The sequence below is a fragment of the Pleuronectes platessa genome, chromosome 24 (assembly GCF_947347685.1).
Source record: "Pleuronectes platessa chromosome 24, fPlePla1.1, whole genome shotgun sequence".
Taxonomy (NCBI): domain Eukaryota; kingdom Metazoa; phylum Chordata; class Actinopteri; order Pleuronectiformes; family Pleuronectidae; genus Pleuronectes; species Pleuronectes platessa.
The window spans coordinates 4,012,642-4,064,000 of record NC_070649.1 but is presented as its reverse complement, the minus strand read 5'-3'; the positions used below and the strand labels follow the sequence as shown (position 1 = coordinate 4,064,000).

General features: G+C 46.2%; 3 protein-coding genes across 3 annotated transcripts; all 3 read left to right on the top strand.

Moving 5' to 3' along the window:
- Window positions 1-672: 672 nt before the first annotated feature.
- Window positions 673-37,396, top strand: LOC128431140 (histone deacetylase 4). Its single transcript, XM_053417367.1, has 25 exons — window positions 673-787; window positions 9,245-9,570; window positions 13,445-13,595; window positions 15,040-15,163; window positions 17,045-17,163; window positions 23,064-23,192; window positions 23,327-23,436; window positions 24,214-24,348; window positions 24,489-24,681; window positions 25,685-25,908; window positions 28,432-28,644; window positions 29,100-29,295; window positions 29,403-29,536; window positions 29,648-29,750; window positions 29,867-29,913; window positions 30,047-30,154; window positions 30,757-30,812; window positions 31,060-31,147; window positions 31,303-31,422; window positions 31,552-31,649; window positions 31,963-32,081; window positions 32,232-32,365; window positions 32,907-32,991; window positions 33,238-33,382; window positions 33,564-37,396. The coding sequence occupies exons 1-25, from the start codon at window positions 673-675 to the stop codon at window positions 33,604-33,606; spliced, it is 3,315 nt and encodes a 1,104-aa protein (XP_053273342.1). The 3' UTR covers window positions 33,607-37,396.
- Window positions 37,397-39,336: 1,940 nt separating this feature from the next.
- LOC128430883 (ribose-phosphate pyrophosphokinase 2) lies at window positions 39,337-47,325 on the top strand. The gene is made up of 7 exons (XM_053416994.1): window positions 39,337-39,673; window positions 42,282-42,465; window positions 43,597-43,695; window positions 44,392-44,516; window positions 44,701-44,874; window positions 45,150-45,309; window positions 46,101-47,325. The coding sequence occupies exons 1-7, from the start codon at window positions 39,552-39,554 to the stop codon at window positions 46,191-46,193; spliced, it is 957 nt and encodes a 318-aa protein (XP_053272969.1). The 5' UTR covers window positions 39,337-39,551; the 3' UTR covers window positions 46,194-47,325.
- A 1,339-nt stretch (window positions 47,326-48,664) lies between these two features.
- LOC128430882 (thymosin beta-12) lies at window positions 48,665-51,031 on the top strand. The gene is made up of 3 exons (XM_053416993.1): window positions 48,665-48,822; window positions 49,879-49,991; window positions 50,134-51,031. Exons 2-3 carry the CDS (start codon window positions 49,892-49,894, stop codon window positions 50,166-50,168), a joined length of 135 nt encoding a protein of 44 aa, XP_053272968.1. The 5' UTR covers window positions 48,665-48,822; window positions 49,879-49,891; the 3' UTR covers window positions 50,169-51,031.
- The last annotated feature ends 328 nt before the right edge of the window (window positions 51,032-51,359 follow it).

The window sequence follows — 51,359 nt, the reverse complement described above, 5'->3', positions numbered from 1 at the left end:
TACAAAAGCCTTTTCATGTTGCCACTATAATTACAGCCTACACACTTGCGCACAACACACACACACACCCACACCCACGGACACGCATGCATGCACACACATACACACACACACACACACACACACATGCGAGCACACACAAATGCACGCATGAGGAGCGCAACAGCAGCTGTGTGTCTGTGTCTCTGCATGTGTGTGCGTGCTCCGCATGTGCTGCTATACACAAAAGGGTGAGCTATTTTTACCTCGCTCCCTCCCTCTCCTCCGCTCCACTGCCCCCCCTCCACCACCACCAACCCCCTCATCCCTCTCTGCCGCTGCTGCCAGCCACATTTGCTATGCTGAGCACAGGCAGTATCAGTCGAGCCCCAACATCCCTCCTCTCTCACACCAAACTCGCACTCGAGCAGGCACGAGCCGACGGAAGGCTGCTCCCTCGGCATCCCTCCGATTTCAAGCTTGTTTCCGAGCAGCGCCGTGGCCGAGCATCTTGGCAAAAGATTCCCTGCTCGCTCTCCCTCACTGGTCATGGATCAGGCGGTCGCTCAGGTGGCGGTAGCAGTGCCGCGGCATGTGCTCTCCGCCGTGCAGATGACCTGAAAGCCCCCGCTCCCTCTCGGACTGTGGTCTCTCCTGCCCGATTAGCAGACTCGTCTCTGGAAGCTCGTCTCAATGTTGCGGACCATATTTGAAGCGGAGTGTTCTCTCTCTCCCACAGAGGGGATCTTGGGAAAGGAGCAGGCACTGGAGGTTCTGAAGACATCGGCGCTCAACCACATCCCAACAGGTTGGTGTGTTTGTTTGTGCATGTGTGTGTGTGTGTGTGTGTTTTCCATGAGCTTCTATAAAGCAAAGCTGTGTGTGTGTGTATGTGTGTGCACCTACGTGATTTCACTATTAACAGCATCCTGTGTGACTTTGCATGCATAGGTGTTCCTCCTTGGATGTGTCCGCATGGCGTGATTGTTTCAGACCAATTACTGCTCAGTTGTTTATGAAGTGACCTCACTGTAAACACCGTCCTCTTGCAGCAGCATCGTGACAACTGAGACTCACGGTTTGTGTCTTATGTAAGCGACAGTTCATAGTTGTCCTGGGAGTCCACGCTTACACCTGTATGTTCTATTTATGCCATTTAGTTGAATGGGAACACCCTTAAGGAGGACGTGCTGTTTTTGAGCTCATGTGAAACTGTTGTCGGTGTCTCAGGAGGCACAGCTTCCCAAAAAAAACACACTGCAGAACCAGCGATTGTGCAACCTGGTGAAGTGTCTGCTGCAAGTTTCTGACACACTTTAATAGTCCCAGAACAAATCACAGCCACCTTTCTCTTCAGCTTCCTCTTGTGCACTGAAAAATACCGGGAGAAAACAGTTTTTTCTCACTGAATCCCCACCTACTGCAGCCTCTACTCCACTGTATTTACTATAGCCTGCTCTCGCTCCAGTGAAGATGAAGATACAAGTGATTGTAGTGAGGAAGAGGAGGAGAGGTGAACCAGTGCAGAGGGAGGTGTAGGAATAAAAAAATAAAAAAGCAGCACAGATGGAGATGAGGTAATCTGAAGGAGAAATGAGTCTGAAGTAATATATGCATAATGCATCATCTAATTCCACAGCGGGGGAGCTCGAACTGTTCTCTACATTTCATTTAATACCACAGAGAACAATTTGAAATTTCCCACCTTAGAAAATAATGAAAAATAGTGGAAGGGTGACTCATAACTCTCTCTCTCTCTCTCTCTCTCTCTCTCTCTCTCTCTCTCTCTCTCTCTCTCTCTCTCTATTTCTCTCTCTCTCTCTCTCTCTCTCTCACGCTGCTCTCTAGATTTAGTGATATGACAGAGCAGCAGGTTGGACGCTGTGAGACACTCACACATCCAGCCTGTTGCTGGAGGAGAAAGTTTTATCTTTACAATTTGTGTCTCTCTCCAGCCTCTTGACTTCGACCCCGAGCCTCTTCCTCGCGTCCCGACTCCTCTCAGGCTTCACACGTTCTCTCATGTTGTTGTCGGGGGGGGGGGGGGGGGGGGGTATTTCTGCGTGCCTCTGGCTAGGCTGATAAAATATTGAAATTCACTGGAGTGACTTCATCAGATATTCTCGAAATCTGTTGTCTTGGATACGGAGCTGCCGGGGCGTCCACGTTCGGTACCCCCCCCCCGCCGCTTGGATCTGCCACTGCTCGCGGGATGGGGGGGTGCACCTGTCCAGCACCGTTTATAGAGCACTCTGTTGCCTCCTCCTGCCACAGCCTGGGATGGTTTCCTCATAGAAAATGCAAAAAGCAGTTTTTGCATGGTTCACATTGTGTGATCAGGTGCTGGCGGATGCATTAGAAGCTTGTTTTTCAGATGCAAAGCAGCAGAGGCTGCACCTGCAGGTGGAGCTACCCGACTCAAAGTAAACACCTGAGTTTGGTTTCACTCAAAGTAGCAACTGGTTGTTTTACACTACTTTTGTCATTTCTTAGGTTTTTTGGAGCCTCTATTATAGCGGTAACAATATTAGACACTATGTCAATTGATTGTTCTATTCTGTAGTAATTCTTTTTAAAATGTGAGTATTGGTGTTGTCCTCGTCTTATGTAATGACTTCTGGGTTTTGGACTTTAAGTCACACACAAATCTAATCAAACTATTTATTTAATTAAGGAAATAGCAGACACAGAAAGTCAATGAGAATAATTGTCAGTTGCAGCCCCGGTCTAAATACAGTAGATATTTTTTAATCAACAACTCTTTGGGTCATTATTAAAAACAATATCAGTGGTTCTGGTATTTGTTGTTTTTATGCAGATTTAATATTTTTGTTTGGTGGTCTGCTTCGTCAAGGAGGTTGTGTTTTTATGTCTGATGCAGTTCAAGTTTGGATCCATACTGGATCATTGGGAGGATTCATTTTTCTCTTTCTTTAATATTGTCATTTAGTTCTCAGAGAATAAGTCAAGGATTTTGATGAAATCATTGAAGTTGTCTGCAGGAATAAAACAACCAACATTAACAGCAGCAGTGCTTACATATCGTTAAAATAATAAACTAAAGTAATTATAAAATAATGGTGCAGCTCTTTCACCTGCTCTTATCTTACTGCACATATAATGATACAAATGAATAAACAATAACAACGAATTCGATTGGCTCTTGCCCCCGTTGCAACCCTTAAAAAAAATAAGCGGTATATATAATGGATGGTTTCATTAAATTTTCAAACCATGTATTTAAACCCTGAATGTATGAATTTGAAATGAAGGAATTCATCATCTTTTACAGCAGGTCTAATGTGACACATCGTCCCCCCCCCCCCCCCCCCCCCACCATGTATCACATTGTTATGTCTCTGCCTCGCACTCACCCACCTCCTTCCTCCTCAGCTGCGATGCTGCAGACCGTTGTATGATGTCATTGAGACCGCGACATGTCGGAGCATGCTGTTGGCAGAAGGAGACTCTCTCCACCTCCACACGTCCCTCCGTCACGCCCTCCCCTGTTCCTCTCCTTATCCTGTCTAGTTCTTTTTTTTTTTTCTTTCTCAAGAGGTCACGGTGCCATTTCGGAGCGAGATCACAATCAGTCTTCGCCGGGAGCCTATAACCGAGGAAAGCTCTTATCATCTCCTGAGAGTTGGAGCTTTCATGAAGGAAAGTCAGAGCAGCCCATCTCCCCACAGAGACCAATCAGCTGGCTGACTGCAGCTTCTTCCTCAACCATCAACAGATGTGCGACTTGTTGCCGCTCATCGCGCCTCGCTGCCAAATCCACCGTGAAACCCTTCCACAGAACATCTCCTCTTCCTTTGTCGTCTCCTCGCACGGTTTCTCAGCCACGTTTTCACCGAGGCCACGCTCAGCAGCTCGGCTCGGCTCGGTGTGACATCTATTGAGCCTAACGAGTGCGGAGCTCAGGCAGTCAGACCGTGGGATACACACGCTGCAGACCCAGTCTCAAATCAGGGACACCAGCCCTCTGCATTGTCTGGTATAAATAGATCTGCAATTGGATCCAGAAGAGTTGTGGAGTGTGCCCGAGGCGTTGTAAACAGATTGTGATTTGTTGCGGGGGAGATGGAGGGGAGAGAGAGATCAGGAGGGAGCTACCGAGCGGGGATGGATGCAGAGAAGGGCCGGAGGATGGAGGCTGGAGAGAAGAGGAACCCAGTGGAAGGGAGGATGGAGGGTGGAGAGAAGAGGAACCCAGTGAAATGGGAGGATGGAGGGTGGAGAGATGAGGAACCCAGTGAAAGGGAGGATGGAGGGTGGAGAGAAGAGGAACCCACTGAAAGGGAGGATGGAGGGTGGAGAGAAGAGGAACCCACTGAAAAGGGAGGATGGAGGGTGGAGAGAAGAGGAACCCACTGTCAAGGGAGGGTGGAGGGTGGAGAGACGAGGAACCCAGTGAAAGGGAGGATGGAGGGTGGAGAGAAGAGGAACCCAGTGGAAGGGAGGATGGGGAAGGGGGTTCAGGTGGAGCTGAAGGAGAGAATATAGTTCAGTCATCTCATAACAGAAGAGTAGTTGAGAGAAACTTTTGCCCCAAGTTGTTTAAATCATAATTAAGCGTTGCTGTGGAGATTCCCCCCCTCATGCTTAAAATGTTTTCCATATCAGACTTAAGGAAACTTTAAACGCTGAAAGGAAAGAGCGAGAGCAGAACTGTGATGTCTCCTCTCTTCCTCTTTTCCTTTTCCCGGCGTCGTCTGTGTTGAATCAGACCTCAGATGCTCCTCTCGTCAAACTCCTGCTGATCCAGGTTCTGCTGTCAGTTGTGTAAAAGACGCCTGGAGGCTCCTCCGCTCTCCCCTGAGACGGCACGTTGCCTTTTTGTTTGGGTTTCCTCCGACTGCCCCCATGCCGGCTTCTATCTGTCGCACTTCAGTAAACTGAGGTACGTGCTTGACGTCACGGCGTGTACACAGAGATGTGTCGATATCAGAGTTTATCTTGGCAGACGGGTCGATCTGACTGGATTTACATTGGCATGTAAATGTTGTTTTAATCCACCTGTGCAGCCTCATTCACTGGGGTACAACTTGTGTACATTTCCTTGAGTTTGACACGTTACAGGATTTATCGCCCTTATCGCCAAAAGCTCACGGATCTCGTAGCCTCTCCAAGTGGACGTCTTTACGTGTCTGGCTCCTCTTTATCATCCAAAGATATTTGTGTCCCTGGCATGTTAGAAACATTAGAAACATCTTTATTATCCTGCTGTATTCTCACATGGCCTCACTCGGACATATTACTGACCTTTTAAGAGGGGACTGACTCGGACGTTTGCATTCTCACATAAAGCCTCAAGCTAAATGTCTGGAAGTGACTTCAATCACATGCTTAGATGTGTCTTAAGACCCTCAGCTGCCTTTAAGAAACCCTGAACAATACTGAGACGACAGCAAAACAATTATCCGAACAGAGATGCCTGATTTGACTCTGATTTAAATAATCTGCAGAGCCTCCCTGCTGGGTCCTTACTCCGCTTCACCTGAAACCATTTTGTGGTTTCATTTGTTTGGGAAATGCTGGCAAATTCCAGGCCAGGAATTTTGACCACACAGTATTAAACCGCATGAGAGAGAGTGAGAAAAGTGAGGGAGAAAGAGAGAGAGAGATGGTTATACTGTAAGTAGAGGAGGGTGTGTGTGTGTGTGTGTTTATGTGTGTGTGTGTGTGTGGGGGGAAGGAGGCAGAGACATTTGAAGCACTACAAACCAACGTGAAGGGTTTTCCTTGGCCTAAGAAGCAAGGAAAGCAGGTTGAGCGGGGAAAAGAGCAGACAGGGTAAGGAGAGAGAGTGTGCTCTGTGTGTGTGTGTGTGTGTGTGTGTGTGTGTGTGTGGCTGTGTGTGTGTGTGTGTGCGTGTGACGTTGGTTCCTGGAAAAGCAGAGGGCTGCAGAATAAACAGGCTGCATGCCTGAGACTGCCCTGTGATGTCACCACTGGGCAAACCAGGGACGAGGGGAGGAGAGAGAAAGGAGTAGAGAGAGAGAGAGAGAGGGAGGGAGAGACAGTGACGCCCATCAGGTTAAAACAGGAGAGGGGATGAACGAGGAGCCAAAAGTGACGGCGGTGGAGAGCAAGAGGAGAAGTCAGATGAAAAGAGGGAGCGTGCTGTCATTCCTTGTAACTGAGTGAAGGAAGGAAGGAGGGAGGAGGAGGTGCAGTGATAAGGAGCAGAGGAGGCTGCTGTAAAAAAGAAGAGGAGGAGGAGGAGGAGAGCACTGATGGGTAACGACCGCACCACCTCTTTTGCTATCTCTCTCTCTCTCTCTCTCTCTCTCTCTCTCTCTCTCTCTCTCTCTCTCTCTCTCTTTTCTGTGGTGAACAATTAGCTGCTGCCGGTGTGACAGAGATGCCGTACGAGGTGTGTTTGTGCGTTTGCGTGCGTCACCGTTATAAGTGTGCGAGGCTGTTTTGTGTTGTGTCAGGGACTCGACATCCGTAGAGGAACATTGTGTACAGGGGGAGTGTGTGTGCATGCGTCTCTGTGTGTGTGTGTGTTATGGATTTTAATTAGCCCGAGATTGGAGCCGCAATGTTTTGAGGCTGAAGTGCAGTTTTCTAGTCACGGCCACATGTCTCCTGTCCTGTCTGTCCTCCAGTGTGTCTGATATAAAAAGACAGATGAGCTCCTGTGCAAGTTAAACTAGTATTAGATAAGAATAAAAAGCAAAAGATGACAAATTAGGCCTGTGATCACCGAGACATCACCCGTCACGCTGCATGTTTACCTTTGACGTCAGCATCCAATGACCCTGAAGACTTAATATGGAGTCCCTGTGGCTTTTCAGCCTGTAGCCAATAAGACTCCTTAATACTCAGGAGGACGTTGACTCAGGATCTCAAACCGTGGAGGGACTCAGACGGATCCAGGTGAAATCGGGACACAACTCCGAGAGGAACAAACACTTGAAAATGAGATGAAATGTCACCGTGAATCAGAAGATTCGATTATTTTGTGAGAATACGACAGTAGGAGTTGGACTTGGACTCCCTAACACGCCCCTTCTCTCTCTCTCTCTCCGTGTGTTCTCGTCTCATCAGCTGCCAAACTGTCCCCGCCGCCGCTCCTCAAACGAGCGAGGGTCAGAGAATGGCCGTCTCCTTTAATCCGAGGGCGTCTCTGCATTTAATTAAATATCGAGCACCTTGTTAGGCAATGTTTTTTCAAATATGTCCAAAAATCTTGTAGCTCCTCTTCTCGGAAAGGACAACCGACAGAGGGACACTAAAGGAGACTGGAGTGAAATGAGGGAATGAAAGGAGGCGTCTTGTGTCAAACCTCATGTCCCGTGGGGTCGGAGCTAATTTTCACTTTGGTTCGGGTTGTAAGCAGATTACAACTGTGTCGACGGCTGACTCATATGTTGTTGTCACCCCGCACATGACAGCCGTCCTTAAGGACCTGTTGCGTGTTGTTGCTCTCCGCTCCTCAAGGCCTGGACAACAATAGCCTGCGCGGGGGGGGGGGCGTTTCACCTGCTGCACGGAAAACACACAAAAGACAGAGTGGAGATTATGATAACGCCATATGGGTTTGATAATAAGTGATGAGCGGCTGCTGTTGGCAGATTGATGTTCAGAAGGAGAGAAAGAAGAAACTCCGTCTCAGCTCACGCCTGCAGTCAATTTGAAATGATCTTGTTTGAGTGTTTCACAGCTTTATCTCTGTGTCGGGAAGAAAGATGCACCGTAGATCAGATGTGAAGAAAGTGCAGGATGCTTAGTTCACCCGTCAGAAATCTGAGGAAGACAGATGTGTGTTATTGCCTGTCGCACGCCCCTCAAATCATTTTGTCATCGTGGGCCTGAGTAGCTGTTTGTCAAGTCGAGAGCACCTCAGATCATCGGCGCCTTATTAAAAGGGTTTTCACACTTCGGTCTGCGTGATGCTGTCGAGTGCAACGGTGACGGGTTAAAAATAATCATGAAAAATCTCTCTGGGTTTTGGGCAAACTAACGCTGCTGCAGGCCGGTGCAGCGCAAGAGGAAATTCGCCACTTGCAAATTGCATTTCCTCCTGTTTGAGTGGCTGCGTCGAGGCGTCCGTGCCTGGACCCCGCTGCTGTTAAGTGAGCCCGCGATGGCGTGTTTGCCTCTTTATTAACAGGCAAGTGTCTCTGGCTCCTGCCGTGCTCTCTTTCAACATGTAGGTAAATAATCAGCCAATCGGCTCCTATTTATTCAGATTTAATGGGGAGGAAGCTGCGTGATTGGAGGGCTTCCTGTGCAGTGATTTGTGGGCGGCTGGCCCCGGCTCAAGGTCTGAGCCTCTCCGGGTCAATGCAATCTTTGTCAGATGTCGTCGGCCTTCGTGTGTAACTGCGGCATCATTCATGGGCAGTGTGTGTATGCAGCAGGGGGGGGGGGTTCTTTCTTTTTACATAAAGATGAGATAAAAAGACACCGATGACAGAGTATTTTTTTTATGTAACGTGATGATGTCTCTTTCACAAGGTGGTTGGATGTCACTGAAAATCATCAGCGCGATTTCACTCAGAGCAAAGATTAATTACTTTGAAATAAATGCAGCGGATTTAATTAATACTCACTTGTTTCTAAACATATGCAGCTTTGTATTTTTTTGAAAAATTACAGAAACGCTACAAATCACACATCTTCAAATCCCTTTCCAAACCTGTCTGATGCTTCAGAATTGATGTTGACACCAGATATCACTCCAATCTTTATTTTTTTATTATCACTGAGCAACTACACACACACACACACACACACTACATAACACTCTGAAAAGCTTGGATGTAATCCCTCTCAGCTGCACAGTGTCTTTCCCGTGCGGTTGTGCCTTGTCTGATCAAATGTGACGCATGACAGTGATTTTATTTTGGCATGACGTGCAGGTGTGAAGTTAAAAAGCTGATGACCCCGCCCCCATCTGACTGAAATTGAGCACATGACTAAATAATGATCGCTCTTTGCTTTATTTCAATACTTTTAATGTCGCTAAAAACACGACTGGCGCAAATTGAGACTCTAGAAGTGGATACTTTCTTTTCTTCAATAAATAAATGGTTGTTATGATCATCTGTCTGTGACCTTGAGTATTTCAAAAAGCCGTGTATTGAATTTCTCTTCCCTGTGACGTCCGTCAAACTATGAATTACTGCAGTTTAGTGGATGTGACACCTGCCAGGATCAAACCATTTCCTCTAACAAGATAAAGAGCAGCGTGTGTGAGCTGTCCCATGTGATCACAGCCCCCCTCACCTGCTTTCCTTCCTCCCTCCAGTGGACATCAACTCGGCGCTGCCCCTGCGTCTCCCACCGGCCGCCATCCCCATGGACCTGCGCGTGGACCACCATCATCAGCAGCAGCAGCAGCAGCAGAAAGTGTCCTCGCTCTCCCCGCCCGGCCACCAGGCGCCCGGCTCCCTCGGAGGCCCGGGCCAGGGGGGCGTGGTGGCGTCCTCAGTGCGTGAGCAGCAGCTGCAGCAGGAGCTGCTGACGCTGAAGCAGAAGCAGCAGATCCAGCGGCAGATCCTCATCGCCGAGTTCCAGCGGCAGCACGAGCAGCTGTCCCGCCAGCATGAGGTCCAGCTCCAGGAACACATTAAGGTACGTCACCTAAAACTGTAAAAGGAGGATTTTTATTCCTGTACCCGGCTCACATGACCTTTCAAGATACCAGAATTTGAGTTTTAAAAAAAGGAAAACATTTTACTAAATTGTGTAATCGCTTACAGACTAATTCCAGTCAAATATTCCATCGTCCTTTTCCAGGATTCGGAGACAAAGTTACCAAACTCAAAACATCAATATTTAAAACCAAATTCCTTTTTTTCTGATCGTCTGTACACCAGAGGAAAATGTCAGGCTTTTTACGATCCATATTTTGACTCTTAAATCATCATCCCTTGTACAGTACAGAAGAAAATGTGCCTCACTTTCCACCTCTAAATCACGCAGCTCACGTAATCTGTTTTTCTCCCCAAATACTTTTGAATCTGCCGACCTCGACGGCCAGTGGAAGAATACCTGCGCTCTAGTGTGCAGCGGAGAATACCCGACGTTAGGGAAATAAGTGAAAAGGTCCAAAAACACCTGATCTCTCTCGGTAAAGTGATAAAATCGCTCATTAGGGGGATTTTTTTTTTTTAGGGGGCCCTAATCTGGATCTGCGCCAACATTTAATGAGTTCTTTCTTGGCACATTTCCCATTCTCCCGCCAAAGCTGCTTTCACACATGCACTGACCTCCAGGCATTTTCCTGAAATTATCCAGAGAACGAGTATGTGAGAACGCAAACGTCGAAAAAGACGCTGACAGAGATGTCAACCTGGAAAGACAACGAGATCTGATGATGTCCTGCCTCCTGCATGCGTCTGAGCCCAACAATCTCCTGCTGCATTATGATAAATGAAAATGAAAACTGTCCAGACTCAATTGTTTTTTGTGTAAATCCTGTTAAAACAGACAGACGAGTCAAAGTACAGTTTTATTTAAAACCTCCGAGACACAACAATCCAAAATCAAATCGGCAGGTTTGTCTCCCAAACCTATTTAAAGACAGAGACAGCTCTTAATTTACTCAGCCACCGGATTCTTCATTAGCGGACTGAAAGCAGCAGCAGCAGCTCCGTCAGCTCCGTCAGCTCTGACCTCCTCTGCAGAAGTGAAGGGAGCAGAAAACAAGGAGTCACTCCAGCTCCGTGTCCTTCAGGGATAGATGAAAGCAATATAAGGATGTGTTTAGACTCGGGAAAGGAAAGAAGTGTGAAAGACTTTTGTCACGGCGGTCTGGGTGTTACGTAACTCCACCCTAATGCACCAGGTCCTGTTGTAGCCTGGCTGATGTTTGCTTTTCCCCCCTGGAAGATTGTCGAGACGTTTAACTGCTCCGATCACATTCCCATATTGTAGTGACCTGGAAATACAAAGTGAATCCAGATCAGCACGCCCACACTCTGACGCTCGGAGACACCGGGGCCCGCGAGAGCAGCCGAGCTCCTGTGGGGCTGAAATGTCACTGAGGAGTTTTCCTGTGTTTGTTCTTCTTCTTCAGCTTCCTCTCACTGCTGTAATATGAATTGTAATACATGTACATACAAGTGAGCCTCGGCCTTTTCCAGGGCTGATAATAAAATGTCTAAAAATGAAGTGAGGGGGCAGCGGATTAGATTGCACACGGCAGGAATACGGCATTCGGAAATTGATCATTTTCATCACTCCTCTATAAGTTGATTTGTACTTTCTTTTCTCGCTTTTTTTCTTTAAATTCTTCACCCTCTCTTCTCCTCCTCCTTCCCTCCTGTCATGTTTTACTGCCCTCCTGTCAGCTCTCGTAATTTTTGTCCCTTGTCTTTATAATCTCATCTTTTTTTCCGTCTCTTCTGGCCCATCTTTTTCGTCCTTTAGTGTTCGTCCTTCCTCACTGTTAATGCCTTTCTTCTTTCATCTTTTTTTCCTCTCTTCAGTCTCTTTCTTCATGCCCCAACTTCCCATCTATCTTCTCTTATCGCTTCTTCCTTGTCATCCTCTTTTCCCTTTCTTTTCCTTTCCTTTCCTTGCTCACCACTTCCTGAGCCTTCCTGTTCTCTTCCTTCATTTTCTTTCTTCATGACCTCCCATCTTCCTACCTTCTCCTTATTCCTCTGTCTTTTCTCCTGTGTTCTTTTCGCTCAATTATCGTTGCCGTGTTGTCTTCCCTCTTTCCTTCCCTCCCTCCTTTTGTTCTGTTATCACTTCTGAAGAGCATCTGTATTAAATAAATGATCTACACGGGTAATATTGGCAGTTGTTTCAGCTCTGACACATTTCCACGTTGTGTTGGAGTGTTTGGGTTCCTGCAGGTGAAACAGTGTTTGGGATGAGTGATGCTGTCTGAGGGGCCGTCTGGCCTGTGGTGGGGCTGCAGGACCACTCAGGTGGAGGCCGCTGACGCACAGCCTGAGCAGGGAGGCCCACTCTCAATCAGACCCATTCACTGGCCCTGTGTACACACACACACACACACACACACACACACACACACACACACTGCAAGTTGTACAGGCACTAAAGCATACACATCCTCTCAAATGTCAGCAAACACACTGACACACGCATGCCCAGTTTGCCTCCACGTTGGGGACAGCAACACACACATTCAGATCTCCTGAAGCTCTTGAGATTATTAGTCAAAAGGAAAAGTTTGTGTGTAGATCTGTAATCTATTGAGCCACAGGGGTTTTGGGTGTGTGTGTTTGTGCCTGTGTGTGTGTGTGTTTGTGCCTGTGTGTATGTGGGTGGGGAGGTTACTTTGAGCCTTCCCACCCACTCCATCCCAGATCCCCAACCTTGTTTGAAAGGCATAACAAAAAAAAAAGCCGGATGGAGGCTTCTGGGCTGGACGCGAGCCAGCCACAGCGCCCATGTACTCTTCTCTCCTCACCTTCATCTCACCTTCAGCCGCTAATTTATTCACCGACTCGTCTCAAGTGTTCGAGTCGCCCTTACAGTAAACACCAGTGCACGTCCCGGCTACTGAGTGTCTGTTTATAATGTTTAGTAAACGCAATCAGGAGTTGATTACACGCAGTTATGGTAACAGATCAAATATTGCCATTGGGTGTGCGGTGATAAGCAGGGAGAAGTGTTGATTCCTCGGCACGTGAGGTCATTACGTGGCTGGCGGAGTGCACGCGCAGACAGCTCGCCCATTTATTGTATATTACAGAGACATTAAAGAGTAATTGGAACTCTTGATTTGGGGGCTCAGCTTGTCACAAGGCATTACGGCACAGAAGAAGGTGAAAAGCCTGTTCCACCGTGCGTTTGTGGCATTTAATTGGAGCTCTTAGCCACAGCCACTCACAAAGAGGCCCGGGTCTCGCTCAAGGACACTCGAAAGGTGTCGGCGAGCACATCCAGGCTTTTATGTGGATTTTATTTTTGACCTTTTGGTTACAGGACAAATCGTGCGGCCCCAGCCAAGCAAGTTTGTTTGGTTTAAACGCCCGAGGAAGACAGACTTTGAAAGCATTTAACAGATGTTCCTCCCTTCACTTCTCTGTGAGCAGATTGGATTATGTGTCTTGGTAAAGCCTCACCCGCAGTTAAATTGTTTATACTGGTTTAAAAGCTCGAGCTCGTAGCCCAAGGTTTTTTTCATGGTATTGCAAAGGTTTTTATTTTCTGGCTTCAAACACCTGTCGGACTTAATTATTCCTGACAGTGACTTTAGGGTAGCACGAGTGGAATGTTAATAGGTGTTCAAAGTCGAGAAAGTAATGAGTTGATTATGTGGAGGACATAAAACAAGAAGTGATGGTATTTTACTGTATCTTGCACTTAGGAGGGCTTAAGAAGTGAATTTGTAAAATGTTTAAAATGTGAACTCAGCTCTGCCAAGATGTTGTTTACCTCTTCCTCTCACGTCTCTCTGAACTCTACCTACGTCCCTGAGGTGACCTGAGGTTACTGACGTGACTCTGATGTTTTTCGTCCACAGCAGCAACAGGAGCTCCTGGCGTTGAAGCACCAGCAGGAGCTGCTGGAGCACCAGAGGAAGATGGAGAACCACAGACTGGAGCAGGAGCTGGAGAAGCAGCAGAGGGAGCAGAAGCTGCAGCTGCTCAAGAACAAGGAGAGGGGACAAGAGAGTAAGTGGCAGCGGGAATGGATGTCGGATGTGTGTCGTTTGAATGAGCTGCGTATCTGATAGTGTCACATATTATCTACATGGGACCTGATCCCATCCGATACCATGTCTTTAAACCAGTTTAAAGCAGATATCGGCTCCGTAATCTGTATCTGCCCATATCTAGAATCCAAAATATTGGAATCAGTGTCAGGAGGAGAGAGAGGAATCAGAACATCTCTCCCTCCCGATGCTCCCGATGTATTTTCGTCTCCACACTCAATATGTTTGGTATCTTCTGCCAGCGTGTTCCGAGCTGCTCTGCAAGAGCGCTTCATTCAAAACGCTCCAAGGTTGGAAAACGACCGTTGAGATCAGTATTCACAGAGTGTGTTTCTGTGCATGTTAGTAAATGTGAGTGTGTGTGTGTGTGTGTGTGTGTGTTTGCAGGTCTATGTGTTTCCATTTTACTTGGAGAACCTGTGTGTTTACTGTGGGAAACGAGCTGTATTAGCCGGTGGCCTTGGCGGTGGCTAAGCCGCGTTATTACCGCTGCCTGCTGGATGTCTCTCAACAGTTCATTGAAAGAGAGTGGACAGGAGTCCTTGAGAGCAGTTTGCACACTGTATGGAAAGTGGTTACAGATCGAGGCTGCGTCGGAGAGAGAGAGAGAGAGAGAGAGAGGTTTACTCACGTGTACCTGCGCGAGTGTGGTCTGCGGATTCAGTCAGTGGCTTCAGTTTTCTCAGCATTTAGCACGTTTCAGTTCTTCTTCTCCCTTTTCTCCGGGGCCTTTAGAAAGTTCCGAGCAGGAAGAGGGCAGCTGACTCATAATGATCACTCTCTATATCCATGCTGCTGCTTTTCATTTTAGATCGTCAATTCTTTGGTCTCTAAAAAATCTGAACATTATCAATCGTAAATATTTTCATGAAGCCCAAGTGACTTTAAATTGGATTTTACAACTGGGAGGTAGAACACAGAAGATTTGGTTTAAGAGAAAGTAGATAGATTTTCTGCCCCTTGACTAATCAACTAATAGTTTATGAGCATATTGAAGTTTGAAGACAGAATTTAAAATGGACTCTACCTCTTATTTCTTTATTCTCTGATTCTCTGATGCAAACTGCAAGATTATGTTTAAATGTGTTCACACTGGGGCGGGTTGGTGGCCCGAGAGTTCAATGCCTAACAACCCCCAACAGTAAAATGCCAATCATGCCTTGCAAGCTTTTTGGGAAACTGTCTCTCCAAATACATCTAAATTAATAATCTTTAAAATGTCCATTTGACCATTATATAACCTCGATGGGTAGTTGCATCTGGCTCCAGCCCCCCTCTCAACCCCTAAAAGGATAAAGGCTATAGATAATGGATGGATAATTATGGGAGGACATTTTAAACACTGCTGGAGACCACAAGGAGGATTTTCATTTCCTAAAGTATCATCATTTTACCCCCCTCAGGTGCTGTGGCCAGTACCGAGGTGAAGATGCGTCTCCAGGAGTTTGTCCTGAACAAGAAGAAGGCGCTGGCCCAGCGGAGCCTCAACCATGGAGGCCTCCCCAACGACGCTCCCTACTGGTACCGGTGAGGAACAGTTGCTGCTTGACTTAGAGAAAGTTTGAAAAGGTAGAATAGATGCATATAGATCTGGCTGTTGTGTACATGCTACAGATAATCCAGCGAGTGGTTTGCATTATAAAGTAAAGCACCAAACCCTGTATGCTTTTGAAGACTCTTGCTGCCTTGCTCATATCCCCGATTGACTGTAAGCAGGATAATACAATGGAAGCGTTCTGCAGATCATTAGAAGTTTAGAGGGTAATTCTCTCTCTGACAGCCGATGAATAATGCATTGGACTGTGTCTTAATCTGTCAGCGAGCTTCCCGTCTTCCTCACCTGCCACACGATATATGAGCGCCACTGAGAGATGCATCACGCGGGGGTTATAAAACAAAGATGGGAACACACATGCGCCCTCACACACGCACACACGTGACAGCGGGATAATTGGAACCTGATGATGGGGGCTCTTACACTGAAAGCTCTGAGTGTTTATTGTAGCATCACTGGCGCCTTCGCAGGTGTGTACACTCGCTGCTTCCTCTCTGCTGGGGTACACGTGAATTTATTGTGTGCAAGGAACCATAAAGAGTTCATTATGCAAATTGGGTACACATAAATCAGTCAGTCTCTCAGACATTAAATGGAAGCAAAAGATGATCCCACATTATGAGATTCTTCTCATTTTTATCATCACTGGTATTTGTGCTGCAGCATTTTTTGTTGTTGGTGATTGTGACGGAGCAGATTTATCATTGGAGTGTTTCCTGTAAATCTTATTTTCCCATTTTAAAAAGGAAATGGTCATTTAAGTGAGAATGAAAATGAATCTTTAGAAGTTTTTATTGTTAGGATTATTCGCTCTGTCTGTAAACAAGAAAGAATCGCAGCAGTAGAACAAACACTGGCAGATTGTTTCACTTTATTTTTTATTTTTTTTATTTTTTTCCCACTTTATTTATTGGTTTTCACAATTGAACATGAAATCTCATACATACAGACGTATATGAACAAATCCCCCCCACCCCACCCCACCCCAGGGGACAAACAGAAAAGAAAAATTAAATAATAGTAATAAAAAAAAAAGATATATATATATATATATAGACATCATGTCATCAATAGAACAAAACAAACAAAACAAAAAAAAACAGACAAAACAAAAGGTGTGTGTGACAGAACATTCATGTGATTTTCAGTAATAGATTGTTTCACTTTTTGTGTGAAAATAACACTGATGACGAAAGTAAACTGACAAGAGGGGGATTTATATATCAGTGTGTTTCATAAGCTGGTTACATGTTTTCAATGATAAATAATGTTAAAAGAAACTTGTAACTACAGCTGTTAAGAATGTTTCCATCGCAGCTGAGCACTGGACATGTTTTCTAAAAATAAGTTGTGCGCGATTATGTATTTCATCCTGACAAAATAAAAGCTCTAAATCTATAAAATGCAAATAAACAACGTTGCATAATCCTGATGAGAGACAGAGTGAAACACCCACGAGCGTTGACTCTCAGCAGCTCAAAGTGATGCAAAGTGTCTCTCCCTATATCCTGTCTCCCTCGCCGGACCCTCAGCCCCCTCAGCTCGGGAAGAGATGAACTGTGTACATCCGCTCGTCAGGAACATGCGTTTGGGCCGGAGCCAGCTCAGCTTAACTTTGCCCACAAACACCAGCTCGTTCTGTAGGCAGCGGGCAGATGGCCGCGGCCTCGCCAAGGGATTTGCATGATGCTTTAATAATACAGATCTGTGACAGCCAGGAAGTTAGTTACTTTGTCTGGATCCCTCATCGGGTCACATGTTCACAGAGTTATCAGTGACGGGCCTTGTTTCACAGGATTTAGTTGTTTGATGTTGTGGTTATATTTAACTCTGTGTGTGTGTTTGTTCCGTAGCAAAACCCAGCACAGCTCTCTGGACCAGAGCTCGCCTCCACAGACTGGGATGTCCACCTACAACCACCCCGTGCTGGGCGTCTACAACCCTCGGGATGACTTCCCTCTGCGGAAAACTGGTAACTGACACACACACTTTCACACACATGCTTTCACACTTGGCTCTTGCAGTGCATCCCTGTTTATTTGCCCCTGCGAGCAAACCCCAGGCTCAGGTTTTTGAGATTACACACATATTGGAACAGTAATGACCAGTGGCTGCTCTGCAGATTCACATCTAACACAATTTAGATGGCATCAGAGGACTACACCATTAATCACTTCCACATTAGGCCTTCAGGGTCTCCCAGCTTCCCCCACATGAGGGGTGTAGAGAACAGGTAAGCGTAGGTGGTTAAAGAGTTCAGGACAGTGGAAGGGTTTTTAGCAATTTAGCTCCTGGTGTTTTATTAAATTTGAATAGTCCCTTAACCTCTGGGCTTGTTCTGAATCAGCTCTTCTATTGTGTCTTAAGAAACCTGCGCTTAACGCTGACGGTCTTAATAGTGGGGTCGTTTGTGCTCGGCTCAGATTCTTCAAAGATATTAGTTCATGAGAGATTGTTACAGATGTTAAGTAGTAGTAATTTGAATGCTGCACCTTGCTTCTCCCTTTAATTCATTTAGTAATTGCATATTAAAACTAAGTGGGTTCGACACATCTCACTTGAGGGCGAAGCCAGTTGGGAACATCTCCTCTTGCAGTGCAGCAATTACTTTTGGGCATCCCCAGGGCTCCATTCTCGGCCCTTCATTGTTTTCAATTTACGTTCCACAGTAAAACCATCAAACTTTTCCTCTGTGTACTAACTCATAACATTGCAATCATCCAGGCAGTAGTTTGCTGCTGTTAAATGCTGATAGATAGTCTTTGTGCACAAAGCAAATCAGGGTAATGTATTGCAGGTATTGCAGGAACAGGTCCAGTAGGGGTCTAGAAAATCACATTAAACATTTTATTGAGGCAACAACTAAATATCAATTTTCCAGGACATTCATTTTATTAATTTGTACAAAACAAGCACACGAAACAAACAGTGCAACATAGAGCACGTTTCTATTCGCCCAACACCTTAATTGAACTGCTGACCCTGTCTTTACTTGCACATGACAAATAAAATTTGAACGACATTGGTATTTATTGTCAAACCAATCAAATGACCTCTTTCAGCTTCCTGTCATGGTTTTTACAATATCTTTATAACACAAGCACTTTTTGTCCAAAGTTGTCCAGCTTGCACTGATTACTTGTCCCCAGGAGTCGATTTAAAAAAGACTTTTATTTAATTTGACTTTAACTATTAAGAATGTAGTGTATGTGTCCTTTGTGCTTCTTGTGCCAAAGCACTTTGTAAACTTGTTTTTGGAATAGTGCTGTTCAAATAAAGGTTAGTAATGGACTGCAGTTGAACTGCTGCTGCTGCTCAGTGCAGCTCCGAGGGTTTTGGAATCAGGGAGGACATGTTTGTCTTTTTAATTGGTGTCAAAAGCCATTACGAGACCTTTACAAACCAAGAGTCATTACAAGTGTTAAAACTCTACAAAGAGCACCAATGAAAGTTGGTGAAGTTTTTCTCGAGGGCTACAATTTAAACTGTTTGCAGTGTGTTTTGGTCAGGTGTGTGTGAACAGCTTTGTGTGTGTGTGTGTGTGTGTGTGCGGTGGTGTAGCCGTGAAGCAGCGGTCGTCTTACAGTGCAATTATTCACTTAGCGCGGCGGCAGGCGGCTGCAGCCAAAGCTCTGGGCCTGTTGACTCTGCTGGATACGATAGCAGATAGACCACAGTTGACACTGGCTCACTCGGCCACATTCCACCCTGAGAGAAGTGAAGAGGAAGAGCGAGAGAAAGGAGGGGAAAGAGAAGAGAGGGGCAGAAGAGGGGAGCAGGCTTCGGCGGCCTCACTGACCATTTAGAAGACCTCGAAAAATATTTGAGGCCAGAGATGGAGGGAGTGTCGGTTTCCTTATAAAAGCAGAGAAATGGAGGATGAGGGCTGGCGAGCGGGATTGTGAACCCGATCCAGCGAGCGGCACAATGATGCCACACTCCCGTGAACTTGCTTCACACGGAGAAAAGAAAAACGGCGGGAAGATGGCAGCGAGGGAAAAGGTCGTCCCTGGAGTGTCAGTTCCTCTCGTGGTGTCCATAAGGCTGCGGATTGTGCTCGACTGCGGAGGAGAGGAGAAATCCTGTGCCACCCTGGTATTTGTCCACAGCGATGACGTGCTTTGCGGGGTTTACTTATGCTAATGCCAGCCGAGGGAGGTTAGAGGCTCTTTTATATCACCGCCTGGCCATAAAGCAGCGGACTGGCACCCAGGGCTCCCAGCAACGGTCAAAGGAAGCAACAGCACTCTTTTGTGCATCCAATTTTTTGATTTTTCAGTGCGGCTGATGTGTTCAACCAATGCGACAACAGAGGAAGCCAAAAATGTGTTTACGGCAAGATAATACAGAAGTCTTAAAAGTTATAATCCTCGAGATTTCAGTCCCTGGTTGATTTGGCAACAACTGTGGTCTCCGCAGCTGCTCCGTCGGAGAAGCAACTGGTCGGTGTTAACCAGTGCAGCCGGTGAATCCCTATATATCTTTAATGAGGAAATCAATCAGAAACCATTACAGCTGTGACCTGAAGGAGTCGGGGGTGAACGCTTCCCGCTCCCTGCAATATTTTAAACGTAGTCGCTGGCAAAGTGATCCCTCAACTCGTCTTGTTTCCTCAACGGATTTTATATTACGACAGCGCTAACCTCTGCCTACTCAGTCAATACCAATGAAATCTACAGTTTACCAACCAAATACCAAGAAGCAGGCCCTGGCAGCTCGTCACCCTAAACCCTCATCCAGCCTCCCTGGCTCCGGGTCAAGTCCTTCATCACGTATAAACTCCTCCTCTTAGTTCTTAGTCCTTTTTGTCCCTCGACGATCTGCTTCCATCTGGGCCGGTCCTGAGCCATGTGTTGGGCCTCTCTTCCTCTTCTTCTTCTTCTTCTTCTTCTTCTTCTTCTTCTTCTTCTTCTTCTTCTTCTTCTTCATCTACTTCTGTTTCCTCTTCATCATCCTCTTCATCTTCTGATTCATCAACTAATTCACCTTCATCTACGTCATCATCCTCTTTATTTTCTTCTACTTCTTCCTACTTCTTCTTTCTATGCATATTCTTCTGCTATTTCTTCTTCTTCTTCTTCATCATCTTTTTATTCCACTTCTTATTGGAGGTATTAGCAGAGTATGAAAACATCCAATGCTTCAAACTCTTACGACCTTCTGATACTTGTCATACGAGTTGCGTGACTAGAGGTGCTAGCTGAAAAGCCTTCGCATTTGCGGAATGTCAGTTTTCTTCACAATCACCAACACCTCTTTTACCACACAGATTTAAGGGTGAGAGGGCATCACATGAACATACGTGACCTTTCTGGAGCATGTTCTCACATACATGTGAATGCCTCCGAAACATGCGGACCGGCTGGGAAAGTTGGAGCCCCTGTGACTCACTGTGCTCTTTGACAGCGGCAGAGCACGGCACGCTGTTCCCGTCTTTTCACTGATGAGCCAACGTGTTTTTCGAGGCCTAACTGGGGCAGCACGTCCTTCACATGGATACAATGGCACATAGGCAGACGGGTTCTCCACAGTACACGGCGTTGGTTGATAACCAGACTGTGCTGCTCGTCCCTGAATAGACGGAGCACCGTGCGGCTGTCTGAATTCAGCTCGTCACTCGGTGAATACACAGCCTTTCACCCCTGTGCTGAGGCCCATGTTAACAGGGCAACAATGCACCGTTTGTGCATTGATATCATGTGTGATTGTATGTGCTCCTCTAACAAGAAAAACTTTACTTTTCTTATGAAGAAGTTAAAAGAACACCGGTGAAGACTTTGCATTAGCTATATTTTCCAAATATGAGACACATCACTGTCCATGTTGTCTTACTTGACATGAAATGAGTCAAAGGGAAAAATGATTTCCCAAAGCTGAGAAACGGAGACGCAGCATGGATCCAAGACCACACACTTACACTCAGAGACACTGCCTTGATATTAACCAGCTGCGTTTCTGTTATTTTTCTCAAACTGCAGAGGAAAGCGCTTTTCACAGGTATTGACGTTCTCTGCTTCAGCTCCGCTCGGCTTATATTCTATCTTTGCTGTGATTAATTGTGGTGCCGTGTTACTGGATCTTTCTTTTTTTTTACTCTGGCGGAACCAAAAAACCTAATTACCGCTTCAACAGGCTAATTACTGCCCCTTTTTTTTTTGCTTTGAATTCATCTCAAACAGACGTTGCCCTCAGATGGAATTCTGAGAAAATAAGCTCCGTCATTAGTCTCGGAAACTGTAAACGATGTGTCACTGCTTTTCATGTTTCCTCAGATAATTCAAATCAAATCTCTGAGAAGAAAGTTGTGATCTTCTACATTCAGACTCGAACGTGAATTAAGATGCACAAGCTTTTTTAATTGGCGACATAAAAATGTCACGAGTCTCAAAGATTAAACGTCCTAAAAATCTTAATATAATGTTTTTTAAGGATTAATATTTCATGATCTAACAGCAGACCCTCTACTCTCTGAATAATATAATCAAATTCAGCCTTTGTCCTAATAATGTGGTTTAATTAACTTTATTACCTGTTGGAGCAATTGGTCAGGTGGGAAATCCCATTGCTGCTTATTTCTTAAGAAAATACACTTTTCCCTCATTAAATTACAAGTTAATTATCGTGATATAATTACATGATTCTTGAATTCCTGAATTTGTTTGATCTTCAATATGTCCCTGATGCTCGGTTGTATAAATTGTGTCCAAAGATCTGAAAATCGAATTTACTGACAGGGAACATCTGATTAGAAATAAACTGGCTCCACAAACATGGACTGGTTTGCCTCCATCTGGACGGAGCTCTCTCTCCCACTACGTGTTACTGTACCTTCACACTTCAGAGTTCACACTTCACTCTTGTTCCACACATTTATTTTTACCTGACACTTGATGGGAGCGAGTTCAATGTTTCCGAAATGTTTCGGGAAAAGGAAAAAGTTTGCTCCGGGCTTCGTCCCTGTGCCTCCGGGTTTGAAATAAAAGAGACGGCGGCGCAGATTAATCTGGTTGTGTCATAATCGTGGTTAGTTATTTGGATTCATCTCCTCTTTGATGATTAAATATTGGATAATGAATGGTGAAATTATCCAAGGCCACTGATTGGCAGGGCAAAGTAAACAGAGCATTAGCCTCTGTGGCCGGAGCCAGTGTGACATGCCGTTCCCTTCTCCCTGTCTCCATTCACAAGTCTGTGACAGTGGACACAAAGGACCAAAGGCCTTTTGGCAATCAGACATGGCTCCCAAATTGGAGCTAATTGCTTTTTAGCCGCAGTGTCTTTGGGAAAATGGATCAGAATCTGTCCTGTTCCGAAAGCATCTAAATAGGAGGCAGTAAATGAATAGCAGCGTGTAACAGTTTGTCAGGCAAACAGGTTTTATAACAGAGCAGCTGTGGGGAAGGCGCTCCACGACAGATCAATGTGAACAGCTCCAGAGCCTGTGAGACCGGGGCTCAGGTAACTCTCCCACCCGCTTGATTGATTGGTCCGAAGCTGCACAGCCGCCAGTGATCAGCTCGACTTCACAGATCCTCGGTTTAAAGATGTGTTGGAGTTGTTGCAGGTTATTCATTCATGAAATAGTGCAGGTCAAGGTGCTGCACAGGAGAGGAACTCCCAAACGTCAACAGGGCAGCTGCTGCAACTAGAGCCAGTCACCCTCAATGGATCAGGAGCTGAGTTGAAAAAGCATTATAATTTAGAAAGAATAAGTTTGAAACTATGGAGCAGAACTACAACTTCATAAAGTTATTTGTGGTATAATTACACACAACTCTATTTGGATTCCACGAAATGTAACTTTGGCCGACAGACTGTGAAGGAATGAATCACTCAGGTGTTCTGGTTGTTCTCTCTCCTTCCTCCTCGCAGCCTCGGAGCCCAACCTGAAGCTGCGCTCTCGGCTGAAGCAGAAGGTGAGCGAGCGGAGGAGCAGTCCTCTGCTGCGGCGTCGGGACAGCCCCATCACCACGGCCAAGAAACGCTCACTGGACATGGCAGGCAAGAGACACACAAACACACTGGCTTCCCGTCTTGTGTTCAAATGTTTTAAATTTGTATAGTTTTAAGCTGATGTGTTTTCTTGTGACTATGTGTATTTCATTTTGTCGTGTACATGCGTGTGTGTGTTACAGACTCTGCATGTAACAGCGCCCCGGGCTCAGGACCGAGCTCCCCGAATAACAGCTCCAACAACATCCCCAATGAGAACGGAATCACTGGGTCAATGTCCAACAACCATGAGGTAACACACACTCACACACACACACAATAAATAAGTGTGCTGATATATTGAGCTGTTATTGTTCTCATTTAGTTTGTGTGCATCTTCCAGCACACTTCAGTTTCTTTGTACGTTTTATTTAGTAGTTGAGCTCTTCTGTTAAAGACATTTCTACCGGGCATCTCTCTAAACCCAAACCTGGGAGCCGCTGGTAATAAACAACTGCAGATTTTCTGGCTGTTACTGATGCTGTGAAATGTTTTAGCGCCAAGACGCTGATTTACTTCTCCCCTGCAGAAAATAAAATCACGTGTGAAAACTAAATATTTCCATCAAACTTTCCCAGAGTTAAAAGGTTATAAATCTCTTTAATAGGAGCGGCTTTAAAACCTGAGAATTTATACCACAACAAGAAGCAGCACTATAACTATGAATTAATTATGCATACTTTTAGTGTCAGGGTAGCTTTGCTGTTTTATGTGGCTGCTGGACTACAGGTGCTGGTTATGAGCTTTTAAACTTGGCAGCCTGGAGCATGAGCAGAACGGCTCAGAGAGAGGGATGAACCGATAATGGGTGTGGAGAGGAGGAGAAGAGCGGAGGAGATGGCGAGATCCTCTCTGTGGCAGCCATTAGGGCCACTCAGGCAGTGTGGAGGGAGCTCGTGGCGGTGACGCTCTGAACCGCCGGCAGGGTGCAAACAGCTCTCTCCTCCATGTGTGAGGACGTTTGTTGTTTGCCCGTGGCGATTTTCTTCATGATGCAAACGCTGATAAATCATTTGAATGTGCTTCCCAGGCGTCTCTGGCCCACAGGCTGAGCGGTGGCGCTGAGCACGGCTCCGTTAGCCAGCTGTCCCTCTACACTTCGCCATCCTTACCCAACATCACCCTGGGGCTGCCCGCAACTGCCACGGCCACTGCTGCTTCAAACGTAAGGAGGAAACTGCCGCCAAGCTGGCGAGATGCTGGCAGATTGACTGTGCATCTATTTAACTGTGAATGTGGGGTGTTTCCCGACTGTTACAATTCATCAGCGCTGGTGTTCACTCTCTCTCTCCCTCCTTCTCCCAGGTGACCTCGGCCCAGCAGGACGGAGGTCTGCAGCCGGCCCTCTCCCTCAGCCCGCCGTTCCTCTCCGGTGGCCACTTGACCCCCTACCTTGCTGAGGCGGGCGGGGGGGCAGGCGGACATGGCGCTCACAGTCCGCTGCTCCAACACATGGTGCTCATGGAGCAGAGCCAGGCACAGAGCCCCCTGGTGACAGGTGAGAGTAACATAGTCAAACTGAAGTTGCTGAAGCAGTTATTAGTGGCAGAAGTAGCAGAGCAAGCTTATTAGTGGAAGTAGTTTGGGTAAAAATTGATCTTAATAATACGTGAATCAAATCCCAGAAGCATTTGCATTGTTCAGTTTCGCTCCTGTCACTCGCCGGCGACCCACACAAAAAGAAAGTCCTCACCGTGTGTGTGTGGTTCAGTGTGTGCCCCCGCACGCTGACAGACCTTCATTCATAAGCTCTAACTAATTAGCTCCTTTCATATGTCAGCGTATGCTATGAGACTGTGACATGGTCGCTTTGTGCGCCCTTTCCCATCAGCTCATTTACCGACCTGCGACATCGCTGCTATTTTCGGCAGGGGCATAGGCAGTGAATGGACAATGACGCACATACGGACATGTGTATGTGTGAGTCCACGCAGGCGAAAGACGTACAGACAAGGACGTCACACGCCCACACACAGGACAGCAGCGGAGAGCGAGATATCACAGCCCACTTGCAATAGATTCCATCGGAGCCATAAAACAAAGTCTCCAACTCCAACTTCACCCTTTAATATCCGCTCCCACACGGCTGCTCTGCCATGTGGTAGCATCAACATCTATCTCCTCAGATCATTTCCAAAGCTCGACTGGGTCTGCTTTCTTACTTTTCCTCCTCCGGATGTTTCACTGTAAATGCATCTCAGACGTTTTCCCTGTTCCTGGCTCGTATCCTCACAAAAGGAGAATCGCTGTGTGGCAGCACAGATGGTAGTTTCCATTTGGTTCACGAATCCACCTGCTAACTAATCTCAGGTTTAATGAGAGAAATAAAAAATCCAGGTGTTGAGAAATTTACACATAGACTCATGTGTATACTAATAGGAAAAGTAATATCTTAGTGTCTTGACTGAACAAACTTTTCCCTGGGAACCAACCTGTTGTAGTATCGAACCTGTGATCTTTGGTTTCGCCGCCTCTCACCTTCTTTCCTGTTCGTCCCCCAGGCGTGAGCGGCCTGTCCATGTCCCCGGCGGCGTCCATGGCGAAGCTGCAGCGGCAGCACCGGCCCCTGGGGAGGACCCAGTCGGCCCCGCTGCCCCAGGGGAGCGCGGCGCAGGCCCATGCCCAGGCCCTGGCCCTGCAGCAGCTGGTGGTGCAGCAGCAGCACCAGCAGTTCCTGGAGAAGCACAAGCAGCAGTTCCAGCAGCAGCAGCTCCACCTCAACAAGGTGAGAGACACCGAGTCATCCTGTTCTCTGCTCCTTTGACCTCTTCTTCCAGCCTTTCTTCCCCTCTTCTTACGTGCACCCTTTAGTTTTACTAAAGTTGTGTTATCACTTTTTTTCCAGACTCTTTATAGTAGTACAGGTTGTCGTTATTATTGTTATATAACATGTTATAAGCATTTAGATAGATGAGATCTGAAGTTGTATTCAAATAAACTGATGATTAATTAGGCCGATAGTGTAGTGTAGTTGTTTGTGTAGGCGGCAGCAACTAACACAGCCAATAATGTGTTGTAGCTGTGTGTGTGTCGGTGTGTGTGTGTGTGTGTGTGTGTGAGAGAGAGAGAGAGAGCTTCTTGATTTTATTCAGCCGTTCTCTTTCTCTCTCTGCTTCTCCCTCTGTAGTATTTTTGTTAGCGAGCAGGCGGAGGCAGCTATGGGTTAATATGTGTGTGTGTGCGTTTGAGAATGGTTGCGTCTCTGTGTGTGTGTGTGACTGTGGCGGAGACAAGGTAACCGTGCGCTGCCATGGCAACGCAGCGGAAGCCGTCTCCTAATATGGTCGTGGAGGAAGCGCGGCGCCGCTGCTCAGCACGGTTTTACCTATTCGAGCTGAGTACTCGCTGGAGGAGAGGTGGGTGGATGAAACAAGGGATTTCCTCTCCTCCTCCTCCGCCTCCCCCGCTCTCTCTCTCTCTCCTTCTCTCTCTCTCTCTCTCTCTCTCCCTCTCACTCTCTCTCTCTCTCCTTCTCTCTCTCTCTCTCTCTCTCTCTCTCTCCCTCTCACTCTCTCTCTCCCTCTCCCTCTCTCTCTCTCTCACTCCCTCCATATGTTTGTGAGCTCTCAAGTGGCAGCTTTACACACAAACATCTCTATAACAGCCTCTGGCACACCGAGGACAGATTCTACAGGAGTTTTTGTCAGAACTCAAATGAAAATCTCCTCCTCTCGCTCTGAGTTAATCAGAATACAAGAGGGTGGAGAGCTTCTTTTCTGTATTCACACAAAGGACCTTCCTGTTTTATATCATCTTTGGGTTTTGAACTGTCAAGCTATGATCGTACTGAGGGAAGATGGAGAGTCTCCAGTTAATTAACCCTCAATCTTCATGATGCTGGACTGTGGGAGGAAGCCCAGATTATGTCTCGGCCTGCAGCTGTAGCTCATTGGGATTATTCTTATGTCACAGGGATGTAATTGCATAATATCTGGATCTATCCTAAAAGCAGACATTACATCACCAGTTTGCGGAGCCGGAGCAAAGAGCAGAACACGACATTGTGTTTCATTTGTGTTCGTTAAATTTGACATTGACTCTCACTCTGCGACATAACAACATCACGGCTGATTCCAATCTCACAGATCACTTGTGCACATCGCTGCATCCTGATGTTTCTCTGAGCTCCGGGGAATTGCGAAGCGCAGTTGTAGCTCTGAACGTGATCAATTCAAACGATGTAGGACTTAACTCACACGTTAAATGATTAATTGATATGTAGCAATGTTTTATGATTAATTGTTTATTTTTTTCTGCACAAATGAGAAACATTTACTGCCTCCTGCTTCTCAACTGTGAGGATTCGCTGCTGTTCTCTGTCGTAAATGAGAATAAACCGACTATCTCAGAGTTTTGGGACTTTTGAAGATGCTGTTTTGGGGTTCTGATACATCGTATTAATATTCCTATAGCCCACTGCTTTGGTGATTGAGAGGGAAATGAATGAATGAATGTGTTTGGGGGGGAGCAACAGGCAGAGAAGGGCAGCTGGGTCGAGGGAATGTGAGGCAAAAAGAGGGCAGCGGGGGAGAAGTTTGTTTGGATGCAAAGAAGACAGTAGAATAGTATAGCGGGAGTGGGGGGGTGGGGGGGAGGGATGAGAGCTGGTGAATGCTCTGACGTCAATGCTGTCCCCTGGCACGGAGCCAGGGGACCCTGAGGCTTACAGCTCTGGGAAACACACACACACACACTCACACACACACACACACACACACCTGTAGACTGAACCCACTCCTGAGGTTTTCTTCTCAAATCACAAACACTCACACTCATGGGGGCCGGTGCTGTGCAGCTTCTATCGGCTCTCTGAGTCGTCCATGTCACTGACGGCGGATGAATAGACAATTGAATCACTTCTCAGTTAACAGCAGGCCCCAGAACGAGTGGATGAAAAGTGGCACAACAGGAAAAGTGGCACAACAGGGCGTGAGGAATGTCTCTGTTCAACGAGACACATTTTGCCCCGGGGTACAGTCGGCGGAGCGGCCTCTCACATTCAATTAGAGCGGATAGGTTTGAAATGAGCAAGACACCGATCTGACTCGGTAATCCAAATTAAGCTTGTTAAAAGAAGAATGCTCCAGAGAAAGGAGCGATTTGCCAGGAATTGGATTCAGAGAAGAGCGTGCCTGTTTGTCTGAGTGCAGCCTCACGCGTCGGAGGGGGATTTGTCACATCCTGCTGTTTGATTATGAAGTACATCTCACATGCAAGAATCATCACCCGCTCGCCTCCCTCCCTGCAGATGATGGCCAAGCCCAGCGAGTCACCTGTGGGCCGCCAGCACCAGAGCCACCCGGAGGAGACGGAGGAGGAGCTGAGGGAGCACCAGGACGGAGGAGCTCTGCCGCCGGGGGTCACCATCAAGCAGGAGCCCCTCGACCCGCAGGAGCTGCAGGAGGAGGCGATGCAGCAGCACCGGGAGAGGCAGGTGGAGCAGGAGCTGCTCTTCAGACAGGTACAAGATTTCAAAAACAAAACGACACAGAGAGCGAGACATCTGCTCTGGTTTACAGCTGGAAACCAACATGGGCTGAGAGAATCAATATGACAGTTCAGAGAATTGATTCCTTCTCTGCTCGGCACTTATGTATTGCAGATGGTCCTGGGTACGTCCTGGGGAGGTAAAATCTCAAAACATCTGAGCTGTTAAAACGTTGCTCTGATCCCCGAGGCGTCCCGGTGATTAAATGCTGAGGAGAAGTGGAAACTACATCATTTGTTTTGGCTGCCATCATTGTGCCATAAGTTGTACTCGTGATATAAAACACGTCAAATCAGTTTTCCCTCCCTTTAGTCCTCTAACAGATTTACATTCGAGGCGTTTCACAACACGACTCATCATGACAAGTGGCCAATTCATCTTCTTTATTTGTGTTTTGCCACTCTCGTTTATTGTGTGGGCATGAGCAGCAGGCGTTGTTGTTGGAGCAGCAGCGGATTCATCAGCTGAGGAACTACCAGGCGTCCATGGAGGCTGCCGGCCTGTCAATCACCTTCCCAGGACACCGCCCCCTGTCCAGGGCCCAGTCCTCTCCGGCCTCGGCGTCCTCTTTTCAAATCAGCGTCCCCGCCCCCGATCCTCCCGTCAAACCTCGCTTCACCACAGGTCAGCATCACCACCGCCTGGAGCTGTTCAAGCTCATACTCCAGATCAGCGTGACATCAATTAGTCAATGATACGACGAGTGCATGTTTCTGTGTGTGTTCCCTCAGGTCTGGTGTATGACTCCTTAATGCAGAAGCACCAGTGCATGTGTGGAAACACCAACAGCCACCCGGAGCACGCTGGACGCATTCAGAGCATCTGGTCCCGGCTGCAGGAGACCGGACTCAGATCACAGTGTGAGGTACGTGAGAGGTGGAAATATCAAATATGTCCTCGCTGAACGTTACGCAAAGGATGAACTGTATATGAGAGTTGTATTCCTCTTTGTGTGTGTGTGTGTGTGTGTGTGTAGTGTATCCGTGGGAGGAAGGCCACTCTGGAAGAGCTGCAGACGGTTCACTCTGAAGCCCACGTCCTGCTGTACGGAACCAACCCTCTCCGACAGAAACTTGATTGTAAGCTCCCGCACACACACACACACACACACACACACACACACACACACACACCAACACAGCTCATTTGTCTCCACTATGTGTCTCTAATTTACTGTTAATCTCCTGATCCGCAGGTTCAATCACACCCATGTTTGTACGGCTACCGTGTGGTGGTGTGGGGGTGAGTACAAGTGTTGCTCGAGTGTATTCATGCAAGTTTATGTTGCGATATTAACGGACATGCATATCTGAAATGATTCAAGTGTTTCCTCAGCTCAGGTGTGTGAGGAAAGTGTGTGTTTGTGTGTCTGCAGGTGGACAGCGACACCATTTGGAACGAGGTGCACTCCTCCAGCGCGGCCCGCCTGGCCGTCGGCTCGGTGGTGGAGCTCGTCTTCAAAGTGGCCACCGGGGAGCTGAAGGTAACGCGTCACACTCGTCCAGTCATCGTCTCTTCGGCTGTTTCATCATCTTTAAGATCTGACGCGGTCCCGACAGTCTTCGATAATCCTCAAATGTGTGTCTTGAAAGCTCTCATCTGCACATCCTCAGGGAAATACAGACGTAAAACGATTTCAATAGAATGTATTGACTGTAAGAGTCTGTAACATCCAATTATCCTTTAATTGGTTGAGTTTAATTAATCAATCAATCGTTAAATTTAATATTTTGCCTGTTAACACTTGATATCAATTCGTTTTGTTTTTCCGAGGTTTAATGCTTCAGTAGCTCAAACAGCTCCGCTCCTGTTTATAGAATCAGACTCACACTGAAGTCGAGACATTTTCCAGAAATGTCCCTGACGAGGCTGAATGTGAGAACCGAGAGTCTGAGGCGTTTGCTTTGGACAGATTCAGGAGCTTCACTTTCCAGGACGCTGGTGGAATATTTGGAAAATGTGGGCGCGTTGGTGAAGTCTCTAACATGCCACGGACCTGACATCAGGCTCCGCCCATCGGCTGAATGCTCTGGACATGTTCCTGTTGTTGTGAACGTGTGATCAGCGTCTGTCTTGTCTTTCCAGAACGGTTTCGCTGTGGTCCGCCCTCCTGGACACCACGCCGAGGAGAGCACCCCCATGTAAGGCCACAGCCGCCGCCACACGTAACCCATACATCTACAAACACCAGCGTCTGGAACAGATGTGACACCAATCATTGAGATTATTTATACATAAAGTACCGAGTGGCTTTTATCCTGCCAGCTGTTTCAAGGACTGCTGTATTTATTCCTCATGTCCCTCTCACACGTGGAAAGTGGAGCAGGAGAGTGCTCTTGGCTCGGCTCAGTTTCATCAGCTCTCTCTCTCTGTCTGCTGCTGTTTCAGGGGTTTCTGCTACTTCAACTCGGTGGCCATCGCAGCCAAGCTGCTGCAGCAGAGGCTCAGCGTCAACAAGATCCTCATCGTGGACTGGGTCAGTCTGCGCCCCAGTAACGTGTCTCAATGGGAGGGTGCATCAGTTTGCATGAAACGGGACCAGCTAGATTTGGATTTCCTGTAGTATCTGTTTTTTAATAAGCACACAGGGCAAATAGGACTGTATATGATGTGTGTACTGTTTACCCTCAGGACGTTCATCATGGTAACGGCACCCAGCAAGCTTTCTACGATGACCCCAACGTCCTTTACCTGTCTATCCACCGCTATGACGATGGAAACTTCTTCCCTGGAAGCGGGGCGCCTGACGAGGTGTGTGTGTGTGTGTGTCTGTGTGTGTCTGTGTGTGTGTCTCTGTCTCACTTCTTACCGAGCAGCTGACGAGCAGGAGACTCGCTCTCGTTCATGAACGTGACTCACAGGTTCTTCTTCTCTCTGCAGGTGGGCAGCGGCCCGGGAGTCGGCTTCAACGTCAACGTTGCCTTTACTGGAGGCCTGGATCCTCCGATGGGAGATGTGGAGTACCTGGCTGCCTTCAGGTACCACACACACACACACACATACACACACAGACACACACACACAGACACAGACACACACGCACTAATTCAGATGACCAGCCTGAGAGTGAGTCAGGGCAGATAATAAGGTAACCGTAGTAGCGTGTGGAGGTAAAGAATGGATTAGATAACATTTGTAATTTAGCATGAAAAACTTGAAAATGCAGAATTATCCACTTTGCCATAAACGACTCTAATCTCCCTTTATCCTGTTTGATCATCTTTGCCAGGCACATTGACAAATTGGCTGTTCCGCTGTTTGATCTTTTATACTCCACCCTCCCCTCCACAGATCAGTGGTGATGCCCATAGCCAATGAGTTCGCTCCGGACATCGTGCTCGTCTCCTCAGGCTTCGACGCCGTGGAGGGACACCCGTCCCCGCTGGGCGGCTACACTCTGACGTCCAAATGTGAGTGAAGTGTGTTTCTTATCTCACACTCAAAGTACACACAAGTGAGGGACTGACACCGGTTGTGACTCTCTTAGAGACGTGATTTGAATTCCGAGCACAGGCCCCATTTACACATATACCCACGTCTTGTGTTTCACCCTTCTTCAGGTTTTGGCTATCTGACCAGGCAGCTGATGACCCTCGCTGGAGGCCGCGTGGTCCTGGCTCTGGAGGGGGGTCACGACCTCACCGCCATCTGTGACGCCTCCGAGGCCTGCGTGGCCGCCCTGCTCGGCCAGGAGGTGAGGTCGTCTCTGCCAACGCGCAAGATCTGAATCCTAATTAACGATGATAAATCAGAGTGTTCACGTCGGGAAGAAAATGGACGAGACAAAGAAGAGCACGTTATTGCTTTGGTTATTATAGACCGATCTGAGGAGCCATTTTAATGAAGAGCTGTTTCATTTATTTTAATCTCATATTAATCTGCTGTGGCGGAAATGTAATAAGAATGATAATGCATTTTAAAGAAAACATGATATTGTTCTTATGCCAAAGCTGTAATTTCATCCCCTTCATCTTCCGGCTGTCTGATTTATTCTTGTAATATTTTGAGGTAGTGAATTAGTGGAGTGGATTCATTTTCATTTTTCAGCTCAAATGTTCAAATTTTAGATTATTGCATCAGAAAATATCAAAAATCATTCTTTAGGTCTCAGAGTGTAAAGAGCTGATGTCCCATGGTGCATTACTTCCAGGCCGACCCCTTGTGGAAAGCATTGGAACTGCAGCCTGGTACATGCTGGTGTTTACATGTTGCGTGTGTGTGTTTGTCCCGTGCAGCTGGACCCGCTGCCAAAGGCCGTTCTGGAGCAGAGGCCCAACCCCAACGCCGTGCTCTCTCTGGAGAAAGTTATAGAGACGCACAGTGAGTTTGTGCACATCAACAACACAACACTGATACTCACACAGAGGATCTTTAAAGGTCCAGTGTGTAAGACTCAGGTGGAAGGGAAACATTGACAGAAAATGAATACAAAATAAGTGTTAATGGGTCCTTTATATATAAATTCTTTATATTTACACCGGGAGGGCACCAGGGGAAAAACCTTTAATTGTGTATTTGTCTTTTCATCCTCCTCCTCCTCCTCCTCCTCCTCCTCCTCCTCCTCAGGTAAGTACTGGCGCTCGGTGCATCGCTACTCGCCGCTCTGTGGGCTCTCCCTGCTGGAGGCCAAGCGAGGAGACTCGGAGGAGGCCGAGGCCGTCAGCGCCATGGCCTCGCTGTCCGTGGCCAACACCAGCACCATGGAGCAGAGGTAAAGGATCCAGAGTCAAAGAGGTTTCACAAATCTACTATTTGTAATCTGAGATGATTCAGGTTTGAGTCATAAGTCCACTGAGGTCAGGAGGTCGTCAGCAGCCGTGGAAGATGATATTTTACAGGTGGTGTGTGCTCGGAGGTCTGACATCTGTTTGTGTGTGCGCTTGTTTTCCCAGCAGGCCGGAGGAGGAGCCGATGGAGGAGGAGGAGCCACTGTAACGGCGGGAAACACAAGGGTGTCACACTGTTACCATTGACCTCCGCGGAGAACGTCCTCTTTGAGCTGCGACGAGTCTGGACTGAACCCTTCATTTAGTCCCCCTAAACCCCACTCACCACGTCAGTCACCTTGATTGGCGGCCCCTCGGCCAAAGAAACGAGGGGGAGGGGGTGGGCTCAGCCTCAGAGAAGGGAGCCAATCAGGAGACGGAGGACTGAATTGGGGGAAAACATTAAACATGACAGCGTCGCTTTGGCGGCACTCGCTGAGAGACACTTTTTTTCTGTCAGTCTTCACACCCCCGACGTTAGCCCCCAGCGGCTAACCACGTGACTAAGGCGAGTGTGTTTGGAGCGGGGGGGTAGGTTGTGTCTTGCCATAGAAAGGTGTGATAACAGGAACATATGGTGCTTTACGCCGCTGCCCTCTGACCCGCGCACACACCTGGACACCAGGGACCGCAGACGTCCCCGGCTGTCCACCGCAGCTCGGGGATTCTCTTTTCTCTTTTACTCGACTATTTTTCCCGACAAACTAAGGGCATCGCGGCAACTGAGATAATATTTTACAAGATGCGTTTCACTGTGGACTTTGGTCGGCCTGAAAGTTTGAGTCGGCTTCGGCAAAGATTTGACGGTGAGTCTGTCACCGCGCCGGGCCGGCCTGTCGCTGAGAGGAGACGAGGGGGAGGAGTGCCTTGAGGGAGGGTCCGCTGGATTTCAGGATTGTTCAGAAACAGATTGCCTTAAAGTTTTCGGTGCGAGGGAGTGAGGGAGGGAGCGAGGGAGGGAAGGGGGGGGAGATAGAGTGAGTGCTTCGAGCGCCGGATATAGAGCAAACAATCTTTCAGCATGTTTACTTGGATTCGTGATGAAGACAAATGTTGACGTCTCTCACAGAGTTACTTTACTTTTGGATGGATCTATTTTTCTGTAAAACTAATTAAAAAAAAAGAGAGAGAAAAAGACGACGTTTTGTAAAAGGTAGTTTCCAGCTTCAGTAGAAAAAAAAAAGGTGCAGACGCGGAGACCTTCAAAACAAGGAAATTAGAAAAATGGCCGAAAAAAAGGTTTAGCCTATCATGTAGCTTCCCTTCGACCCAAGTCCGCGCTTGGTGAAACACGGAGCATGCGTGCGAGCAGAGAGACCCGGCATTTTACCGCAAGATTTTTTGAATGTTGTCCAAACAGAGAAAGCCAAGCAAGACAAGCCAAAGCATGAGTTTGCATCTACAGTAGTTCTTTCACTCCACTTAGCTGGCGAGTCGACAAACCTTTCTCCTACTGGTCCTTCCAGGATAAGGCTCCTGGTACCCAGTTCAATGTTTACTAATGTAACCCTTCACTGATCAAGTGAGTTTCTCGTTTCTTTATTTTCTACACGTGTGCCGACCGACCTCCCATGCTTTTGCCGGTTGGCAACTACCTTTGTTCCCGGTGCGAGCTCAACACTCGTCATGTACATTGAATTGAATATATTTTAAAGGGCGGTAATGGAGTATCGCCCGTTTGTATCTACATGTATTGTTTCCACATCAAGTTGTCAATTTACAATATCAACAAACAAAAAAAAAATAACGTGTTTGGTAAGCGTGTCCACTTTTTATTTTTTTATCGTACAAGATTATTTTTCTAACTTTTTTCATCCATAGATTTGGTTGTGTGTTTTTTATCCGTTTTCTGGATAGTGATAGGGCTGATGTTCACACACCTAGTGCTGTCGTCACCCCCCCGAAACTTTCTTTCTCTCTCGTATTTATCAGAAACAAGGAGCGACACTTTTCTTTCTTTCCTCTCGACGGCTCCTCCCGCATTTTCATCGACTGTGTATTTATAACATGTACTGTTTATAGGAGATTTGTATATGGAAAATTTATAAATGTACTCTTAACTAATGACAGCTATGATATTGTGAGCAAAAACCAGTGATATTACTCCACGGACAAAAAAAAGAAAAGCAGCGTATTTAACTCGTCATCCACTGCACTGTTTCCAAGCTGCCCTGAACTGGTCTGTACGCGGCGCCTCAAATTGACTTTTTCGACAACATGTGATCACTTTGTTGCCTAATGGATCCATTTTCCTCTCGTGCACGGGCGAGATGCACTTAACCTGCACTTAACCTTTCAACTGTGACAACATCACACATCCAAAAAAGAGGTTTAGAGGCCGTTTTATGTAGCTAGCCGAGTTTTGCTCGGTGGGAAAAGAGAGGAGGAGGACGCTGAGGTGAAGGACGAGGACGGAAAACGTGAGCCGATCATTTTGAATATCCACTCTGAGCATGCATGGAAATCAGAGTCTTCTAGAGCCTGACCGATACGGATATTAGGGAGTTTTTTTAAATTCCAATACCGATATATACCAGCCAATATATAATATACACTATAAAAATGTCAAAATATCGTAATTAATCCTTCAGTGAAAAGAAAAGAAATGTAATTTTGTTTACATTCTACATATTTAAACTCTATATCTCTATTTATCCTGTATATACTAATATTCTTGTTTGGAGCAGGTGTAGTGAAACCCAATGTCCCCTGGGGATCAATAAATATTTCTGATTCTTGTTATTACGAAATATAACAGTGTAACTTTATAATGAATAACAACAATTGAAAATCAATCAAACCAGATATATAGAAGATGAATTTAGAAGGTAAAGTTAAGTACGTATAATGTAAACATAAATGCACATCTTTTCAGCCTCGCTCATTCTATGAAGTAAAGTTATTGATATCATCGGCGAGTTGATGAATCGGTCGGGCTCCGGTGTCGTCCTCTTCTCTTCTCCCGCCCGAACAGATCCGACGCTAGAACATTTAAATCGACTCCCATCTGTCACCTGCTTTGTTCAACACCCGATTAAAGACCACCACCATGTTTATTTCAGTTGATATCATCTTATAAACTTGTACAATTTGACATTAAGTCGATTTTTTTTTCTCATGTCTAACAAAACATTCCACTTGTTACTCGTCAACATGTTTTTTCAGTTGTTGGTTTTATTTAAAGACGAATCTGAGGTTTTTTGTAGAAACTTTTTTACTACTACTCTTTTCTTTCGTTGCCGTCTGCTCGCGCCAACTTTAACTCTTTGCATGGATTGTGAGTCAGCATGCCTGCTTGTCTATGTAATAAAAAAATGTATTTGCACAATAGAAGAAGAACACTGGAGGACTTAAAAAACAACTCCCCGCCCCCAGAGGGCACCAGGCGGGACGGCTTTCTTCCTCTCTGGTGTTCGAGCCGTTCAAAAGACTTTTGTCCAAATGACTCCACTGGGAAACATTTGATATTGTTCTTATTGAATATAAGTGATTTTGACAAGCACTAAACAACATGTATGGACTTTGTTGAGGAGACACGTTCTCCGACAAACCTCTGCCACGTTCACAACTTTAAAAAAAAAAACAAGACTCTCCCAAAGAATGTTCCTCTTTCAAAGATTTTTTTAAACGGGCACAGAAATGACGGATATCTGAAAGGTTGAGAAAAGGTTTGGAGAAACAAAAAAGGGCATCGTCGATTGATTGTCACACCCACCTCAGCCAGTTCAATATATATATATATATATGTATGTATGTATGTATGTATGTATGTATGTATATGTATATATATATAACCACTGTGGCTCAAGAGCAATTCTTGGTTTACATGTAAATGGATTGAAAAGTTATTTTTTGTTTGTTGTTCGTCTCTATCGATGAAAAATGTTATCTTTCTTTGGGACCTACGCTTTGGACATTTCATCTCTGACATCATCTATAAAATATATTTCTGAAAAATACGAGCGTCTCTGGTTGTGTTGACTTTTTGTATTCCTCCGCGCTGGCGACACCCGGTGGCCGGAGGCGTCGTGGTTTCTGGTCGTTCATCCTCGGTCTCGTTCTTGAGAAGACGCATCTCAAGAACATCTCAAGAACACCTTGAAGGAATTTCTTCAGATTAAAGTGAGTTTAGAATTTAGCGGCGAAAGGTCAAGGTCACGTTGACCTTTACGAACACGTCCTGAGAACGCCTTGTGAGAATCATTTCAAGTTTGGTTCAAATGTTCACTTAGACTCATGGATTGACTGATAGATTCCAATTTGTGCTTGAAATTAACGAATATAAAATATGTTAAGCATTAAATAAAGTCTTGTTTCTGAATTGTTCTGCTATTCCAGGACTTTCCCATCAATAGCAGGGTCTAGACAATAATCCAGTATCTGCTCTTAACCCCAGACTAGAGGGTTACGCTTCAGATTATCCCCCTGATGACGAAGTGGGATTATCAACTGACAGAAAACTTGAGGAAGCTTTTTCACCTCAGTCCAAATCCATGTTTGCACAATCCAAGTGTCAATAATCAATACTGCTTGTTGAGTGGTCGTATAGATAGTGGGATTCCTGAGATGTTTTCAGAAAGATACAAACCTTCCTCGTCTCGTGTACCAGTTAGATTCCTCCCGTTCCTGATTTGCTCTGGATCTGAAGAACGGCCAAATGATCTGCCCGGCACATGACCATCGTCACCAGAGTGAAGAAGGAAGGTTGTTGGTTTGAGGAGACGTACGAGGGGGCATGAAGTCTCAGCTGACTTCTCTCTTGAGTGGAAAATCTAATTGAGAGAACCAATATCACAAGTGTTCAAGCCCGATTTAGGCAAAGTCCAATGCAGCAGCTGTCAGGTGACCTCCTCCTCCTCCTTTTGGTCTTTCTGTCTGAGCTTTATCCGACGGCTGTGACGAGTCCGAAGACCAAAGGGCTGCAAGACACTGATTTGAGGTTTGATCTATAAAAGGAAAATGGAAGCAGGGTACTAAAACTTGACTACAAAAGTTTTGTGTGGAGTATTGATCACATGCAAGCATATCTTGCACACTTAAATATGATATCATAACTCTGTTACCCCAAAAAGCAAGAATTATTGATAGAAAAAGAAAAAATCCAATAAATCTACAAAATTCCGAACTCTGTGTTGCGTCAAATATATGTCTAAAATATAATATGATAAAAGCCAGTAATCAAACACATATGAGGTCAATTTAAAAGGGAATGCTCCTAAATACTAATTTTTACAGGCCTTCATTTTTAAAGGTTGGCAAATGGGACATTTTCATGTACATATATAATGAAACTAATCAAAATACTTTATAAACAGTTTATTTCCAGTCAACAAATTCAATATCTACAAGAAAAAAAGCAACAAGTACAAAATAAATAGAAATATTTAGACCACAGAGAAGCTGTGCTTAGTCTGCCGATACCACTTATACACAGACATTATTTAATTGGCTGCCTGAGCATAGTCATTAAAAATGGAAACGAGAAAAAACAACGGAAGAAGAATTGTATAAAAATCCTATCTCACTTTTGTATTTCTTCTTTTTAACTTGTCCTATTTATTCAAACTTAGAAAAATGTCCACTTTAACAGATACACCCTATCTTGTTGGTCCTTACCCTTGTTCTGTTAAACTTACATATTCTCTTATATTTAATTTCATCTTATTTTTATCTGTTTTCTATTTTATTGCCTATTTTTCTTTATTTTCATGCTTTTGGATGACACATAACTAGATAATTCCTATCGTATTTTATTTTGTAGTATGACTAATTAATGTATGTTTGCTTTAGCTGTATAAACACACACCAGGTTGTTGAACCAACACATGATGACCCACTGACAGATGCTACAATGCGTGTTGTTGTGCTAATGGGCTCCAGTCCCGTCCAATGAGGGGAGGTCACTTCCCTTTTCCTCCACAAACACCCGGCTCCCGTTTCCTCTCTGCTCTCGGTCTCCGCCGCTGCACAGTGCGATGCTCCGGCTGCAACACTAGCGAACCTCACCCCCCACAGCTCCGCGGCCCTCCAGTGTCGTTTTATCCCCTCTTCTGCCACCTTCTTCCCCGCCTGTGTCGAGAAGAAGACCCGACCGGGTGTTTTTGTATTTTGGACATGCCTAACATCGTGCTTTTTAGCGGGAGCTCCCACCACGACCTGTCCCAGAAAGTGGCCGATCGCCTGGGACTGGAGCTGGGCAAAGTCATCACGAAGAAGTTCAGCAACCAGGAGACATGGCGAGTACACCCCACACCCGACCCGACCCGGGGAGGGTTGCTTCTTCTGCGGAGCACATGTTGCTTCCCATGTGGACAAGCTAGCTCCCGAGCTAACAATAGTTTAGCACACGTGACTAGCCACATGTAAACACAGCGGGCTCGGGGCTAAGCTAACTAGCTAGCAGCTTTGCTAGCCCCCCTGCAGCGCGTTAAAGTCTGCTAGCATTTTTAGTTCATATTAACGTGAAATGTTAGCGTAGTTAATTGTTGTGTTACTTATATCAGTCATCAATTATATTGAGTCCGCTGCGTGTCAAGCTAGCACAAGCTAACGCGAAGTTGCGTGTGTTTGACGCGAATACGGAGGAGGCCGAGTTTCGAACCTGTGATACAAAGTCTCCTGAAGCTAACTCGTCACGGTCCAAACTGCCCAGACGAACATTCTAAATGAACAGTTCGTAGCTACGTGTGGTTTTTAAAGGTTTAGCCTCAGCGCTAAAGTGGCTAATTTAGAAGCTTTTAAGTTGTGTCCACACTTTGACGTCACACCACAACGCAGTCACTTACCAAAATGGCTACTAGCTAGCAGTGTGTCAGACCATGACACACGTAGAAATAAGTGAATAATCATAACTATTTGGCACCAGTGTTTAATGGAGGATGACGACGCACCTATTGTCCCATGTAAGCGGGGAAGAAGGGCTTTAAACCGAGGGGCGAGTCTGTCCGATAATGGGCTCATGCTAGCTAACTGTCCTTAAACATGGCTTCCACGTACCACAGACGCTAACGTGGCTCGCAGGGTTGCACTGCACGAGCTCGGCCACTGCACGTGTGTTACATGTCAACTCCTGTGTGCAAACTCCTGTGATGATCTGCACGAAGGTTCTAATAAAGACGTATCAGCTGGTTTTTCAGGGGGAAGTGTCCACTGCTGCAAATCACATGCATTCCATTAGACTTCATTTAATTATTCAGATCAGTGTGTGCACGCTCACTCGTCTACAGTAGCGTGGCACGGGACTTCTCTTGTGACTTCGGCCTTGAGCAGGGTCGGTGAAGGTTGCAGGTTTAAAGCCCCCCCTGCAGGTGGACCTGTTTGCAGAGCCCATCACTACACTGTTCGATTCCCGGCGTGCAATCTGAGTGAACTCTGTTGATCCGATGAAATAGTTTGATAATGCATTCTGGGTCAAAGTGCCCTGCATCCACCTCTATACCTATGTTTCCTCTACACCACTGCCGTTGCCTGGATTAGACAGGGGGGCCCTGACCCCTCATTCCCCCCCTCTCTCCTCTGGTACTGTTTCCACCTACAACTCTGAAGATCCAGAGAAAACTCTGATTATCCACATTCTCACCAGGGAAAGCAGCTGTTTGGGTGACGCAGTGCAAAACAAATATTATTTTCTTATCCTCGCACTCCCTCGGGGAGGGGGAGGTGAGAACAGTTCACTGATAGCAGCTCTTCTCACCGGCTCGGAGCGGATTCCTGGGAATGAAGAAGCAGGGAGAACTTGTGTTTGTTTGGGTGGTTACTTGTGGGTCACTCCGGGTTCCCTTGTTGTGCCACCATGACTGAGACTTCGTTATAGCACCTGTGGCAGGACCGGTTCTGCCCGTCCTAAAAGCTTGAAGAGAATCAGATGAATTCATGTCTCCTGCTTGTCTCTGTCAAACTGAAATCTTTATTTGATCATGTTGAGATGAATGGAAATGAAATGTGTAAGGCAAGGAAATACTCAAATGTTATTTGTAAACATGGTACAGAGAGCAACTGACTATTAAAGTGAGGGTCGACGTTTGTTGGTTCAGTTTATCAAGTTTGAGGTTTGCAGTTTATCGTTATAATTCAATATCTGTGTATATGAGGAATTACTTTACCATGAAATATATATATAGTTACTATATGAATAGTTTACTAAGTAAACTAATCATCTTTAGGTTTTGTAAACAAGAAATTCTAATCTTGGAACTTGGAATTATTTGAATCGACCAAACTATAAAGCAGATTAACTGAGAAAATGGATTTAATGACAATCTCATTAGTTGTAGCCCTGGCTGGCTCCTGATTGGTTGTTGTCTTTGGAAGCTGTATCGTGTTTTTAAAGCCGTCCTCAGTTATGACTTCTGTCCTGAACTAAACAAGTTAATAAAGAGTGAGCGGCTGCTGACATGTAAAGAGCTGGCCTCTCTTGAAAACCGCCCCGGCCCATGTGACTGTCTGTGCCGGCCCCGACTCTCACCCTGGACAATTGAGAAAAAAAAGTACATGTCCACTGATCACGTGACCGAGGCCGGGAGGACCTGGTTGTCTCCCACAGTGGAATGTTTCACACGCACACGCTGCCCGGGATGTGACCGTCTCCTGCAGGTCGACACATTCGCACACTGTGTGCGAGCAGCTCTCCAAACATCCCCAGAGGCACTCGGCCAAAACCGGTTTAACATTCAAGGTTGTGCCGACCATAGTTCCAGCTCTCGTAGATCTACTGTTATAAATATGGAAAGTGCGGCTGCAAAAATGTGTTTATTCATGTGGATTAGTGCTTTTATTTTCAAGTATGAAGATAATAAACATTTCAAGCAGTCGTCTCATGCTCTCCTCTCTCTGTTTCTCCAACAGCGTGGAGATCGGCGAGAGCGTGCGAGGCGAGGACGTGTACATCGTGCAGAGCGGCTGCGGCGAAATCAACGACAACCTGATGGAGCTGCTGATCATGATCAACGCCTGCAAGATCGCCTCCTCGTCCCGCGTCACCGCCGTCATCCCCTGCTTCCCCTACGCCCGGCAGGACAAGAAGGACAAGGTGCGAACACACACACTCTTAAATCTACCTGTGCTCTTGTGCAAGTCCTATTTCTGAGGGAACGGTCACTGCAGCTTCATCTTTAACCACACGCCGACTGTTGTTGTTACATGTTAAGTCATTTTGAAGTCACGTATTAACGAGAAACTTCACATGAGTGTTACTGAAGAGTTGAGCTGCTCTGCATATCTCAAACAAACTCATCCAACATACCAGCAGCCGCCTGAGATACTGGTTCCTGGCGCTCGCTCACCTCCTGAATCATTATCTCCTGTTGCCTCAGTGGTTGTTGATGTAACCGAAAATCGGGTCACGTGACGAGCGGTTCTAGCTCACTGCAAGAGAGGAAGAGGTATTTTATTAATGAAGTGTCTCAGCTCCTTTCTGCTCTGCCTGCACATGCAGCTCTGCTCATTCAGAGCTTTCCACAGAAGTGACTCACATGAGGGTGGAACATGTGAGCATCAAGGATCTGTGGTTTTACCTCGGCCGAACTCGCGGGCCGGTTCTTCAGATACAGATTTCATTTTGTGAAACATGCAGAACTCTGTGAAGTTTTAAGTTCTACGCATATTAAAGTCCGGCTCACATCTCACACGAGAAGGGTTTTTAAAGATGTGGGAGATCAGGAGCTGCAGAGAGAAACAGCCCACTCCACATTGCTTTTCAAAATAAACGAACTTCAAACTTAATTTACTCTGCATCTATTTCCATTTTTTTAAGCAAAAGAATTGAGCTCGAATTGAGCTGCACCTCTTGTTTCAATAATCCTGAATCACTTCTCATTCTATGTTGTGTTAAAGCAGCGAGTCGGCCTCGATTTCTCTGAGCACAAGCGTAGCTCAGGTAGACGTGTGTTTTGTCAACAAGCCTTGAAGCCCGGTGTCTACATCGACAAGGCGTCTGGTTCTTTCAGAAAAACAACCAGAGGGGGGGCAGGAAAGTCCAGATTCTAAGTGACGCACCTTAATGGAAAGGTCACAGGTGGACTTGAGTCCTGCAGGAATGTCCTTGGCGAGGTCATCATATAAATCAACAACTTTCCCGTGTGTCCAACAACATCGTGCTGCTTTGTGACCGTTTTCTTTACTTTACTCACCTCAAGCGACTCTGTCTTGATGCTTGTCCCAGAGTCGAGCACCCATATCTGCCAAGCTGGTGGCAAACATGTTGTCTGTGGCCGGCGCCGACCACATCATCACCATGGACCTGCACGCCTCACAGATCCAGGTCAGTACATCACCTTGGGATGTAAAAGTGTGTGATCGGGTGAAGAGTTCAGGTTAGAAATGGCCTGTAGTTAAATTTACCAGATAAAATATTATGATTTAAATATATATATTTATTAATGTACCCAGCTTTCGGTTCTATTAAACCTGACTCCTTCATAAATCCCCCCCAATGGAGTTTCACTCCTACTTGATTTGAGAGTGCTGTGTTTCATTTTGAGAGCATTATGTTTTCATTTCCTGTTTGGATTTTGTTTAATGCTCTCCCTCTGCTCCGGCCTACAACTGTGTGTCTGTCCAAATCCACCGTGACTGCACTAATGTCCAGCTTGTGTCTTCTGTCTGCCTGAAGCTCGATTTCTGCTCTCAGGTTTAATACTCAGCAAACAGAAAGTCAGGTATAATGCAAAGTCAGCAAATAGGTATCATACTTAGTTATGAGTTAAGAGGAAATATGCTGTTATGAGTTTCTTGAGACAGGGACCAGCTTCTGTTGATGGTACAAAAGAAATGATTTTTTTTAACTTAAATTACAAACTATAAATGTGGATTTGATGTTAAGTTGGTCTTTACTTTGCATCTGTGCAGTTTAATTTGATGTAAAACATTAAAAAAATGACTCAATCGAATGACATCTGTGCTTCATGTCTGTGGTTCCTGAGATTTCTTTCTCTAAAACTTGTTTCTTTTTGAAAAGGGTTTCTTCGACATCGCGGTTGACAACCTGTACGCGGAGCCTGCTGTCCTGCAGTGGATCAGAGAAAACATCCCCGAGTGGAAGAACTGCATCATCGTGTCTCCGGACGCCGGAGGAGCCAAACGGTGAGATTCAGGGACAAGGTTTCTCAAACACCATGGAGATAATAGGTTCTGTAGTTTCAGTGATGTTGCAGTGTCTGTCTAGCACACAATCGTGTTTTATGAGCTGTTAACGGTCCAGTCTGAGTTTGGTGTCCCTCTCCGGCGCTCACTGCCTCCGTCCCTCTCTCTCTCTCTCTCTCTCCAGCGTGACGTCCATCGCCGACCGTCTGAACGTGGACTTCGCTCTCATCCACAAGGAGAGGAAGAAGGCCAACGAGGTGGACCGCATGGTGCTGGTGGGCGACGTCAAGGACCGCGTGGCCATCCTCGTGGACGACATGGCCGACACCTGCGGCACCATCTGCAAAGCTGCCGAAAAGTTGGTTCCTTTTAATCCCTGTGATGAGAGCGTTGTAGAACCTTTCAGTTTATTGACAGTCTTGCTGTTTGAGGATTTGAAACCACATGCAGACTTTTACATAAGGATCTCGAGGCTCTAGCTTATTGACGTTCAGCCGATAAGACGCTTTTATCAACTGTTATATTGCAACACAAGTTAACACAACCAGACTTCACAGAAAGCTCGGAGAACCACTTGCCTCGTATTCGACTACGTCCTAAGTGTTTATGTATTTTTCTTCCACCAACCTCTAGGCTCATTGACGCCGGAGCGGTGAAGGTCTACGCCATCCTCACACACGGCATTTTCTCGGGTCCAGCGATCTCTCGCATCAACAGCGCCCCGTTCGAGGCGGTGGTGGTGACCAACACCATCCCACAGGAAGAGAAGATGAAGGCATGCCCGAAAATACAGGTACAGGTCACACAGTCACTTATCTGGAGCTGTCAAAGCTTCATATCAGTTCCTCTGCGTGGGAAGAAGACTGGAGATTTAGGTTTCACTCTCGTTTTACATATTTCCCTCCCTAAGGAAAAGTTTCAGCTGACAGAACACGGTCCAACATAAATATTTGATGTATTATAGTGAAATGTTGTTCATTCAAGTTGACAATATTTGAACTCAGTCGTGCTAACAAGTGGTTAAACTATTCATTTCTAAGGAGGTATAGTTGGCAAAAAGAAAATTGTTAATGAAACTCGTTAGAACTGCTTTTAATTTGTGATTTAATGCGTATTTTATATTTATAGTTTTTTGCTTTTCATTTAGTCTGAGCATTGTTAAAAGCCACATATAAATATGATATATTCTTATGATTGTTGTTATTGTGTAATACTCAAGTCAGTTTTATTGATGTTGACCAAATCAACAGAGGGGTTTGTTTCCCAGGACAGACATGCCAAATGGACAGAATGAAAATAGGTTTAAAGGGTCATTCACAAACACCTCAACAAAACTCCTCCTCACTTATAAATCCCTCCAGGCAGAGATCCTCAGCTCCACATCCCTGGAACTCCACAAAAACTCCTTTTAACAAACATGACCGCTAGTTTCTTTCTCCCCAGCTCACATTTGAATTTCTGTCCTTGGTCTGTTTTATTTTTATCCTCGATTCCTCTGAAGCGACCTCGAGCTTCTTGAAAGGAACTGAATACATCACAGTTGTGGTTATTTTCCCAAAATGACAGATTTATTGTTTCCCTTAGGTCATCGACATCTCCATGATCCTGGCGGAGGCAATCAGAAGAACCCACAACGGCGAGTCCGTGTCCTACCTCTTCAGCCACGTACCCTTGTAGAGACCGAGCGAGGGGGGGCGGCTGCCGGCCCGCCACCCGTCCCCCCTCCACCCATCCACCCCCCCACTTTGGCCACTCAGCCGGCACTGTTGGCCACATATCCTCCGGAAAGGCTCAGAGAGAAATGAGAAAGGGCCTGGTGGTTTTTCTGGCCCGCCTCATGTGACTGTTTGAAGGTCACGCCCACACAGTGTCATCGACATTTCACCCAGGAGGCCGAGCGAAATATCACTTCCTTCTCTGAAGTTTGTATTTATGAGATGCTCTTTTTCTCTGTTTCCTTTTATTTTCCTCATTTCCAGTCTCGCCCCAACCTTGGAGCAGCAGAGTCTGGCCTTCACTTTAACCAAAGGGTCCATTGTGTAACATAGTGTATTATTTGAAACCTCACTTTAAAAGAAGCATTCCACTGCGGCGAACTTTTTTGGCCACGAGTTATAAAAGTAGTGGGGGGGAAAATGAGACGACGTGCACTGTCTCCCTCGGGTGTTTGCAGCTGCTACAAGTATTAAGATATTAAGGTTGTAGTCTAATCATAACTAGCTACAGCTCCATGAACTAGCTACAGCTCCATGAACTTGTAGATTGTAATAATAGTTGATCCTCGGCCGCACGATAAGTAAAATATTGACGACGTGCCCGTGGACGGAGAAAAGAGTCAAATTAGACGACCGGACACTTGATTTACCCAATTCCTCTTTTTCTTAGTGAGACGTATCGAATGTTGTGTCTTTTCCCGACGAGCTGCTGTCACACGGTGGTGACGCATCGGTACTACAGCCTCCTCCTCTAATACCTCCAATTGTGCTACAACAAAAAAAAAAATACGTAAACCTTAACAGTAGCTTTCCAATCCCCCCCCCCGACAGGTTTGCTGTTGATTTAATGCGAGGTGTGTTGGGTGCTTTGCCCATCTTCCAAAAGGTCATGATGTGTAATTGAGCCCAAAGCTTGGTTTATTATAGTGTTATTATGAGATTTCAATCTTGAATTGTCATTAAAAAGAAGTGTGATCGTCGTAGCTGTAACAAGGCAGGTATCACAGATGGTGAAAAAGCATGATTTAAATTTTTTCTTTTTTTTTTATATGTAACACTTTTCTTTGACAATAAAGCTTTGACAATGGCTTAAACAGACGGTGTCCTGCTTGTCTTGAATCGGAGTATTGCAACGTGAGATACACTTATCCTGCACTTTACATTTTTACACATCAAGTTGAGTTTGAGCTCAAGAGCTTAAAATAACACAAAACATCACAGGAGATGTGGTTGAAAGATCTGGGAGAATTCCAGTAAGTTGCAATTATTCTTTTGAAAACCAGTTCTGCTTCTCTGTGCCTGTGTTTTCAAATTGCAGCAATTTAACTTCAGTTTGTCAAATTGACGCAGGACACGGTGATGTCCTGACTTGTTTGTCGGTAGCCCCGCCTTTCCCATCATGCATCATTGTCCAAGCTCTACTGCTGACTCTTACTATGACATCACTTTCTCAGCCACTGACTTGGAGATGTGGTTGAAAGCTCTGGGTAAATTCCAGTCTGTGGGTCTGTGGCTGTGTATGTCTATGCAGTCGTCTCTGTTCTGGCTTCTCCCAGTGTCCAAACACATGCAGGTGGGACTAGGGTTACATGGAGACACAACACAGAGTGAAATGTTGTCTGTCTCTGTCCCCGTGATGGACTGGTGACCTGTCTGTGGATTTGTCTTTCTAAAATGTTCATATTGCTGCAGAACAAAGTGTCGTATCCTGACTTGTTGTCCCTAAAAGCTCCATAATGCTGTGTCCTACATTTCCCATGATGCATTCTGATAACGTCCACAATGAGTCTCTGATGACCTCACTCTGGCATCATCAGGCCCCTGGTGAAGTGGTTTGATTGTACATGTGGTTGAAAGCTCTGGGAATATTCCAGTAAGTGTGAGTTATTCATGTGTAGAGATGCTGGAGTGTTTCTTAAATTGCTTGACGCTTTGCATTGATGGAAACCAAAGAACAATTTAAACTACTTGGAAATCGTTTACATCTTTTAGCCCCTTGTTTTCATTAGTTGTGAGTTGAAGGATTTTTAATAAGAGACATTTCTCTAACTTTTATCACAAGTAATGATGAAGGGAAAACACTGAGCATTCAAATCGTTGAATAAACACCAGGGGGCGCCGTTCCCGCATGAAAGTGCACCCACAGACACGAGAGAAATCAGAGTGGACACATTTTGAGTGATTTTCTCACCAACCACAGTAAAATCAATGCTTTATTTTTTAATTCCAGGACAGATGTGTTAATGGTGAGCAGATGTGTAGGGGATGACGTCACTTGCTGACGTGTAACAGTGATACAATAAGACGAGCAGTGATCTATCGAGCAGCACGTGGCTCACAGGGAAGCGCCATGAATCCGCATGTTTCCATTATTTCCCTTCCGGGAGCTGAAGATCATGAGACGCTCTCCTGGTTTCCAGTAACGAAGGCTGCAGGTGTCGCGTCCGTCCACTAGGGGGACCCGCGGGCGAGGAGCCGGTGATGTCAGCGTCATTAGCATATCTCTGAGTATAAGTGATGCCTGCGCAAAGACGCGCCACTACTGCTGCACCACACTGACCAGAGACCTTCATCCACCAGACAGAACCAAGGTGAGTCCACGTTTCACTCCTTTCTTCTCCTTCTTCATCCACAGCAGGGGGGGGGGGACACACGAGCAGAGACCGGATCCGCGCGCGTTGGATGGATGATGTGCCAGAAACACCAAACATGACATAATGCGAATAATCCAGCGGAGGCAGCTTGTTTTTGTGCTTTCATGTGGCCGCAGGGAAGGAGTGCGCGGTGCGTCTTTTGTCCTTTTTACGCACAGACTCCTGCGAATCCGCCTGTTCCCTTTGTTACCGGAGCGGAACACGTCTGGTTCCGTTATTATCACAAATAAAAACGATGCCTCGAGGCGTCCACCGCTTATTTTTTAATAATTCTAAAGGGTTTTATTTTGAAAACGCGGAGTTGACCATGATGATGGAGCTGGTGCCAATCTGGGCGGTGGTTCCTGCAGACTGCGTCCCCAGGGGGAGAAGTACGTGACAAGTGAAATGCGGGGTGTTGCACGAGGAAAGTGCACGCGCTTAAATACACGTTTCTACCTCCACGTGAGATCATCTTTATTCTCCTAAAATAGTTAAATAGAAAACGCATTTACGCACGGCTCTCCTTTTATTCCACCGTACTCTGCGCAGCATAGGAACTCCCCATTGTTATGTAAATGTGGGATTTGAACGCCGTGCACTGGCTCCATTGTCTGGAGCAGCGTGTCCCCAGTGCGCAGCATCCCCGGGCTGCGCGTTGGGTAACGGGCTGTGATGGCAGCCACATCACGCTGGGCAGAGCCGCAGGCGAACAAAAGGAGGCGGGCGCACGTGAGGGGCGAGGAGAAGCAGTCCGCAGCTGCGCACGTAGAGAAAGTGAACAGATGGTTTTTTGGGGGATGAAGACAACGCCCTTCGATTTATATAGTCGGGTATATTTATTAAAATACTTTTTTAATAGGATTTAGAATACTTTAAGTATAGTACTCCTTATCTACCCACATGTTGATGAAGTCGTCCCCCCCAGAGGATTTGCACCTGTAGTTCACACATCTTATATTTAATGTTTATTATCACAGTTATTAACTCATTACCTTCCTCTCTGATCCTCAGACTATCTGCAAACATGAGCGACAAGCCAGCTCTCACTGAGGTCACCTCCTTCGACAAGACCAAGCTGAAGAAGACGGAGACACAGGAGAAGAACCCCCTGCCCTCCAAAGAAAGTAAGAGCTTTGTGTGTCTGTGTGTGTGTGTTTGTGTGTGTGTGGGGGGAGGGAGGGGGCTACACGTTGCCTCACATCTTGTCTTAACCGGTTCTGTGCTACATGTGTATATTTACATCTCTCTCTCTCTTTTTCTCCACAGCCATCGAACAGGAGAAGGCGGCTGCGACGTCGTGAAGCCCCCCCCCTCCATGTCATGCACTGTACACCCCCCTTCCTCCACCACCTCCTCCCGCATTGCCTTGTTTTCAGTCACACCTTTTTAGCTGTATAACTTTGTAACCGAAATTATGAAAACGACAAACCGAGCTGCGCCCCCGCCGCACATGGGCGGATGATGCCTTTGCCAGGGCAGTCAGCGGCCCTCTCGGGGGGGCCACCACCTCCGCCGCCTTGAGGAAGATTTGATGAGGAGGAGGAGAGGGGCGGCAGTAGACGGCACACAAAGGTGCAGCGTCTCTTCTTCTACACCACCTGAAGCGAGAGAGACCCCCGGCGGCACGGGGCGCGGTCTGCGTCCCAGGAAACTTGTCATCCTCTTCCCCCCCGAAAACCACCAACATCCAACTTCCTGTGTGGCTGCTTTTGCACCAAAGCTGAGGTGTCGAGCTTTTTAAAACGTTTTTTCTTTTTGTTGTTTTTCGTCCTCTAATTTTCGGAAAATGCACAACTTTATTTGTACGCTGGCCAAAATGTAAATGCCCCCAAAATTGATACTGTTTTCTGTCACAGTGTTTGTTTCTTTTTGTATGTACACAAGGTTTAAACAAAACGTGTAACTGATTCCATCTAGATCTGGGAGATGCACAAATGGACCTTCTTTACGGTTGCATTGTAACATGCTTCGGCCATTTTGTTCTCAGAGTTATTCGGGATAACTTCTCTGTCGTAACCTCTGCAAGAAAATCCACCGGCGCCTGATTCCATGCATTTGCTTCGAGCCGTAGATCAAAGTCCCAGTCGTCATGTTACTCTGCCACAAACCATTGCCAGAAAATGGAGAAACCATGAAATGTTGTAATAAAAAGTTTGTTACTAAATACGTGTCCTCAGACGTTCATCCACACCTACACACTGACGTCTTGGTTCTAACCCACTTTTCACTGTGTTGCCAAACAAACCTTCAGTATTAGTTTAGGGATGAGGCCGTGCACAACGGAGCGGCTTAGATGGCTCTGCAGCAGGGATTTACACAGGAGATGAATTGATGTGTGTGTTTGTGTGTCTGTGTAGAGGGTATTGGGAATGAAAGTTGTTGGACCACCTGTCATGACACAACTTCAAAACCAGTGATGGTTGCAGTAGACAATAGAGCAGAATGGTCTTGCAATCCAGGAAGTAGACGCAGCCTTTTCATGAATTAATTTA

Coding starts and splice junctions, on each gene's coding strand:
- LOC128430883 (XM_053416994.1), top strand. CDS start 39,552: ATGCCTAACATCGTGCTTTTTAGCGGGAGCTCCCACCACGACCTGTCC. Junction 39,674..42,281: donor TTCAGCAACCAGGAGACATG/GCGAGTACACCC, acceptor TTTCTCCAACAG/CGTGGAGATCGGCGAGAGCG. Junction 44,517..44,700: donor GACGCCGGAGGAGCCAAACG/GTGAGATTCAGG, acceptor CTCTCTCTCCAG/CGTGACGTCCATCGCCGACC.
- LOC128430882 (XM_053416993.1), top strand. CDS start 49,892: ATGAGCGACAAGCCAGCTCTCACTGAGGTCACCTCCTTCGACAAGACC. Junction 49,992..50,133: donor CCCCCTGCCCTCCAAAGAAA/GTAAGAGCTTTG, acceptor TTTTCTCCACAG/CCATCGAACAGGAGAAGGCG.
- LOC128431140 (XM_053417367.1), top strand. CDS start 673: ATGTTGCGGACCATATTTGAAGCGGAGTGTTCTCTCTCTCCCACAGAG. Junction 24,349..24,488: donor CGGCCACTGCTGCTTCAAAC/GTAAGGAGGAAA, acceptor TCCTTCTCCCAG/GTGACCTCGGCCCAGCAGGA. Junction 33,383..33,563: donor ACCAGCACCATGGAGCAGAG/GTAAAGGATCCA, acceptor TTGTTTTCCCAG/CAGGCCGGAGGAGGAGCCGA.